Genomic DNA, 69,547 nt, shown 5'->3' with positions numbered 1-69,547 from the left:
TTCACAATGAGGGTGGTGAGACACTGGAAAAGGATGCCCAGAGAAGCTGTGAATGCCCCATCACTGGCAGTGCTCAAGGTCAGTTCGGACGGGACTTTGAGCAATCCGACCTAGTTGAAGATGTCCCTGAAAAGAAGGGATTGGACTAGGTGATCTTTAAAGGTCCCTTCAAAGCCAAACCATTCTGTGAGACTATGATTGCAGATGTGGCCACAGCAGTGCTGAGTCGAGGGTGGCCACGCTCCTCCTAACACTGCCCCGTATGCAGCTGGCCTTATTCATGCTGAGCCTTTCCCAGTGGCTCATAGGGCATCCCTCATAACGCCCAGGCCCTTCTGGTCAGAGTCCAGGCCTTCCAGTGCCACTTTGCCCCTTCACCCCTTCTCCTTGTAAAACTTGAGGAGGTTTCTGTTGGCCAAATCCCCAAGAGTCTCAAGGTCCCTGTGCACTGAAGCTCCAGCACATCAGCATTTAAGGTACATATGCAGACACCTCATACTGAGTTCTGGTTCCTCCAGCACAACAACTTGAGCAGATGTAGGACAGTGCAGGTAAGAAAAAGGGGTTACTAGTGTAATGGAAGGGGTGATGAATGGAAGTTCCACTGTAACAATCTCAGAAACACCATGGCAAGAACAAAGCATCCGAATGCAGGGCCAATGAGGACACCTTATACAGGCACAGGGCCTGGAAGACACCCGTATGCTGCCCCACTTGTCAATGACCTCCGGGTAACGTGCAACTTTATAATCAATGGAGAGGAATCACAGAATCACAGAATCACAGAATCACTACGGTTGGAAAAGACCTGTAAGATCATCAAGTCCAACCTGAAAAAAAAAAAAAAAAAAAAAAACCCAAAAAAACCACAAACCCACAAACAACCCACGCAAGCCAACCACCACACAACAACAACAAGGCACAACACACCAAAAACCAACCCACCCAACACCACACAGCACCATGTCCATCAAGGTACATCCCACAATGCCACATCCACACGCTCCTTGAATACCTCCAGGGAGGGTGACTCTACCACCTCCCTGGGCAGCCTATTCCAATGCTTCACCACTCTCTCAGTAAAGAACTTTTTCCTAATATCTAGCCTGAACCTCCCCTGGCGCAACTTGAGGCCATTTCCTCTAGTCCTGTCACTAGTCACTTGGGAGAAGAGACCAGCACCCACCTCTCTGCAACCCCCCTTCAGGTAGTTGTAGAGAGCGATAAGGTCTCCCCTCAGCCTCCTCTTCTCCAGGCTAAACAACCCCAGCTCCCTCAGCCGCTCCTCATCAGACTTGTGTTCCAGACCCCTCACCAGCTTCGTCGCCCTTCTCTGGACACGCTCCAGCACCTCCATGTCTTTCTTGTAGTGAGGGGCCCAAAACTGAACACAGCATTCGAGGTGCGGCCTCACCAGAGCCGAGTACAGAGGCATGATCAGTTCCCTCCTCCTGCTGGCCACACCATTTCTGATACAAGCCAGGATGCCGTTGGCCCTCCTGGCCACCTGGGCACACTGCTGGCTCATCTTCAGCCGGGTGTCGATCAACACCCCCAGGTCCTTTTCTGCGGGGGAGCTTTCCAGCCACTCGTCCCCAAGCCTCTAGCGTTGCCTGGGGTTGTTGTGGCCGAAGTGTAGAACCCGGCACTTGGCCTTATTGAACTTCATCCGGTTGGTCTCAGCCCATCGATCCAGCCTGTCCAGATCCCTCTGCAGAGCCTTCCTACCCTCAAGCAGATCAACACTCCCTCCCAACTTGGTGTCATCTGCAAACTTGCTGAGGGAGCACTCTATCCCCTCATCCAGATCATCAATGAAGACATTAAACAAGACCGGTCCCAAAACTGAGCCCTGCGGGACTCCGCTTGTGACCGGCCGCCAGCTGGATTTCACCCCATTCACCACAACTCTCTGGGCTCGGCCATCCAGCCAGTTTTTTACCCAGCGAAGAGTGTACCTGTCTAAACCACGGGCTGCCAGCTTCTCTAGGAGAATACTGTGGGGAACAGTGTCAAAGGCTTTGCTGAAGTCCAGGTAGACAACATCAACAGCCTTCCCCCCATCCACTAGGCCGGTCACCTGGTCATAGAAGGAGATCAGGTTGGTCAAGCAGGACCTGCCCTTCATGAACCCGTGCTGGCTTGGCCTGATCCCTTGGTTATCCTGCACGTGTCCCGTGAGTGCCCTCGAGATGAGCCTCTCCATAACCTTCCCTGGCACCGAGGTCAGGCTGACAGGCCTGTAGTTCCCCGGATCCTCCTTCCGACCCTTCTTGTAGATGGGCGTCACGTTGGCAAGCCTCCAGTCGTCCGGGACCTCCCCCGTTGACCAGTACTGTTGATAAATGATGGAGAGTGGCTTGGCAAGCTCCTCCGCCAGCTCCCTCAGCACCCTTGGGTGGATGCCATCAGGCCCCATAGACTTATGAGTGTCCAGGTGGCATAGCAGGTCGTTAACTGCTTCCTCCTGGATCATGGGGAGCCTATTTTGCTCTCCATCCCTGTCATCCAGCTCAGGGAGACGGATACCCTGGGGATACCTTGTGTGGCTGTTAAAGACTGAGGCGAAGAAGGCATTAAGTACCTCAGCCTTTTCCTCATCCTTCGTGACAATGTTCCCCGCCACATCCAGTAGAGGATGGAGATCCTCCTTGGCTCTCTTTTTGTTGTTAATGTATTTATAGAAGCTTTTTTTGTTGTCCCTCACGACCGTGGCCAGGTTGAGCTCTAGCTGGGCTTTCGCCTTCCTAATTCCCTCCCTGCATGACCTAACGAGGTCCTTGTATTCTTCTTCACTTGCCTGCCCCTTTTTCCAGAGGTGGTAAGTTCTCTTTTTTTCCCCGAGCCTCAGCATAAGCTCCTTGTTCAGCCAGGCCGGCCGTCTTCCCCGCCGGCTCTTCTTACGGCACATGGGCACTGCCTGCTCCTGCGCCTTCAAGATTTCCTTCCTGAAGATGGTCCAGCCTTCCTGGGCCCCTTTGCCCTTCAGGACCGTCTCCCAAGGGACCCTCCCAACCAGTGTCCTGAACAGGGCAAAGTCTGCCCTCCGGAAGTCCATGGTAGCGATATTGCTCACCCGCCTCCTTACTTGGCTAAAAATTGAAAACTCTATCATTTCATGGTCGCTAAGCCCAAGACGGCCTCCGACCTTCACTTCTCCCACCAGACCCTCTCTGTTTGTAAACAGCAGGTCAAGCAGGGCACCTTCCCTTGTAGGCTCGCTTACCAGCTGCGTGAGGAAGTTATCTTCCACACACTCCAGGAACCTCCGGGACTGTTTTGTCTCGGCTGTGGTATACTTCCAGCAGACATCTGGTAAGTTGAAGTCCCCCACAAGAGCAAGGGCTTGCGACTGTGAGATTTCTGCCAGTCGCTTGTAGAACGCTTCATCGGCCTCTACGCCCTGGTCGGGTGGTCTATAACAGACCCCCAGCAGGATATCCGCCTTGTTGGCCTTCCCCCTCATCCTTACCCATAAGCATTCAACCCCGTCGTGACAATCATCCAGCTCTATACAATCAAAGCACTCCTTGACGTACAGAGCCACCCCACCGCCTCTCCTTCCTTGCCTATCCCTCCTGAAGAGCTTATAGCCCTCCATCACAGCACTCCAGCCATGCGAGTCGTCCCACCATGTTTCTGTGATGGCGACCACGTCATAGCTGCCCCGCCGCACGATGGCTTCCAGCTCCTCCTGTTGGCCGCCCATGCTGCGTGCATTGGAGTAGATGCACTTGAGCTGGGCTATCGGTCTTGCCCCCGACAATGGCATGCCACCCCTAGGCTCACCTCTGGGTAGCCTGGCTTCATCCCCTTCCCCCTTCGAGTCCAGTTTAAAGCCCTCCTGATGAGGTTTGCCAACTTACGGGCAAGGATCCTTTTCCCCCTTGGGGACAGATGAACACCGTCTTCACTCAGCAGGCCCGGTGCCATGGAGACCACCCCATGGTCAAAGAATCCAAAATTCCTCTGGTGGCACCTGTCTCTGAGCCACGCGTTGACCATGTTTGCTTTCTTATTCCTTTCAGTGTTCCTCCCCGCCACTGAAGGGATTGCAGAAAACACCACCTGTGCACCCGATCCCTCAATCAGTCTCTCCAGCGCCTTAAAGTCCTTCTTCATCCCTTTCACGCTTCTTTGCTCTATCTCCTCGCTGCCAACCTGCAAAACTACCAGCGGGTAGTAATCGGTGGGCCGTACCAGACTGGGGAGTTTCCTCGTGACCTCTCTCACCCGGGCCCCAGGGAGGCAGCAGACTTCCCTGTGGGTCGGGTCAGGCCGACATATTGGGCCCTCTGATCCCCTCAGGAGGGAATCACCTACAACAACCACCCTCCTTTTTGCCTTGGTAGAGGTGGTTGTGATGCGTGGGGCAGGCTGTCTCGCCCTAGGCAGCCCCGCAGATGGACTTTCGTCCATGTCCTCGTTAGCCTGGCCCTCAAGTTCCAGAGCCCCATATCTGTTATGTAGGGGCAGCTGAGAAGGTGAGGGTGAGGGAGGCCGGGAGGGGATTCGCCCGCGGCCCCGAGCAGGGACCTTTTTCCATTCCCCTTCGCCTCCTAGGTCCCCTCCTTCTGCCCAGCGGCAAGAGGGTAAGGGGGCCTCTGCTTCTCGTGGAGCCTCCATCTGCTGCCTTTGCCTCAGGGACGGTAGGGCATGGCTCCACCAGTCTATCTCCCTCTCGCACTCCCTGATACTCCTCAGCCTCTCCACCTCCTCCTTCAGCTCTGCCACCAGGCTGAGCAGATCATTCACCTGGTCGCACCGCACGCAGGCATTGTCTCCCTGGTCCTCCGGCGCCAGCAACAGGCTCAGGCACTCCTGGCAGCCGGAGACCTGGACAGCCGCGTGCTTGGGCGGGAGCTCCATCTGGGTCGCCACATTCCTTCTGGCAATGGCTTTCGGCCGAGTGGAGACCATGGCTGGGCCTCTTCTGGGGGGGCAGTGACCACTCGTCCGGAGAGCCTTCAGAGCCAGGAGGGCAGTACCGCGCCCTGCCCGCTCGCCTACCCTGCTCGCCCTGCCTATGCAAACTGACGCAGATTTGCCTCTACTGAGCACAGAAAAGGGCCACAGACCAGATGCCAAATTTAGAGATTAGATGTGATCTTAGAACTTAACACAGATTAAGTTCAGAACTAAGACTTTGACCTTAATTTAGACTGGATCATCTGAGAGCTGAAATGAGGCAGAAGAAATCCACATTCATATCTCTGTGTTCCTATGCTGGCATCTGCTGGTGGTATGAGAACCTCAATATCCAACCACCGGGAACTTTGGACTTCCAAGTATTTAGAACGCAGCAGTTTCAGGCATCTTCTATGTGTCCAGAACTGACGCATGAGACAACAGTAAGTTACCTGCCAAGGCCGATGCTGTGTTGCAAGCAGAAGGCAGAGGCAAGACCTATCAGCCCCTTCTGGAGTGGTATTACTGTTCTTCAAGAGCCCTGTGTGAAGAGAGAGCAATATGACTCTTGGGCAAGCACATGAAACCCTACTGAGATCAACCTCCCAACGGCACACAGAGGAAAATGTGAATATTCTTCTGCTTGTCTTTGTTTCATCCAGTGATTGCACGAAGGCAAGCTCCTGATGATTTATTGTGGGTGAACGCACGGTGAGCCCCATTTATAGAGCTAGGAAGGCAGTGGTGAGGGGGAATGAGAAACAGAAGTGATATCTGCACAGAGCTAGAGAACGGAAGGGGTGCAATTAGTCTCAGGCAATTTTACACACCTTGGAGACAGTTGCAAAGTCCGAGCTGTTCTACACTTCTGCTGTAATCAGCGGAGGGAGACTTCCTGAAGGTAATCCATTGCTTTTGGCTTCATCTGTGCAGAGCACCTCTGATAAGTCACGCTCTTTCCAATTATTTTTTTCCATTGGCCAAGGGGACCATGTGTTCATCTGGAGGAAAGAAGATGGTCCATAAAGGGAAGCATATGCTTCTCGAATGATTCGAGTCATCCACATTAAGTGGGATGAGTTGTGCTTCCTAGATACCTTGGAGGGTATTTTCTTCGTGGTGAATGAGAAGCGAGGCTAGATGATGAGGTCAGGTGCAGGTATTATATTGACTATGTCTCTGTTTGGACAGGAGACAGTCTTGCCCTGTCAGGGAGCAGCAAGAGCAAGGTTGCTCCCTAAATCAAGGTGAGCTGGGAGCCGAGGGAAGCACCATGGATGGCAACGCAGGTGGTGCGTCCCCAGCCAGGGCCCAGCCCCACAGTATCTGAGCAAGGCAAGCAGGACAAGCCTGGGGATGGGGGCTTGAGTGCGGTTAAGCCAGGAAGTCAATCCACTGATTAGGATGAGTGAGGTCGAGGAGTTAACTTTCCTCATAGCAGCCCTCCTAGTGCTGTGCTTTGTATTTGTGGCTAGAAGGGTGTTCGGAAGCAAGCGCTGTGTGAACTGAGGTCCTACTTCCCAGGAAGGGAAGTGGCTGGACATCACCTGCTGATGGGAAGTAGAGAATGAATTTTTGGGTGTTTCTTTTCCTTTGCTTCTGTGCGGGGCCTTTTCTTTTCTTTATTAATCTGCCTTTATCTTGACCCACAAGTTTTTAATCTTATATTTCTCCCTGTCCTGCTGAGGAAGAGAAGGACTTCTTGAGCGGCTTAGTGGGCACCTGGCCACCAGCCAAGGTCAGGCCAGCACACTGAACTTGGCAGATGCTGTCCTTGAAGAGTGGCTGCACTGACCTCTGCTGCCCTTCAGTGCTGCTGACAATGAGATCCACACAAAAACTCCCCAGAACAGGCCAAGGTGTACTCCTCTGGTGTCCAACTTCTGTAGTATTCTATTCTCCTTCCTCATGCCCCTCAGGAGCTGGGAATCCAGTGGGTGGCCAGTCACAAGTGCTGTTCCCCAGGACTCAGTATTGGGGCCAGTTCTCTTCAATAGCTTTATCAGAGATCTGGACGAGGGGATCGAGTGCGCCCTCAGTAAGTTTGCAGATGACACCAAGCTGGGAGGGAGTGTTGATGTGTTTGAGGGTCGGAAGGCACTGCAGAAGGATCTGGACAGGCTGGATCGATGGACCCAGGCCAATTGTATAAGGTTCAACAAGGCCAAGTGCCGGGTCCTGCACTTGGGTCACAACAACCCCATGCAACACTACAGGCTTGGGGACGAGTGGCTGGAAAGCTCCCCTGCAGAAAAGGATCTCTGGGTGTTGATCGACAGCTGGCTGAAGATGAGCCAGCAGTGTGCTCAGGTGGCCAAGAAGGCCAACGACATCCTGGCCTGTGTCAGAAAGAGTGTGGCCAGCAGGAGGAGGGAACTGATCATGCCCCTGTACTTGGCGCTGTGAGGCCGCACCTCGAATCTTGTGTTCAGTTTTGGGCCCCTCACTACAATAAGGACATTGAGGAGCTGGAGCGTGTCCAGAGAAGGGCAACGAAGCTGGTGAGGGGTCTGGAGCACAAGTCTGATGAGGAGCGGCTGAGGGAGCTGGGATTGTTCAGTCTGGAGAAGAGGAGGCTGAGGGGAGACCTTATCGCTCTCTACATTTACCTCAGAGGGGGTTGCAGAGAGGTGGGTGCTGGTCTCTTCTCCCAAGTGACTAGCGACAGGACAAGAGGAAATGGCCTCAATTTGCACCAGGGGACGTTCAGGCTGGATATTAGGAAAAATTTCTTTACTGAGAGAGTGGTGAAACATTGGCACAAACTGCCCAGGGAAGTGGTGGAGTCACCATCCCTGGAGGTCTTCAAGGAATAATTGGACGTGGCATTGTGGGACAAGGTTTAGTGGGCATGGTGGTGTTGGGTTGATGGTTGGACTTGATGATCTTACAGGTCTTTTCCAACCTTAGATTCTGTGATTCTGTGAATCTGTGAATTCCAGCTCTGTCGGCTTTTCTTCATAGGAGAGGTCTTCCAGCTCTGAAATCAATTTTCGTGATGCTTTTCTTGACCCGCTCCAACAGGTCCATGTCTTTATTGTGCTGGGGCCCCTAGAACCAGACACAGTGTTTCAGATGAAGTAGTATGACTTTGGAGTAGAGAGGGAGAATCCCCTCCCTCCACTGGCTGGCCACGCTTCTTTTGATGCAGCCCAGGGTATGATTGGCTTTCTGAGCTGCAAGTGCACATTGCCAGCTCTTGTCCAATTTATCACGCACCAGTGTGCCCCAGTCCTTCTCCACAGGTTGCTCTCAATCCAGTGATCAACAAGTCTGTATTGATACTGGGCTTTGCCCCGACCCAGGTGCAGGGCCTTGCACTTGGACTTGTTGACCTTCAAGAGGGGCGCATGGGTCCCATTTACCAATTACTTAAACAACTGAATGTTTCTTTCCCAAGGTTTAGGGTCCTGACTATATTTTTCCCCTGGCATATAACCCTTCAGACCATGAATCCCACCAGGGTATGATCCCTGCAGCCCAGGCTCCCACTGATCTTGGCCTCTCCAATACGTTTCTCTGAGTTGGTGACCGGGCTAGGGAGTTGGGTTTGGGTTTAGGCTGCAGACATGTGGTGAGTGTTTCTGCTTTGGCATTCGTGTTGAGGGAAGGGCTGAAGATGAGAGCTCCAGCTTAGGTATTAGGGTTAGGGTACAGGCAAAGGCTTAAGGTGAGCTGCACAGTGCCACGTCTGAGGGGCAAGGGTGGGTAGGCACTCTGCGTGTATCAACCCTTGTGGAGATCAGAGGCAAACCTCAGCTGCTGAAGACCAAAAGCATCATCATTGTGATGGGCTGGGGATCGGCATGGGCACATCCAAGGGGCTACCTGACAAAGGACGCCTCTGTCTCCTTTCTTTGTCATCCTGAAATCTCTGCCTCTGATTTTCTGCTCTAATCAGCCCCCAGGGAGGCACGCTTCAATTTCCTGAAGCAGCTTCATCACCCACAGCCCTCGGCAGGCCCTACTAAACCTCCAGGGCTCTTGACTCCTGCCATGGCCCTCCACGCTCAGTGACTTTCCCCTGGGAGCTTGTTAGTGTGCAGCAACTGTAAGGAGTTTAGTCTTGCATCTCAATTTTGGCACGCTTGCAGAGGGACTTCCAGGAGAGACCATCTTCGAGGAAGGCTTTTGCTAAGTGTGATGATGTTAACAAGCACCTGATGCCACACAGGTTCATTTCTTTCTCACTCCTAACTCAGGAATGCTTTGAACATTGACTGTAAAATGTTCCCACACAACACCCCAACTTCATTTGCTGGAGGTGGGCATGGGATGAGGAGGCACAGGCAGCCAGGTAGATGTGACCACAGGTCACTAAAGACATGAGTTGTTGCCAAGGCTCTGGGATGGAAATTTGGCCAAGAATAAGGCAAAGTTGATTGAATCTGCCAAACTGTCTCTTTAGCCAACTCACTAATTGTGCGTATATTTATCATTTCTTATCTGTCTGCCAAACATATTTCTTTTATGGTGGTTTGTTGCTTGAGGAAGGTCGACCTTATTGGAGGCTTGGACTTGGCATACAGTTGAGGAGTCCATTGGGTCTTTTCATTTTTTTTTTTCACCCTTTACTTCTGTTTGTTCAAAATTAATAAGAATCCTCTGTCAATTTACAGGCAAGTCTCAGGGTAAATCAGGTGGGAATTGGTGCAAAGGAACTGTACAATCAGCTGCAGACTTCAGTGTGGAAGTCTGATGTAGGAAAAGAATGCAAGTGCCAGGCAGCCCCTGAGAGAAATGGTGGGGCCGGGGAGGCGGGGAGGAAAGGTGCCCATACAGTGGGGGACCTTGAGGAGACGGCTGCTGCTGCCTCTCCAGACCTCCTTAGGAGACCTTCTGCATCAATATCAATTGGAGAAAGCTGCTATCACTTCTTCTGTAGAATGAAACAATAATTTTAAAACCCTTTAAAAGTAAAAAAAAAAAGAACAGCCTGCTTTTTAATTGAGTTCTGACTGAAATCTTCCACTTTAATTAGACTCCTGAGACCTTTCCAATTAGCTGAACAAGTCTGGAAGCCCTGAAGAAAATTACGGAAGAGATGTGCCTCCTTAGGGCTTTCTGCACCTTAAGGAGCCCCATGGGGTATTTGGTGCTGAGTCCATGAGCCTCAGATACTGAGAGGAGATGATTGAAGAAGCTCTCAAGGAGTTAAAGTCAGAAGCAAAAGCCAAAGTGTCTTGGAGCATTAATTGGCCCCTCTGAGGGCCATTACAGACCAAGCCTCCCCATGCATTTGTTCGAGTAGAAAATCGGAGGCTGTGATGACAGGGAGGCAAAGGCACTGTGCAGGGGGATCTGACGCTGAGTAAAACTTGATCTGTTTTATCATGGCAAGTGGTCAGCCCTGCAAAGGGGGACCTGTCCCTTGCCAAAGAGCTCAGGGCTCTTCCTGGAGCAGTGTGATGTGGGGTGGGCAATGCTGAGAGAAGGGCAGCGGTACCACACCTCCCAGCCTCCCTGGGGGGTGCAAGGAAGTAAGGAGGCCCCAGTTCCATGAGACTAACATGTCTGCTCTCAGGCCCTTGTAGCAGAGCCAGCTGCCATAGCCAAGGGGACAAAGACCTGCAGGCTGTGGACACCAAACTTAGGTCCTCACCTTGCACCCACCGTGGCATCTCCCTGCCTTTTCTGATATCTCTTCTTCCTCCCTGCCTGTGCCTTGAAACACAAAGCATTGCACTGATCCAGGCTCCCTCTGCATGACCTCTGGCACCACAGCACTACCCTTCAAGGCACATCTCTTTCTCTTCCTGTCCAGCCTCAGCCTCCCAAGCTGCATATTCTCACGCTTTTCCTCATGTGGTTTCCCACTGCAGAGGAAAGCTCCATCATCTCTGAAAACACCCTGAAACCACCTGAAACTCCAAATTTCAGGCTACTTTCTTACTCCCGCACGAGCCTCCACATCACCAGGGCAAGGAAGCCCAGGTCCCTCAGCCTCTCCACACAAGTTATGTGCTTCATGCCTCCTTAAACCCACCTTTGCAGGCATCCTCTGGACACTCTCCTGTTCCTTCCCACTCTTCAGAATGGAAAGCCCCACAGACTCTTGCAGGTGTGGCCACGCCAGTGCTGGTTTTAGGGGGATGGTGACTCCCCGTGTCTGGGTGGTCATGCTACAATGCAGCTCCGTATGCAGGAGCTGCCTATATTGATGGTGAGCCTTTCCCAGTGGCTCATATGGCATCCCTCATAATGCCCAGGGCCTTCTCCTCAAACTCCAGTCCTGTCCCACTCTGCCCCTTCTCCTTGTAAAACTTGAGGAGGTTTCTGCTGGCCCAATCCCCAAGTGTCTCAAGGGCCCTGTGCACTGAAGCTCCAGCACGTCAGCATTTAAGGTACATGTGTGCAGATGGCTTACGAGGAGTCATGGTTCCTCTAACATGACAACTTGAGTAGAGGTGGGACAGCACAGGTAAGAGAAAGAAATGCGAGTTTAATGCAAGTGATGATGAAGGTGGGAAGTACCACTGTAACACTAAGCCAGCTAATCCTCAATCACACTGAACCTCACAGGAACTTCACAATGAGCAGTGAGGTTGACCTAGATCTACGTGCCTCACATGGGCACTACCACTCTTCATCTTTTAAGGACAGGGTCAAGTTCAGTGACAGGAGTGACAAAAAGCAGCATTTGGTGCTTTCCAGAACTTGCAGCAGGCTCCTGCCAGCAGGCAGCAGAGGAGCACAGATACAGAAGCCACCCTGACAAGAACATTTTGTGTGTGCTGACAAACCTTTTTGGTTGAAGAAAGACGGTGGGAAGGGCTGAGTAGTTTGTCACAACAGGCAGAGCACAGCCTGACTCTTTCAAGACTAGTTCGTGTTACTACAAAGGACAACACAAAGGAAATGTGTGCTAGCAAATGGCCTGGATCATTAGCGTTACTCACGAGCTTTTGGTCCTAGAGATCGAACGATCAAACTGGTTGAATGGGATATGCGTGACAGATGCAGAGGGCAGTGGGGCCCATAAGAGCTTGCCTACTTGGCAAAAATGCTTGCAAGGAGCCAGTCTTACCAAGAAAGGCAATCTGTGAAGTCCTCTTTTGCACAGATGAACACTTGGAAATCCAGGGTGCTGCTGTCCTGCTGAAGGATCACAGCAGGTTTTCTGAAGACAAATAGTGTTACCTGGATCCAGATCTCTGCCAGACTGGCCCAATTATTTTATCAAAATACTGCTCTGATCACAGGAACTGCGTAAAAGTGGATCAGACAATTGCCAGTAAACAAGCATCCCATTTAAGTATACTGCCCATATGGCCTACCCCTCTTTACTACTAACAGAAATCTATGTTCAAAAATACCCAACTGACTTAGGAACTGGGAATCAGGTCATACAGGACCTGCATTCATTGAATCTACAGAATATGTGCATACCATCTGCAGACGCCTTCAGTTTACTTCTACCTTCTCCTTCCTTCTCATCCAGTTGAGGATACTACTAAGAGAAAGAGCAAATTTTGCCACCACGCACAAAGGCGTGGAGAATACAGTCCTCCCTCAGCACTGGGAAGAGAACTGTCAAATCCTGTCACTTCTCTTTTCCTCCAGGAATGGGCCCAACTCGATGAGAGGCTTGAGGTGGCCTGTCGTGACCTTCTGGAGCCAATATCTGAGACAGAGCCATAGGCACTTGGAACCATGGGTACATGAGCTCTTCCAGAGAGGGTCGGTGTCAGGTGGCTGCAGTGAACAGCAGATGGTGGGGTTTAAATTTCCAAGAGAGGAGTGCAAAACAAATGCCAGCATCAGAGCCTTGGAGTTCAGGATAGAAATTTTTTCTTGTTCAGGAAACTCCTGTGCTGGATTTCATGGGAAAGTGCCCTGGAGGACAAAGGGACCTCAGACAACTGCTTCATCTTCAAGGAGAACCATGTGAAAACACAAGACCCCTCCAGGCTTTTATGGGTAAAGGTGATCAGCCATGGCAAGAGGCCAGCACACTTTCTTTCCACCCCTGCCACTGCAGTTGCCTGTGCCTGAGCCTGCCCACTTGCCCTCCCCACAGGCACATTTGCACTGGAAATCCAAGAAAATCCCAGCACTCCTACCCTCGAGCTGGCACCTGCCCCGATTTGGTAGCCTGGCCAACCCCAGAGGCAGCAGCTGCCCAGTGCCCCTGTGTGCAGCCCAGGGCATGGGTCGCACCCGCCTTTCCCTGTTGGTGCCCCAGCTCCCAGCACTGCTGTGCTGTGCCCATGTCCCACCCTCCTGCCACCAGCCTTCCCCTGAGCCCGAGGCAGCTCCAGCTCCCTTGGAGGGCTCTGACCAAGCCTTCCTGGAGCAGGTTGCAGTGGGGTGCCAGGGGATGGGCTCTTGGCACTGCCAGGCTGGCCGGCCTGGGCAGGGAGAGGGCAGCCCCCATCTGTGGGGTTGGGCTGGGACCGCTCACAGGGACGTCCCTGAGGAGCACTCCAGTCTGCACTGAGGCAGGGCTGGCACCAGGACAAGGGCTCCTGGGGAAGGGCAGAAGTAGCTGAGCTGGGAGAGGCTTCGACTGACGACTCACAGGTAGGAGCCCCAGCTTCAGCAATGTGTTCCCCCTTGGTCTTTTGCAGAGCTGCTCTGTCTTCTTCCAACCTTCCCTGCTCCTCGTCCCTCCACCCTCCTCATGCCCAGGGCAGAGCTTCCCCCAGGCTGGGCACTGCTTGAGTGATGCAAAGGGTAGCAAGAAGGTAAGAGGGCTGGAAGCCCAAGGAAAGCCAAGAAAAATGTGGGCCCACTGCTCAGTGGGGCAGGGTGCCTAGTGACCAAGAGCATGTGGAGAGAGTATCAGTGAGCTGATTGGTCATACACGAGTCTCAGTCATGCACGAGGTGAGGAGTTGCAGCCAAGGGATCAGGGGGTGCTGGCTAAAGTCATTGTGTGTCTGCTGCTGTCATTCTGGGAAAACCATGGCAGTGAGGGAGGTTCCTGATGCTTGGGAAAAGGCAAACATCCCACCCATCTTCATGAAGAGCAAAAAGTAGGTCAGGGAACCACAGGCTGGTCAGCTTGATATCCGTCCCTGGCAAGGTGATGGAGCAAATCCTCCAGAAAGCCATTTCCAAACACCTGAAGTCCAAGAAGGGGATTGGGAATTGGCAGCACGAAGTCAACAAGGGCAAATTGTGCCTGACTAACCTGAATTCTTTGAAAGATGACATGATGGGCCCTTTGGATGAGGAAAGAGGTGGATGTCATAGTCCTTGACAACTTTGTGAAAATGGACTGCCTGTAACCTGCACAAAGTTGAAGCAAGACAAATGTCACGTTCATCTTGTCGCTGTGCTTGGACAGCTCCGTGCAACAGGCCAGGCTGGGGATGACTGGCTGGAAGGCAGCGCTGCAGAAAAGGACCTGGGAGTCTGGGGGAACAGCAGGTGGGACAGGAGGGAGTAATGTGTCCTTGGGATGAGGAATGCCAACTGCATCCTGGGTGGGATTAGCAAAATCACAGCCAGGAGGGAAAGGGAAGTGACGCTTCCCCTCTATTTGGGAACTGCATCAGGACTGCCAAGTCTAGTGTGAGTCTCCCCAGCACGAGGAAGTCCCTGATAGACTTTGGATAGTCCAGAAGAGGATAGAAAGGTGGTTTTGAATTGAAGCACATTATGCACCAGAAGAGGTTGAGAGAGCTGGTTTTTAGGGGCTGTTTGAGAAATCTCTCAAGAGCCAATCAGCAGAGGAAGGGCCCAGGAAAGGTTGTGGGAGGTCAGCCAATGGAGATATTCTGAATTTGTTGAGAAAATGTCGAGAGCACCTGATCTAGCACAAGCTGTGTGGAAATGGGCTTGGAGTAGAGACAAACTTTGGCAGGAGCTGTGGCATATCGGGTCTGAGTGTCAGTATGGAAGTGGCTTGTTCTTTGGTCATGATGGTGTTGGAGGAGGGTATCAGAGTTGTGCCTGTGTGCACCCCCACTGCACTGAAGCCGTTAGAGCACAAGGCATTATTTTTTCCTTTTAGAACAGCTGTGAGCATTTGTGCAGACCTCACAGGTCTCACTCAGCAGAAATTACTTTGGGATCCGTGGTTCCCATTTACACCAAGGAGAATCCTGGGGTGAGGACATCCTGCAGGGCTCACACATGCTCCCCGCACACTCTCAGCTCTTCTGCAAGAAGCATTGCTGGGCTGGCACTCAGCACATGCTGTGGGCTGAGGAGCACCACAGCCCACCTCCAAGGACAGCCTGGCCAGGATCTCCTGAGACCCTGCCATCTAGCTATGGTGACTGCTCAAAGCAGAGGCAGGCAGTGTGGGTGCCTGCATGGGCTCAGAGAAGGGCACACAGAGACACCTCATCGCCCAGCACAGAGGGACTGTGGCAGTGCCTGTGGGTGACAGAGCTGGGGACTGTGGGGTGAGACCTCCTCAGCTGCGCCAGCCAAGTCCCCCTGCCCCAATGGCCCCATAGCCTTGCGGTGCAGGCACTGCATGGACCAGGGTGCATTAGGGGTTCCAAGATCATCTCCCCAGCACAGTCCCCATGGCAGCCCTCTCTGCTTCCTCCCCAAGCAGCCTCCTATTTGGCTTCCTCCCACCAGTGCCTCACTCACTCCCCACCCCAGCAAGATGGGGGCAGAGAATAGGAAGAGCAAAAGGGAGGAAAGTTATGTGTTAGGACAGAAAGAGATTAATAAGTGAAGGAAAGAGGAACAAAGAAGAAAGAAAAAACACAGAAACCTTAAAATAATAAGTGATGAAATGGCAATCAGTCACCACCTCCCACAAGTACACTAGTGCCCCACCAGTCCCCAGATGGGGACCCAGCCAAAACACCCCATCCCTCCCTTTTTATTGCTGAGCATGATGCCATATGGCACAGAAGACCTGTTGGGTCTCTTTGGGTCAGCTGTCCTGGCTGTGTCCCCTCCCAAGTTCTTGTGCCCCCTCAACCTCCTCACTGTAAGGGCAGTGTGAGAAACAGAGACGGTCTTGATGCTGTGCAGACACTGTTCAGCAATAGCTAAAACATTGGTGTGTTATCAACATGGCTTTGGTCCCCAATCCAAAACACTGCACCTTATGGGCTGCTGGGAGGAAAATGAGCTCCACCGCAGGCAGCCCCAGCCAGTGGGGAAGGAGGGCGAGTTGGAAAGCCTGATCCCCCAAGGATGAAGGAGCTGTAGCAGGGCAGTGGCTGTCCCTGTCTCTGTCCAAGAAGATGTAGGGTGAAGAGAGGAGCTTGAGCCTGAGCCAGACGAGCACAGCTGGAGCCAGGACTTGCTCCTTTCTCTGGGAAGAGGGGAGGAAAAAGTGGGGGAAGGGAGATCCTGGGGATGATCTTGTTTTAGCTCTCAGAAAGAGGAACTGCTCCCCCCACTCCAGCCTCTCCACCTCCCCTTGCAGCAGGAGAAGCAAAGGCTTCTTCCTCAGCTGCTCACTTGCTGCATCCCCAACTGATTCCTAAGACATGCCTAAGAAATGGCCTGCTTTTCTTAGCGATACGGTGACAGTAGACCTTCATTTGTGGCTGACATGTGATGTTCATGCTCTGGAAATGTGCATCACAGGGGAAGATGATTCCCGTCCAGGGAACGCAGAGTCAGAAAGATGCCCGTGCGATGGTCCTTACAAGTATTCAATTATTAGGCCAAATACACATTCTTATGTCCTCTAGAAAAGAAAATCTTGACACTTCAACAGTTCCCACGCATAAGACCAACAAGGTGTTTATTATCAAGGCACAAGCAAACCCATGACACTTTCAACATTGTTTTTTAAACAACGGTATTTACCTCCAAGGACTTTTTGCTTTCTTGCCCTTGCCACTCCACAAGCAATCTCAGTGGCATGCACTTCTGAAGTGCAACCTGGTATCCAGAGATTTCAAAGGAGCTAGAAGTGTCTTTTGCCTGTGTCACCAAGGTAGTGTGAGCTCTGGGTGCAAGGCAGGGCTTTCCTGAGCACCTTCCTGATGGCCTCCCTGACCTCCCTGTTCTGCAGGCTGTAGATGAAGGGATTGACCAGGGGTGTTAGGACAGTGTAGAAAAAGGAGAAAGCTTTGTTGAGGTGTCTCAGGGGGGCTGTTCTGGGCAGCATATAGACAACAAAAAGGGTGCCATAGAAAATGGTGACAAGAGTGAGGTGAGAGGAGCAAGTGGAGAAGGCCTTCTGCCTGCCAGTGCTGGATGGGATCCTCAGGATGGCAGCTATGATGCAAATGTAGGAGGCCAGTGTGAACAGGAAGGGAAAAACTACATCGAAGATACCAAATATGAAAGAAACAATTGTGATTGCTCTGGTGTCGCTGCAGGCAAGCTCCAGCAATGCGGTAAAATCACAGAAGAAGTTGTCAATGGCCTTGGGACCACAGAACTGCAACTGGGATAATAAGACTGTGACTACCACCAGCAGCAGTGAACCCCCCAGCCAAGATGCAGCTGCCAGGTGTAGAGAGACCTTCCAGGTCATGAGGCTTGCATAGAGCAAGGGCTGGCATATGGCCAAGTACCGATCGTAGGACATGGCCGTCAGCAGGTAACACTCAGTAGTCAAAAAGGAACCAAAGAAGTAGAACTGAGCCATGCAGCCGTGAGCAGAGATACTGCTGTCCCCAGTCAGGAAGCTGGCCAGCAGCTGGGGCAGGATGGTGGAGCTGTAGCAGGTCTCCAAGGAGGACAGATGGCCCAGGAAGAAGTACATGGGGGTGTGCAGATGCCGGTCAGCCACCACCAGCACAACGATGAGGATGTTCCCAACCATGGTGACTGAGTAGATCATAAGCAAGAGGAGAAAGAGCAGGCTCTGGAGCATGGGGACATCACGTATTCCCAGCAGCACAAAATCCATGGATGATGTCCTGTTGTCCCTTTCCCCGTCGGCCATGCAGTCTTGTTTGTCGTTTATTTCCTCAGTAGCCACAAAGAGGGGCTATGAGAAAGAAACTCATTTCAGCATTTACCTTCAACATTTATTTGGGTAGGACATTGCTGTCTTCACATTAGCTGTTTGTGTTTCATAACTAGTGAAAGCACAAAATAAATGTTTTTCCTGATGGGTAAAGAACACTCATCCCAGCAGAACCACTGCAGACTCGAGAGGCGAGCTGCCCAATGGAAAGTCTTTCTCACTGCAGAATAAATCCATGATGTGCATTTGCTCACGCAGAAACAGACAATGTGATATGCCTGTGGTTATGCCCAGGAAGACGTGTTATAGGTGTTGAGGATGGACATCCTTCTGCTCTCAGGAAAGAGAAGGTGTGCCAGAGAAAACAAAACTCACTATCCAAAAAATCCCTGTTTATGAAACGCCATGCCAGACACCACCCTTCCTCCAAAGCAAGGGATGGGCACATCGCAGGGTCAGTGGCCACAGCTCGCTGAATCATTCACATGAGAAGGGAAGGATTCCCACCCCACTCCTCCCCCATCAGCCAACAGGCCAATTTCTTCCCTTGAGAAAGGGCAAATGAGGAGTTACTGCTTCAGATGGCCAAGGGACTGTGCTGCGGGACTGCCAGAGAGCATGCTAAAAACCACATTGTGGGTCAAAAGGTGGGAAGGAGGAAATCAAATAAAGATAGGGAAGGGGTAACAGGGAGTCAACCAAGCCACATGGGAGAGGTTGTGCAGGAAGAAAAGATGGGAGGAAGAAAGGAGACAAAGCCAGACTCTCTTCAGTGGTGCCAGGAAGAAAGGACACATTGAAATATAAGGAAATTCCATTTAAAGATAGGGTGGTCAAGCACTGGAACAGTTGTCCAGAGAGCCTACAGAGGCTCCATCCTTGTGGATATTCAAAACTCAACTGGACATGGTCCTGAGCCACCTGCTCTTGCTGACTCTGCTTTTAGGAGGGGAGCTTGGACTGAATGATATCCTGAGGTGACTTCCAAGCCCAGCTGCTCCATCATTCTGTGATTAAAAGCTGCTGGGCAGAACCATTTGCTTCACATTTTTCCCTCCTCAGCAGAGGTTCCTGAGGGCTTTGGGGTGGCCTTGTTGCAAATCCCAGCCCAGCAGCAGGACCACAGCATGGCCAGCTGTGCTTGTGGGGCTCTCTGAAAAAGTAGGACATTGAGCTGGACTCTGCAGGGTGCCTGGGGGTGAGTGGGAGAGGATCAGGTTCAGGGGCATGGGCCATGCCAGGTACATGCCTTGGTGCATGACTGGAGAAAGCTCATGCCCAGGAAACACAGCTCTCTGAAACAGCAGTTCCCTCCAAGTGTCTCACACCCACCCCTTGGGCTGGAATGCATCTCTTCCAGGCATGATAATCGCAGGAACTCTTCTGAGAGTTTGCCAAAAGCGAGTCCGAATAACTGATACCTGCAGTAAGTAAAACAAAGCAAGACTGAAATAGCCCTGTGAAAGATGAAGTGAAGGGCACAGGCAATCTGGCCCCACACAGCCTGCCCAAATGCTCCCCCCCGACCCCGCCCAGCTAAGGTGGGAGAGTGTCCCAGGGCTGTCCCTGGGATCTCACTATGCAGTGCCAGGGGCTCGGGGGTGTGCGGAGGAAAGTGGGAGGTGGGGTGGGAAGACATGAAGGAAAGGACAAGGCTGACACTCAGGGCTCTCTGCTCTCATTTCTTCTCTTCAAAGACCCAGCAGCTTGACTAATAAGACCCAGCCTTCACTCACCCTCAGCACATCCAGCACAAACGCACAGTCCTCATCATGAAGCAGTGACATCTGCTCTGATGGATCATGGCAATGTAATCCAAGGTCAGGGTCTTACCTTCTGCCCCTTCCCTACCACTTCTTCACTTCTTGGACCTCACTGCAAGCCCTGAACCAGGGCTCATTCCTTACTCTGCCTCTGCCCTCTTCTCCCAGCAGCTCCTGAGCTGAGTCTCCAGCAGCACCTCAAGGCTCCCTGCCCTCTGAGGTGTCCCAGGGTTTATGGCACAAACGAGTCTCTAAAGATTCCTGCTCCTGAGGATTTGCAGAGTAAAACCAATCTGATTGCCTCCCTGGTGGGATGGAAGCTGTGAGGAGGTGGAGACTGTGTCTACAGCTCCACGCAGTGCTGACCCCCCAGGAATATGATGTAAACTGAGGCAGGGCAACTGAACCAGAGACATCTCTGAATTTGGTGAGCAGGACAGGAAAGTCCCCCGAAATGGCGTTCACCTCCCTGCCCTTCAGATGACAGCATCTTCATCAACTCATATGAAACCAGAAAGCCTCAGACGTTCTGAGGCAGAGGGGCCTGGCTTGTTGGGAGCTGAAGGCAGCAGAGCAGTCGGCATGTCCTTCCAGAGAGGATTCCTCTCTCACAGAATCACAGAATTACAGAATCACAGAATCACAGAATCACTAAGGTTGGAAAAGACCTGTAAGATCATCAAGTCCAACCTGAAAAAAAAAAAAACCCACAAAAAAACAACACCACACCCACCCACAAACCATAAAATACACCACAACCCACACCAAAACAACCCACCCACACCACACAGCACCATGCCCATCAAGCCACATCCCACAATTCCACATCCACATGTTCCTTGGATACCTCCAGACAGGGTGACTCTACCACCTCCCTGGGCAGCCTGTTCCAATGTTTCACTACTCTCTCAGTAAAGAACTTTTTCCTAATATCCAACCTGAACCTCCCCTGCAGCAACTTGAGGCCATTTCCTCTAGTCCTGTCACTAGTCACTTGGGAGAAGAGACCAGCACCCACTTCTCTGCAACCTCCTTTCAGGTAGTTGTAGAGAGCGATAAGGTCTCCCCTCAGTCTCCTCTTCTCCAGACTGAACAACCCCATCTCCCTCAGCCGCCCCTCATCAGACTTGTGCTCCAGACCCCTCACCAGCTTCGTTGCCCTTCTCTGGACACGCTCCAGCACCTCAATGGCCTTCTTGTAGTGAGGGGCCCAAAACTGAACACAGTACTCGAGGTGTGGCCTCACCAGTGCCGAGTACAGGGGCACGATCACCTCCCTGCTCCTGCTGGCCACACTATTTCTGATACAGGCCAGGATGTCGGTGGCCTTCTTGGCCACCTGGGCACACTGCTGGCTCATCTTCAGCCTGCTGTCAATCAACACCCCCAGGTCCTTTTCTGCGGGGGAGCTTTCCAGCCACTCGTCTCTAAGCCTGTAGCGTTGTCTGGGGTTGTTGTGGCCAAAATGTAGAACCCATCACTTGGCCTTATTGAACCTCATACAATTGGCCTCGGCCCATCGATCCAGCCTGTCCAGATCCCTCTGCAGAGCCTTCCTACCCTCAAGCAGATCAACACTCCCTCCCAACTTGGTGTCATCTGCAAACTTACTGAGGGAGCACTCTATCCCCTCATCCAGGTCATCAATAAAGATATTAAACAAGATCGGCCCCAAAACTGAGCCCTGGGGGACTCCGCTTGTGACCGGCCGCCAGCTGGATTTCACCCCATTCACCACAACTCTCTGGGCTTGGCTGTCCAGCCAACTTTTTTACCCAGCGAAGAGTGCACCTGTCTAAACCACGAGTCGCCAGCTTCTCCAGGACAATACTGTGGGGAACAGTGTCAAAGGCTTTGCTGAAGTCCAGGTAGACAACATCAACAGCCTTCCCCTCATCCACTAGGCGGGTCAGCACGGGAGGTGCACAGGGGCCTCCCTTGCTCTTTGCTACCCGAGGGGAGCAGTGGACATGACTCCTTCCAGTCCCGTTGGGCTTCCACTTTGCAAGAAGCATCTCCTCTGCCTCTACCCAGGCTGGAAAGGCAGGAGAGGGAGGCCCAGTGGGCTCAGTAATGTGTGCTGTTGCTCCTATGTGTGATGGACACACTTACCTTGGTTCCGGCTGACTAAAGAGCAAAAGGCATCACATCCTTGGGGAGAACTTGAGAACTGGAAAGCACCTGGCTCGCATACATGGGAGTGAAAGTGTCTTCAAAACTATTTAAAAAGGTGGTTTCAAAACCCCAAAGTGCAAGATAACCAAAGTACAGAACACCATACCAGAACTAAAACGACAGCATCTATCTTGTCTACACTGTTGACTAACAGCCAACCACTTCACCCAATAAACATTACCATCAGGATGGGCCCGATGTGAGCTCTCCCTGAACTGCAGCTGGACAATATGCCCGGTGACTCTCCCCTTGAGCAGGGACACCTCTCAAGGTTAGAGATTCCTCTCCTGAAACTGAGAGATCCTTCCTTACCCAAGGCAGAGAGATCCCTTACCCGCAACAGATCCTCACTAAGTGCCTGACAGCGTGCTGATTTAATACTATGAAACATTATTAATCCATGTAGCTACTCAATATTATTATAAACATTGTATGGGCGATTCCATTCGACATAAAGCGTTGACCAGGTCTGAGACTAAGATTGGATACAGCCACCGCCAGGCTCCAAAAGGTATTTAGAAGGCAAGGAGGTCCACTCTGAACCCCGTGACTCAATGCGAGGTTCCTCCTTACTCTTTGCATCACCAATCTCTGTGTGAATCATTCTAACTCGATTCTAACTCAATTTTCTTCCATGCAGTACTTAATAAGGTGAACCTTGCCATCAAACTTACTGAACATTGTCAAACTACTGTAAAACTTTGTGAAATTCCATTGAACTTACTGAAGTCTGTCAAATTCTTATTTTACCTCAGTAAAACATATTGCTGCTTCTCTCTTTGGAATGAGGTGCATTCCACTCATCCATGACAGGATCCGATGGTCCAGTCCCCCTTTGTACCCAGAAGAATGCTGGGGTGAGGACATCGTGCAGGGCTCAGGCATGTCTCCTGCACAGCATGAGCTCATCTGCAGGGGACATTCCTGGGTTGGCACTCAGCACATGCTGTGGGCTGAGGAGCATCACAGCCCATCTCCAAGGCCAAGTCTGGCCAGGATCTCTTGGGACCATGCAGGCAGCCCACGGTGACCAGCTCCAAGCAGAGAGAAGCACTGTGGGTGGCTACATGGGCTCAGAGAAGGGCACACAGAGACACCTCATCACTTAGCACAGAGGGACTTTGGCAGTGCCCGTGGCGTGACAGTGGGCAGAGCTGGGGACTGTGGGGGGAGCAGGGAAGACCTCCTCAGCTGGGTCGGACAAGTCCCACTGCCCCACATGGCCCCACAGCCCCATGGTGCAGGCACTGCATGGACCAGGGTGCATTCGGGGTGGGAAAATCTCTGCCCAGCATAGACCCTGGGCAGGCACCCATGCTTCTTCCTCCAGCAGTGGCAGCCTCTCACCGCTGCCCACCCCTGCCCAACCCCAGTTGAATCCCACGTAGGCTTTTGCAACTGCACAGGGCTGGCCATGCCCCTGCACGCACTGAGCCCAGGAGGAAGATGGAGTTTGCCATGCAGCAGAGTCCCTGCCCACAGCTGCTTGTATCACCAGAGGTGGAAATGGCCAGAGTTCAGGGCTGGTTTTGGCCAGTGTTCATGGGGAAGCTTCCTCAGGATGTCCAGGGACCATGGCACAGACCAGGTCCTCTCTTTTCTGCCTTTGATGTCTTGTGTCCTTCTCCAAAAGGCCTGGCTGTGCACCGCGATCACACTGCTGTGTGCTCCCACCCTGCACACTCACACAGCTCAGCTAGCAGCGCTGTTTTCTGTTCCCAACAAACCTTCCAGCCCAGCCCAGCCCCTCCCTGGCTCTCCCCACCTCCCCTGCCCTCTCCCCAGACCACCGCAGCAGAGCAGCCCAGTCTGGGCCGGCCCCATGGCAGTTCCCGCTGCAGGCTGCTGCCGAGCTCTGGGCACTCCCACCACAGCTCCAGCCCTTCTGAAGGGCACAGCAGCTCCAGGGCCATTGAGGCTGTTCAGCCTCCCCGTCAGCCCCAGGGCTGGAGCTGGCCCCAAGGGCACAAGGAGACACAGGCCAGTCACTCTCTGTCTCTCCCACATTCATGCTGCAAGTGATGCCCAGCCCTGCCTGCCTCTGTCCCCCTCTGCCTCCCCACCAGCCCTGCTCCCCAAGACAGCGTGAGAGCCCCTTCCCTGGGGCACCTCAGGCAGCTCCCGCATCTCTGCTGTCTCCCTTCCCTGTGCCTGCTGCAGTTTCACTGGCTCCCACAGAACTGCAGGGTCATGGTTTGTGGGTGTCTGGATTTAGTGCTTTACTCTGGGAAAACTTCACCTTTGGGGGTGTTTCGTCTTCTGAGTCTCCATTCACTGCCCTCCCCAAGACACACGGAGAGTGTCCTTTCTCTCCTGACCCCTCCAGACTCCTTTCCACAGGGAACAATATATGCCATCAGCCCTGCTATATATGTGGCAGCGTAAAGAGGTAATAGAGAGCTCATGCAGCATCCACACGGCCTCTGGACACCAGGAATAGAGTCTTGCTCCACTTGCTGTCTAATAGATCTCAGAGCTGCCACAAGCTTATTGCCCCCAACACAGGGAGAAAAGAATCAGAAAAGACCTTTTTCAAGTCTAATTCCTTGGGCTTGTTCTTGGCAGCAGCTTTTTAAGGACAGCCCAGCCTTCAGGCCCTGCACTCAGGAGACCCCTTTGATTGCTGAGATGCTGTCAGGGAGGCCAGATCTGATGCAGCGTTCAAAGCATTTGTGAAAGGCTCAGACAGGACAGGATGAAGCCTCTAGGGAAGTGGTAGGAAGCAGAGCAGGTACCTATGACTACAATTATCACAGGAGAAAGATATCAGAGGCCTGGCCTAAGACAAGCTCTGGGAGAACTTGCAGAGAAGGGGAGGGAGGTTACTGCTGGTGGAACAAGATCCATTGGATCAATTTCTCCACGGCGTCCTTGAGCTCCCTGTTCCTCATGCTGTAGGTGAAGGGGTTCAGAGTTGGAGGTCCCATTGAGTACAGAACAGCCACCACCAGATCGAGGGATGGGGAAGAGATGGAGGGGGGCTTCAGGTAGGCAAAAAATGAAGTGCTGATGAACAGAGAGACTGTGGCCAGGTGAGGGAGGCACGTGGAAAAAGGTTTGTGCCGTCCCTGCTCAGAGGACATCCTCAGCACGGCCCTGAAGGTCTGCACATAGGAGAGCACAATGAAAACAGAATACCCAGAAACTAAGCATGTACCACCCACAAGGACCCCAACTTCCCGGAGACAGTCTGAGTCTGAGCAGGAGAGCTTGAGGATCTGGGGGATTTCACAGAAGAACTGGTCCAGGGCATTGCTTTGGCAGAGTGGTAGTGAAAAGGTATAGGCAGTGTGCAGCAGAGCATGGAGAAACCCACTGCCCCAGGCAGCTGCCGGTGGCTAAAACAGTGTTGATAACACCCTGATGTTGTAGCTATGGCTGATTAGTGCTGGCATAGTGTCAAGGCTGCCTCTGTTTCTCATTCTGACCCCACAGTTAGGAGGCTGAGGGTGGACAAGAGGTTGGGAGGGGACAAAGTCAGGAAAGGTGACGCGAACAGGCCAAAGAGATATTCCATGCCATATGGCATCTTGTTCAGCACTAAAAGTGGGAGGGGAGTTTCTCCAAAGTAGCCCTTGCTCTGAGACTGCCTGGGCATTGGTCTGCTGGTGTGAGGGATTGCGTCTGCATCCCCTGTGTCCTTCCTTTTTTATTTTTCACCATTTATTAAGGTGTCATTATTTTGACCCATGAGGTTTTCTCTCACTTTTGCCCTTCCAGTTGTCTCCACCATCCTGCTGGGGAGTGAGTGAGTGGCTAGTTGAGGTCACTTGTTCCCTGGAATGTCATAGGCGAGCAGATTCTGATGGCATCAAAATAATACTTAGACCCCACCCAAATATGGCTTTTGGGAAGAACCGTCATCAGCAAAAGCCTGAAAGCAGCACACACGTGTGACTGTAACTCAAGAGCTCACAGCAGCAGAAGTAGGAGGGTTGGAGGTCACCATCACCATAACTGCTCAGTACACAGCGGTGGCAGTAGGATGCTGTGATGTAACGTCACCGATGGCACCCCATGGCCGTTGGTCTCGGTGCAGAACGTCCGTGTGCATCAGAGGGGCATCACGGGGGACAGGAGCTGCCCGGCCCCGTGTCTGCGAGGCCGAAGGAGCAGCCCCCGCAGCCCTGGCTGGAGCAGTCGTGGTGGGGGTGGCTCGGGGGCACCGCGGGGATGTGCCTGGGCACGGTGCCAGCAGGAAACCACAGACTGCCTTCCCCGGGCGCTGCGGGGGGAGCGCGGTGAGCGCTGCGAGGCCACGTGGGCTGTGGTTTGTGCACCTGCAGGCTCCAGCTCCCGATCCGCCCGTGGGGAATAACGGCCCCTCGGTGACAGGCTGAGAGTCAGGGACACGTCTGAGGCTCTGGGCTGCATGTCTGCTGCCAGGGCAGGGACATGTCCCAGCTCTGGCTCCTGCAAGGGACCCACCGTGGGGCTCTCTGGGGAGGGACGGGCGAGCCAGCACTCCTGGAAGGGAGCTCTTCCCCTGGCCAAGGACCTTGCCCAGCTGCTGCTCCCAGCACAGCGGGGTCTGTCGCAGGGGCAGGGGCTGTTTCCTTCCCACCCCAACACAGACCCCGGTGCAGCCCCAGCTCCATGGTTCCCACATCTCGGGGGCAGCTGGACGCTTGCCTCTTGGGTTCGTGGATGAGCCCAGCATAGGAGATGCTCAGTGCTCCCAGTCCCCACAGCAAGGTTCAAGGGGTGACAGACCCATTTCCCCTCCACAGCCAGCTTGTCCCGTGACGATCCCCCGCCACAGGGACCGTGACACCCGCAGCGGGACATATATGTGCCTCATATATGGTCATGAACGGCGCTGGAGAAGTTCATTGGAGGGCTGGGCCGTGTCGGAGGGGAGATAGCTCCCGATAACGTCTAAAAAGGTGCTGCTGCTTCGATTGGCTCCTCCTGCAGCTGGGCCAGCATCTGCAGAGATATATTCCCCTGCCATCGCCTGAGGCCCCAGTAGCCGTGAGAGGGAGTGGGGCGCAGCAGGGCTGTGCCAGCAGGGCAGGAGGCTCAGGATGGGCACAGAAGGACTCCTGTCCCCTCGGGTGCTGTGGCTGCTCCTGTGGGTGCAGCTGTGCAGGGGTAAGTGCTGGCTTCCTTGTCCCACAGATAGGGCCAGCGGGCACCAGTGGGCTCATCGGGATACCTCTGGGAATGGGGTTTCTTGGCATGTGCCAGTGAGATGAGGGGCAGAAGGTGCTCAAGTCAATCGAACTTCTGCCTTTCCCTGTGCCTCTCTGGGTGGGAGAGGGAGCTGTGGGCCTGGGGGCACGGGGCTGTACAGGGCTTGCTGGGCTGGTGAGGAGACCGTGCCCTGTGCAGGGCCGGACATGGTGTGCAGGTGGGCATGGGCAGGGGGTGGTTGAGGTGGGAGGAGGTGTCACAGGCTGTGGGGTGGTGAATGGCACAGCAGGTCTGCCTATGGGCACCCCCAGCCCTTTTCAGCCTGTGGGGAGAGAAGGGACCCCCACACTGCCCTGGGGACAGCCAAGAAGAGGGAGGGCTCCCACCCAGGTGCCTGTGACACGGCCCAGGCAGGGACTTCTTCCAGACCTGCAGGCTGGGGTTCCCCACTCTCCTGACAGGTCCCCTGTCAATGTTTGAAGGGGCTGCAGAGGTGAGGCTGGAAAATGGTGGTGGACACTGCACTGGAAGAGGGGAGGTGCAACACCAGGGCCAGTGGGGGACTGTGTGTGATGACGACTGGGACATGGATGATGCCACAGTGGTCTGTAAGCAGCTGGGCTGTGGGTCTGCTCTTGAAGCTCCTAAGTACGCAACCTTTGGGCCAGGATCTGGCCCCATTTGGATGGATTATGTTCGCTGTCGTGGCACCGAGTCTGCCCTCTCTGACTGTACACACAACGGATGGGGTCAACACTACTGTGATCACAGTGAGGACGCTGGAGTGAGGTGTTCAGGTAAGGGGCCAGCCCGTTCCCCACCTCTGTGACTGGGATGGGGGAAGGGACCTGGCTGTGCCCTCAGGGAAACAAGGGTGTACTGGAGAAGGGCCTGGTGGGGCCCATCACACTGCCGAGCTGGGACTGTCATTGCTGGTTTCCCCAGTCCCTGAGGACACTCCAGTGGGAACCCACCACTGCCTGACCCCTGATGCGGCTCAGCCCAGCCTCCATGGGTGCCTGGGGCTGGGAGATGAATGCCCACCCTGCCCCGCAGTCTCTGTTGGTTCCCAGCTTTCTCCTCCTGTTCACACAGGAGCTATCTGGCAGCACCGAGGAGTAGGTCCCCCCATGGCAGAGGCATCGAGAGCCACTCACACGGCCACCCACAGCCCCAGGGAAGGGCCCAAGGTGGCCGGGGAATTCTGGGTTGTGTTCCCTGGCTAACACAAGTCCCCCAAAGCAGAGGGGCTGCTCAGAGGAGAGGAGCACTGGGCTTGGGCAGCAGAGCAGTGTGGCCTGTAGCTACCTCATTCCTCTTCCAGGGTCCCCCCAGGAGAGCCAGCCCCCAGGGAAACAACCCTGTGCCGGCAGTGCTGACCTGCTGCCCAGGCTCTCCTGCCTACAGCCCCTGGCTGCCCTGTGCCACAGGACATTTGCCAGCACTTTCTGGCTCTCCTTGGTGCCTATCCTTGCATTGGGAGTTTGTATCAGTCCAGGGCTGCTCCTCTGCCCACTCTCCTGCCTTCTGACCAGCCATTGGCCGGGGCTGTGCATGCCTGGCAGTGCCCTCTGGCACTGGCTGAGGAGCCCTCCCCGGGTAGGTGCTGGAGCTGGGGGCTGGTGGCGACAGCAACCGCAGGTACGCTCACACGGCATCTGTGCCCCGAGCGATGTCCCATCTAACAGCAGTTCCCCAATAGCCCGAGAACCACGCAGGAATGAGGTGCACTTCTGGTGGCTCCAAGGGGTTCCGCAGCCTGGCCCTGAGCTCGACCGGCAGAGCAGGCTGCAGCAGCCAACAGCTCCGGGGCCCTCTCCTTGGGCTCAAGTGCTCCGGGTGCTGCAGTGCCTGGGGCCAGTCCTGGGCCGCCCAGGGTCTCCAGGGCAGCAGCAGTTTGTCTGAGCAGTTCCTGCGGCTGGGGGTTTGGGAGAGAAGCAAACCCCCAAGTGCTGTGCTGATGTCTGAGGAGCAGCAGGGTGTCCCTGCTGTGTTTGTGCCATCAGCACCCACTGGGAGCTGCTGGGGTCGTTGTGGGGCTCTTTGCCTGCAGCCACCTTGGAGATGAGGTGGGATGTGGGCATGTAACTGCCAGGGAGCTCTAGAACGCACAGGAGTTTGGTTTCTTTAGGATTTTTCCAGCTGGTCGGAGGGGACAGCCCCTGCTCAGGACGTGTGGAGATCCGTGATGGGAACCAGTGGAAAACTGTCTGTGACTCAGACTTTGGTCCCAAAGCCGCCAACGTGGTCTGCAGGGAGCTGAAGTGCGGCGCAGCCCTGTCCGTGCCCGGGTCAGCTCACTTTGGAGAAGGTGTGGGTCCCATCTGGGACAGAGAGCTGCAGTGTGAGGGGAATGAAGCCTTTCTCGCCTCCTGCCCCAGGGGGTCCCCCAGGGACCAGCCCTGCACCCACGCAAACGATGCCGGTGTCACCTGCACACGTAAGGACTCAGGGTGGGGTGTTGAACTCTGCGTGTGAGCTGGGGATGGGGGAGCAGGACAGGGGCTGTGCTGTGCGGGGTGTGGTGACAGAAGGGGTGATGTGGTTGTGTGCAGCCCTAAAAGAGTGCCGAAGGAGCAGAAGGGAAGGCTGTGCCTCTGGCCTCTCCTCCAGCTACGGAGGGTGCCAGAGCACCAATGCACCCTTTCTCATCTTTCTCTGTCTCTGAGTACACAGGGTTCAGGCTGGTGAACGGCAGCACGGCGTGTGAGGGGAGGGTGGAGGTCCAGGTGCTGGGGACCTGGGGCACCCTCTGTGCCTCCCGCTGGGATCTCTTGGATGCCCACGTTCTCTGTCGTCACCTCGACTGTGGATTTGCTGAGTCTCTTCCTGGAGGAGGGCATTTTGGGAGAGGCACTGGCCCCGTCTGGAGAGACTCATTCCACTGTGTCGGGACTGAAGCCCACCTGGGACAGTGCCCAGTGACTGCCCTGGGGGCCTCGCGATGCTCCCACGAGAACGATGCTGCTGTCATTTGCTCAGGTGAGTGCTGGGAGAACACTGAGGTAACTCCATTTGCCCCTTGGGTGTGGCATGGCCATGCAAAGCAGGGGACCATGGCAGCACCAGGGTGAATTTCTCCCTGGAGAATACCTGGTTTCACCAGGAGCAATGTGGAGAGCTTTGCCTGCTCGGACTGACTGCTCTGCTGTGGGAGAGCTGAGGACAGAACAGAGACAGGCATCTTTGCCCCCTGAGGTGGCGGCTCAGGCCCTGGGGCCACCGCCAGGCCCAGGCTCCTCTGCTCCTGCTGCAGGACAGGCCAAGAACAGGGCTGCAGGGCTTTGCTCCATCTCTCTGGCTGCAGACAGCCCTGACCCAGCCCCACAGAGAGCCCCACAGAGCCCAATTCCCCACCCCCAGGGGCTGTCCAGGTGCCCCCAGCAGCAGCAGCACAACTTGGGTGTAAGTCGCAGAGCAGGGCTGGGCTTTGCCCTTGCTTCTGGTCAGCACAAGTCCTAAAGTTGCCCTGTTTGCTCAGACAGGCCCCCCTCGCTCTACTCCCTGCCAGGGACAGAGGCTCCCAGTCCCCGATCCCCAGGGGTGCAGAGGGGCAGAGACGTGTGGGCTCTGCCTGGTGTCTCAGTGGTGCCAGTGCCAGCGCTGAGGTTGGGCAAGGCTTGTCCCAGCGCTGCCTGTCCCCGGGTAACTGCACCGGCTGCTGCTCCTTCCTGTGGCAGCTGCTCCATCTGGCGCAACAGGGACCTGTTGGGTGGCTCTGCCCCACCAAGAGCAAAGAGAGTGTCTTGCTCCGGAAGGCTCAGGGTCTGGGAAACTAATCCTGTGGAAACGTGCTCCTGAAGCTCCCTGCAGAGGGCTGGGGGCAGGCGGGTGAGCTCCAGGGTGTTGTGAGGGTTCCAGAGCCTGGAGAGGTGCTGCAGATTTGTGGGCTCTCTGGTGCCGCCAAGGGCTGGGACCTGGCTGCTCTCTGCAGGCTCAGCCGGCTCCATGTCCCTGCGGCTGGTGGGTGGAGGGAGCCGGTGCGACGGACGAGTGGAGATCTTCCAGCACGGGACGTGGGGCAGAGTCCTGGATGAGCAGTGGGACGTGCAGGAGGCCAGCGTGGTGTGCCGGCAACTGCAGTGCGGAGAGGCAGAGACAGCCTACAATCCCCCGAAGGCTGAGAGAGGGACGGGTCCCGTGGGGCTGCGAGGGGTCCGGTGTGCAGGGCACGAGGCCAACCTGACCCTCTGCAACACCTCCCTGCCTGCGAGTGCACCAGGAGCAGGGATTGCAGAGGACGTGGGGGTCGTTTGCTGGGGTGAGTGGCACTGCACGGGCCCCCCAGGCTCTGAGCTGGGTGGGCACCAGCCCCTGATGGCAGATGGGGTTTCTTCCCACTGCAGGGAGCCGGCAGGTCCGGCTGGTGAATGCAACTGGGCGCTGTGCGGGAAGAGTGGAGATCTACTACCAGGGCAGCTGGGGGACCATCTGTGATGATGGCTGGGACCTGTCTGATGCCGCAGTCGTTTGCCACCAGCTGGGCTGCGGAGGGGCGGTGGAGGCAGTTGGCTCTGCTAAGTTCGGGGAAGGCTCTGGTCAGATCTGGCTGGATGGTGTGAACTGCTCCGGGGCCGAAGCTACCCTCTGGGACTGCCCGGCAGGGTCCTGGGGGCAGCACGACTGCGGGCACAAGGAGGACGCAGGAGTCGTCTGCTCAGGTCTGTGCTGGGAGCAGGGGCATGAGGCAGGTGCCTGGGGAGGCCGGGACACGGGGAGAGCCGGGAACTGCCAAGGCTGTCCCTGGCTGCCTCGAGCTGCTGTCCGAGCCTGTCCTCGGGATACCCAGGCGTATCCTCGGGATACGCCCTTGGTCCCACTGCAGGTCCCGGGGGAGCTGAGCTATCCCCAGTGGTTAACGGGGAGGGCAAGGGTGTCCGTCCTTCAAGGACTTCTCTCTGCTCATGCTTGCAAGGGGGAGTTGTTAGCTGTGCCCCTGCCTGGCTAAGGGCCTGGGGGGTGAAGAGGCTTCTCTACGCCCGCAGCCCCACACCAGCCCCTTCCCCCTCTGTGCCTTTCTTCCAGAGTTTGTGGCCCTGAGGTTGGAGAACAGCAGCAGCTGCTCCGGGCGCCTGCAGGTTTTCTACAACGGGACGTGGGGGAGCGTTTGCTCCAACTCAATGACTCCCGAAACTTGGTCGCTGGCATGCAAAGAGTTGGGCTGCGGGGATGGAGGGTACCTGGCTACACCCCCGCTCTACCACAACTTCTCTGGTCCCACCTGGTTGGATCGTGTGGAGTGTGGGGAGAGAAACAGCTCCTTCTGGCAATGTCCCTCCGCTCCCTGGCACCCGCAGTCATGCGATGACCTGCGAGATGAGACCCACATCACCTGCAATGGTAATTCTGAGCTACCTGGGCACCAGCACCACCTCAGCTCCAGTTCCCTGCTAGGCACAGTCAAGCGTAGGGACAAGGCCCACAGCGGGCTTTTGCTTTGCGTGCCAGACCCTGCTGCTTCTGGGGACACAAATGGGACTTCAGCTCTCAGAGCCACTCACATTCACCAGGTTCCCTTTGGGGCTGAGCTGTCAGGGTGCCCCACATTGCCCTGCGTGTCCCCTGAATGACCAGGGTTCAGCTGCTGCCGTGAGTGAGGTGGCACGGGGAGGCACGAGCAGAGCTCAGCCCCACTCTCTGCTGCATAACCCCCTGCAGCAGCCCCTTCAGCCCAGCATTTCCTTCTGCAGGGAGACGGCCAGAAACACCCCCGGCCCTAGGGACCCTGTGCCCAAACTCCACAAGCTGCACAGGTAGCTGCTCCTCTGCATGCCCCTCTCACCTGGCAGGGCTCTGCCTGCTGTCCCGCTGCCCTGGGAGCTCTCCCTTCTCCAGACAGGGAGAAGATTCGTGCCGTGGGAGGCAAGAACGGCTGCTCAGGCAGAGTGGAGATCTGGCACCGCGGCTCCTGGGGGACGGTGTGCGACGACTCCTGGGACATGCGGGATGCCGAGGTGGCATGCAGGCAGCTGGGCTGTGGCCCCGCAGTGTCTGCTCTGAATGAGGCTGCATTTGGGGAGGGGACAGGCCCCATCTGGCTGGAGCAGGTGGAGTGCCGGGGGACAGAGCCGTCTCTGCAGGACTGCTGGGCCCGGCCTGGGGACAGCGGTGCCTGCCGGCATAAGGAGGATGCTGCTGAGAACTGCTCAGGTGAGCGGAGGGGCTGAGACCCCTCACAGGGGTATTGGCAAGGAGCCGGGGTAGGTGTTTACGCTGCTGGGTCCCATCATGGCCCCAGAGATCCTGAGAGCAAGGCCATCCCTGCAGATTATGGCAGCCTGTTCCCAAGTGGGCAGCAGCTTCTGTGGGGCTGGATGTCCTCCAGCATCTGCCCACAGGGCTCTGCAGCCCCCCGGGACATCTCCCAGGCTGGTTGTGCCATCCTGCCCACAGCCCAGAGCAGGGCCCTGGGCTCTGTCCCAGCCACCCTGAGCAGCCCCGCAGGAGAGGCAATTTGGGAGGGCTGTGTCAGGGATGTCTGCATGCGTATGCACGCGTGCACACGCACACACACGGCATGTGAGAGAGGAGGGTCCCTGGTACCCTCACACACATCCTCTCAGCCCAGCTCTCTTTCTCCTCCTCTGCAGCTGCACCCAGGACGGCAGCACCAACCCCCCGAGCAGGTAACCTGTCCTCCTCACCAGCGTTGCGACTTCTCGGGCTCAGGCTGTGACCCAGAGCCAGAGGGAAGGGGATCCTTGCTGGGGTGTGAAGCTCCCAAGAGGAGGCACTGGGTAGCAGTGGAGGGGGTTGGGGAGGGCTCTCATTTTCCCATCAGGGTGGGAGCTTCGCCATCACTCACCCCTGGGGTTCCCTACCCCTGCTGTAATGGGGGTCAGTCCTGGGGTGCCCCGGCCCCCCACCTCTCCCGAGCCTGGTGCTGCCCTTTCTGTGTTCCTGCCCACGCAGATCCCACGCGGGGCCGTCCGACCGGCAGCAGGAGTGTCTCATTGCCCGTCATCATCTGCATCATCCTGGGAGCCCTTCTCTGCCTGCTCCTGGCCCTCCTGGCAGGGCAAGTGCGAAGCGCCAGGGCTGGGCGCAGAGGTGGGTCCTTTCCCCACGGTCCCATGGGAAGATGCCTCCTGGCAGGGCCAGGGGTGCTGTGGGGTGTCAGTGAGTGGTACAGGTAAAGCTGAGGGGAGGAGAGAGTGTGCTGCCTGCTGTCCCAATGTCCCATTGATGGGCTGGCCATGGGCCGTCGGCAGCAAGGCGTAGAGAGAGTGCAGACGTGGGAGGAGCCAGGAATGGGGTGAAGAGAGAAATGGCAGAGCTGGGCTGGGGGAGATGGGAACAGAGGGGAAACAGAGGAGGACATGCCACCAGAAGTGCTCTGGGCATCTCTGGAGGGGGCTCTGTGTCAGGGGAGATGCCAGGAGGAACGTGGGGCAGCAGGGTCCATCCCCGTGGTTTCAGGCCCCTGGGCTGTTCCTCCATCCAACCCTGACCTCTTCTCGTCAGGGCATAGGCCGTGCTATGGATCCATGGGGCAGAGAGGGGGCAGGTCCAGGGGGAGAGGAAAGGTGGAGCTGCTCCAAGCTCAGCACCACGGACCTGACCCAGAGGCCAGAGGGGCACAAGGGCTGTCTCTGAGGGGATGGTGGGAGGGTGTCGCTGCCCCAGACCATCTCCATGGGGACATTGCCCTCACTGAGGAAGTGGCAGTAGGGACTGGACAGTGCAGCGGGGATATGCTGTGGCGACATCCCTGGGGTGGCCCAGGGGAACAGGGCTGGGGGAGCAGAGCGGGATCCCATCCCCTCCCTGTGTGTCCCTGGGCCAGCCCTGCCTGTGTCCGCAGGCTCCGAGAGAGCTTGGGAGCCCTTCCCTGAGGCCGTCTATGAGGAGATTGGTTACAGCCCAGCTTTGGAGAAGCAGGCAAGGTTCAGCGGCTCAGGTGGGTGTGCGTCCCTCCTGGAGGGCACATGTGCAGGGCTCTTTCCCCACTTCCTCACCCAGGGATGACCCCCTGCAGCCCCCTGACCCACAGTCCCTGCAGCGCTGGGGCTGTGGGGGCTGTGGGGAGAGCAGCCAGGTCCTTGGCCCAGGCCAGAAGCTTCCTCCCCACCAGCTCTGCCCGTCCCAGCTGGGGACAGCCCCTCACTGCCTGCCCCTGCATCCTGAGGGCTGAGGGAAGGGGCTGTCCCAGGGCATGTCTGGGAGCCCCTTTGAGACAGGGTTTGTCCCAGGGGAGCAGGGTGAGTCCTGAGCCCTCCTCCCCACTCAGCCCTGGCTCTGTGGGTCCCCCGTCCCCAGCAGCACTGACCATGAGCTGGGTCAGCAGAGCGCACTCCCATCACACCCGCTGCACCTCTCGCCAGGCTCCTATTCAGAGGGGTCCCTGACCAAGCTGCAGCCCTACCCTGGGGACAGCAAGGAGGAGGATGGTCCAGGGTCAGCACCAGGTAACAGGGGGCCAGAAGGGGTGGATCTCTCCTCCCTGCAGACTTGTGGGGGACAGCAGTGTCACTGAGTGTCACCGTCAGAGTTGGGGAGGACATGGGGAGTCTTCTGTGGTGCTGCCAACACCAGTGTCTGAGCCCCATGTCCCTGTGCATCCTCCTGCCCTCTGCTCTGCAGGACATATCTTCTCACTGTCACCAGCTCCCCTGTCCTTTCAGACATCCCTGTCCTGGCTGGAGGTGACCCAGTGGATGGCTACGATGATGCCAGGGAGGCTTCTGACCCTGGGGAGGATCCTGCCCCTGGGCAGGAAGGCTGGGAAATGCCCAGGGCACCAGAGGAGGGAGCAGGGCCCAGGGGTGCACCTGGAGGTAAGAGGGAAAGATAGCGCTGCCGGTTCCTGGGGTGCCATCCCTGGTGCCAGAAGAATTGCTGTCGTACTGAAAGCTCAACCTCCTGGGACGGGGGAACCTGTCCATTCGAGTTTTGCTTGGGGGGACCATGGGTGGGAGAGGGAGCTGAACATCTCAGGACTGCTGAGGAGAAGGGAGGAAGGTGATGTACTGATGAGGAGGGGCAGCCCATGGGATGAACGTGCAATGGCCTGCCTTGCTGCTTGCAGGGACAAACCTGCACTCCCCGAGAAGTGCTGGGGCCCCTGGAGCTGAGGGAGATGCCTGGTGCCTGTCCCCAGAGAGCACGGGCTATGACGATGCTGAAGAGGTGTCTCTGGCACATCCCCCTGAGGACACAAAGGCTGTGACAGCAGAGCTCAGTGCACAGCAGTCCCTGAGCCACGGGCCAGGAGAGCCCGTCCCTGCCGTGCAGCTGGGTGCAGCCAGGAGGGAGGAGAGGTCTGTGCATCTGGGAGAGCCGTGAGCACCAGGGAACTGTCTCCCTTTTCCACGGGCAGCAGAAACAGCCGGGCATGTCCTCCATTTTTATTCCCCTGCTTTTACATGATTCCTTCATGTGTGTTCTTATTAAAAGGCTTTGGGGTTTGAGCCAGAGCTGGCGCTTGCCTGCCCAGGTGTCGGGGTGTCTCCCTGAGGCTGACTGGGGGGAGCAGAGCACAAAGACATGGCAGTGGGGAAGGGGCACGTCTTGGGGAGAGTGGGCTCGGGGTCGGGCTGTGGGGCTGTGAGAGTTCATGGTCCCTGGGGAATATTCCTGCTGACAGAGACATTTCCAGCCTGCCAGCCACAGTTTCCAGCAAAAATGGCTCTCTGCAAGGTCGGGAGCACCAGCCTCCTCACCCTGGGATTCCCCAGCGGGAGCACCCACCTCCTCACCCTGGGGTTCCCCAGTTGCTCTTTCCCCCGGCCCTGCCTGGGCCACACTGGTGCCACGGCACAGAGGTCACGACAGAGCTGCCATATTGGGGTGAGCTGTAGACCCACAGAAGGGAGTCCTAAGGTGGCTGTGGTGCCTTGAACACCCAAGCCAGCCCCAGGGGGGATCACAGCCCATGCATCACCTCCCACAGTGGTCCCTAGAGTTTTCCTGCTGGCAACCCCTGGCCCCAGAGCCAGCCCCTCCATCCCCAGCCCCGGGCCCTTCTCTCCCTGTGGAGATGCACGGCTAGAGCCTGCCCCGGTGGGAGTTTCCCAGGGGATGGAGGCTGTGTTTGCAGTCCCCATGTATGTCATCCACCACCTTGGGGGTCTCACGTGGTAACGCTGCTCTCCCGTGGGCTTTCCACAGCCATGCTCTGCCCAGTGTGGGGCAGCAGTGCAGAGGGTTGAGGTCTCACCACCACACACATTGGGTGGGTGCTTGGGGGTTGCAGGAGCAAGCACAGGTCTGGGGCACAGTGATGATCCTGCATTGCTCCAGGGAATGGACCCAGCCTGCAGGGCCAGGCTGTTCAGGCCCCAAAATGTCATGGAATGGGCTCTTTCTGCTCACATGTGCTGCCACCTCACACACACCCAGGGCCAGTGGCTCATCTCCCCAAGGAGGAGGCAAACCTCTGCCAGGTGCCAGAGTAAGGGAGAAACCTTACACTTGCGGGAGGGCCGAGCCAGCAGGGAGGTGGCATGGGACAGCCGCTGGGCTCACTACAAGAAAGACATTGAGGTGCTGGAGCGTGTCCAGAGAAGGGCGACGAAGCTGGTGAGGGGTCTGGAACACAAGTCTTATGAGGAGCGGCTGAGGGAGCTGGGGTTGTTTAGCCTGGAGAAGAGGAGGCTGAGGGGAGACCTTATCGCTCTCTACAACTGCCTGAAAGGGGGTTGCAGAGAGGTGGGTGCTGGTCCCTTCTCCCAAGTGACTAGTGACAGGACAAGAGGAAATGGCCTCAAGTTGCGCCAGGGGAGGTTCAGGCTAGATATTAGGAAAAAGTTCTTTACTGAGAGAGTAGTGAAACATTGGAATAGGCTGCCCGGGGAGGTGGTAGAGTCACCCTCCCTGGAGATATTCAAGGAGCGTGTGGATGTGGCATTGTGGGATGTAGCTTGATGGACATGGTGCTGTGTGGTGTTGGGTGGGTTGTGGCTTGTTGTTGTTGTGTGGTGGGGGTTTTTTTGTTTTTTTTTTTTTTTGTTGGTTTTTTTTTGGTTTTTTTTTTCCCAGGTTGGACTTGATGATCTTACAGGTCTTTTCCAACCGTAGTGATTCTGTGATTCTGTGTTTCTCTTCTCCACAGTACCCACCTGGGGTGGCTTGAGTTCGCAGGTCAGTGCCCATACTGGCGCCCACCATCATGTTCAGAAGATATCCCCACCCCCACCCTCCTTCTTTGCTTCACTTTTATACCTTATTTCTCAGGATCTGGGCCCACCATTCCTGGGCCTGGGAAACCTGCAATGAAACGCCAGGGCTCAAACCCCATTTTGGTTGCAGGCGGTTTTGCCAGGGGAGCAGCCGAGGCACCATGTCCTTGCCCTCCCGGTCTGTGCACGGCTGTGCACTGGCCTGTGCCTCCCTGTTCGCACCAGCATGGGGTGGACGGTGACACCAAACCCCCCAGGAACAAGAGGTGGGCACCGGCCCCACCAGTCCCACCTCTGCAGGGCTGTGCCTGACCTTGGGAGCTCCGGGTTCCCTGAGCTGAGGCTCTGCTCGAGCAGGGGGTGATGGCAGAGGGAAAAGGACCTGGAGACAGGGTCAGGGTAAGAAATGTCACTCTTCAGCTCAGACACCCCTACCCTCTGGCACCGACGGCTGCTTCCCACATGGTATGGGATCTCCACCTGGAGACAGGACAATCTCACACCCCTCCCTCTGGAAAGCCACGGGGGAAGTGTGGCCCTGGTGCCAAAGGACACCTGGGCTGGACCAGCACCCTCACATCCCATCTCTCAGTGCAGCCAGGAAGGATTGCCAGCACCCAGGGTGCTGCTGATGTCTATCCCCTCCCTGAGGGCCACCCCTCGCCTTCCCACAGGGGCTGTGCTGCCAAGCAGGGACCCTGGCTGGTGTGTGGGGTGGGTCTGTGGTGCAGGGCAGTGACCTGCACTCAGGTCCAGCACAGCTGCCTGCCTCTCCTCTGGGAGGGGGCTCAGCAGAGGCAGCACACACAGCCCTCCTTACCCCATGACCAGTTGCTGGGAGGGCAGGGCAGGCCCACAGCACCTGGAGAGGAGCAGAGCCCCAGCTCCAGCCCTTGCCCACCCGAGCCTGGTGAGTCAGAGCAAAAACACCCCTGAAGATGCAACCCAGAACCTCTTGCATGGGAAGCGGGTGCTCTTCCACTGACCTACACCCCCCTGACACCTGCCAGCAGGCAGAAAACTCTCCTCCCATGACATATCTATGACAAGCACAGCCCTCTTGTCCCGTGGGTGCCCAGGCACCCTCAGCAGAAAACAGCATTTGAACCCTCCTGAGATGGGGGAAGTCCAGACTGCCTCCCCACTGGGGCCTGATCCTGGCACAGGGATGCACTGCCGAGCACGGTCCCTTCACCGTGCTGCAGGCACTGCTCCCACCCTCTGGCCTACCCTGAGGCCCCTCTGCCACCCACGGAAACAACCCTCTGTGTCTCAACTGTCCCCAACTCCACATCAGGAGCAGAACAACAGGGTGAGGTAAAGACCCTCCCTGGGATGAGGTGCCCCCATGCTCTGATGGCACCCCAGGGCATGCGGAAGGGGGACATGGGGGCAGAAATCTCACACCCCCCTCATGCAGGCACCAGGTCTCCCCTGCACCCCTCTGCCCCCCAGCACCCCTGGAGATGGGGTGAAGGGTAAGCTTCCATCTCCCTGGGGCTGCGGGTGTGGGTTGGGCTCAGGGACCTTCCCATTCCTGCAGCACTGAGCACTGTCCTGAGGGCAAAGCCGTGCCCTGGGACAGCCCTGGCTGGGGTCTCTGGGGCAGGGTGGGTGCGCATGTTCAGCTGTTAACTGAGAGGTCGATGGATTGAGCACACGCAGGGATGGTGTCCTCACGGTGCTACAGCTGGGACCATTGTCTTGCCCAATGCCATAGAATTTTCCCCACGGAGGCCCTGCCTGGCAGAGAGGGTTTGGGGGAATCCAAACCAGAGCACAGTCACTGTGAACTTCTGGAGTGCTTGAGTGGAGTGAAGGGGATGGACTACTCATCTGTTCCGCTTTGCACACATGGCCCCAAAGCTCAAGAACAACCTCGAAGGACTTTGGGAGCAGTGATAGCTCTGCAGACACCTTCCCTGTGGCCAAGCATTTTCAAGCTCGTGCTCAAAGCTGGCAAGACAGTAACATTGCTTGGACAGATGGTCTCTCCTTCTCCCTCCTTCACTTGTGCTCAGTCAGGACAAAAGCCAGACTTCTCTGAAGGAGAATCCCTGGGGAACTGGCTGAGACATCAGAGCTGCAGGGGTCTAGGACATGCCCATTGCTTTGGGACTATAGTCCAGGATGTGCCATTCCTTGGCCTGACTGGCTGACCTGGGAGAGGCTGAGACTGGAGACAGAGGGGGATGTGCTGTGTTGCCATCATCACTGTGTTCCCAATGGTCATGCAGGGTTCCATAGCAGCAAGAGGTTGCAAGAGGGGACCTCAACATCTTGTTGGAGCTCATGAGCAGGTCTTTCTTCCTCTGGGCAGGGACTGATGGCTCTGAGGGTCTGCAGCCGGGCTGGACAGTGCAGTCTAGTGGGTGAGCAGGTTGGGATAAGCAATGGGGGACAACTGAGACACTTGTGCTGTAGGCCCTGGGTCTGGTGCTGAGGGGACGGAGAACACAGACACATGTGTGATGCCAGGATGTGCAGAGGAAAGTCAATGTGGAGAGGTAAAGTGACATCCAGTGTTTGAGCTGGGGCTGTTGTGAAGACACTGTGACAGTTAGTGACCTTCTGTGCAGGACTCCAGGCGGCCACTGCTGGCATTTCTTTCCCGACTTGTGCCCTTGCAGCAGGAAGGAACTGATGCAGAGGGATGTTCATGTGGGGCCCCAGAGGGATCCCCCTGTGCTTTGTGTGCCCTAGCTGATGCCCAGAGAGGAGCACATATGTATTTCACCGATCATTGCGGCAGGGGGCAATGGAGGCCAAGAAACTCTGCTCGGGACAGCGCATGACTAAACAACACTGGTGCCCAGGCACTACAGTGGATGATCCTCAGCACGGCTTTGTCAACTGTCCTGGGTACATCAGAGGTCTCGCTGCGACAGACACCTGGAGGGAGGATGCTGCCTTTCAGGCCCCAGCTCCAGGGAGTGCCTCTCCCTGGGACTCAGGGGATGGCGGCCTCTGGTCTGGGAACTGAGGAGCAGGTGAAGGTGTGTGAGGAGGGGAGCAGTCAGTGCAGCATCGAGAATGGCAAAGAGGAGAGAGACAGGGTCCTTGCGGAGACCCCGCAGAGGAGAGATCCCGGTCACTTTGGAGCAAGGAAGTAGGGACAGCAGGAGACCACCCCAACGGAGCACTGACTGGAGAGTCCTGCCCAGGGAGAGGCTGGGGACTTGTGCTGCTGGAGGAAGGCTCCTTCTAAGCTGCAGATCTGCAGCTGCAGAGCAGGGACTCTGCTCTGGCAAGAGGTGAAGGAGCAAGCAGGGCTGGGGCAGCCTGGAAGAAGGGAGATGGGCTCTGCCAAAATCTAAGGGAGAAAATCATTGCTGAAGCCCGGGGTTGAACCAGGGACCTTTAGATCTTCAGTCTAACGCTCTCCCAGCTGAGCTACTTCAGCCCTGCCCCAGCAGCCCTTCTCCCTCTGCCACCCATGCCAGGCCACAGGCTGACACACAGGAGGAGCGCTCCTCGGGAGGCTTCCCAGGGAAAAGCTGTGCCCAGCCCCAGGCAGAGGGGACCTGGCCTCTCCCTGCCTCCAAGGCCAGGTGGGCTCCAGGTTTGGTGGAGGCCAGCTTACACTGGGTGTGCCAAGATGTCTGAGGGCCTTGCACAACCGTGACAGTGGCAAAGGCAAGTAGGCAGATTGGGCATGTGCAATTGCAAAGGCTGAGGGTGAAAGAAGCGTGGGGCTGGTGGAAGACCTTGTCTCTTTCCCCATGGAAGGTGTCCTCCCACCCTTTTCTCCCTGGCTCAACTTACCTCCTTCGTTCCCAACTCTTCTACCTCCTCCTCCCTGAGCAGCGGAGGGGGATGGGGAGTGGAGGTTGCAGTCAGTCCGTAACCGTTCCTCTCTGTGGCTCCTTCCTTCTGACACTTCTCCCATGGGGTCCCTCTTACCGCTACAGTCCTTTGAGACAAACCTGCTCCAGCATGGGCTCTCCTCAAGCCACCATTCTTCCAGGAAATAGCCAATGTCTCCAGTATTGGGTCCTCCACAGACTGCAGGGCTGACCTTCTCCACTGTGGTCTTCTCCAGGGGCTGCAGGAGACTATCTGCTCTGGCACCTGGAGCACCTCTTCTCCCTCCTTCTTCACCAGCCTTGGTGTTTGCAGGGCTGGTTCTCACACTTTTTTTCCCTCACTCCTCTCCCACTCTGGCTGTTGTGTCCTTTCTTAAATACGCTTTCACAGAGGTTCCACCAGCTTCATTGACGGGCTCAGTTTTGGCCAGTGGTGGGTCTGCCTTGGAGATGGCTGGAACCAGCTCTGTCTGGCACAGAGGCAGCCCCTGGTCTCTTCTCACAGAGGCCAGCCCTGCAGCCCTCCTGCTACCACAACTTGGACATGGACACATTTCGAAATTTGTCTGTCAAAGTCCTAGGACTTTCACTGACCCATTTACAGAGCCCCAGCAAAAGGACTTGCACTGAGCAGATGCACAAAAATCGAAATGAGTTATTTTATTGAAGGCGACAGAAACAGATTCGAGATTGCCGTTGATAAATTCACTAACTATAATAGTGCTACTAATTAAGGTTAATATTGCTAGCAGACTTGATAATAATACAAGAACCTGGGGATAACTTTCACCCAGAGGGTGAGAGGCGCAGCGCTTACCCAGAGAGGCGTCCCTGCCTGGCGTGGAGGAAGAGAACACAGCCCGTCGACTGGTCTGTCAGGCGTTGAGGTTCTTCTCTCCCACCTTAACAATCATTTTCTCCGTCTTTTATCCCCAAAACTATGAGTTTCCCCCCCCGTATGTGATGTGTAGCATGATTTGGGTGGAGAGACGAGTGCTATAGTCATATAAGTTTAGCATGACCTCTATAATCTTCATTAGCATATGCAGGGGTGTGAGGTGTAATATGCATTTCACCAGTAATGAGGCCGAGCCCAGAGAATTGTGGTGAATGGAGTGAAATCCAGTTGGAGGCCGGTCACAAGCCGAGTCCCCCAGGGATCAGCTTTGGGACCGGTCTTGTTTAATATCTTTATCGATGATCTGGATGAGGGGGCTGAGTACTCCCTCAGTAAGTTTGCAGATGACATCAAGCTGGGAGGGAGTGTTGATCTGCTCAAGGGTCAGAAGGCTCTGCAGAGGGATCTGGACAGGCTGCATCGAATGTCCAAGGCCAATTGTATGAAGTTCAACAAGGCCAAGTGACGGGTCCTGCACTTTCATCACAACAACCCCATGCAACGCTCCAGGCTTGGGGACAAGTGGCTGGAAAGCTGCCCAGCGGAAAAGGACCTGGGGCTGTTCATTGACAGCCGGCTGAATATGAGCCAGCAGTGTGCCCAGGTGGCCAAGAAGGCCAACAGCATCCTAGCCTGTATCAGAAAGAGTGTGGCCAGCAGGAGTAGGGAGGTGATCGTGCTCCTGTACTCGGCGCTGTGAGGCTGCATCTCGAATCTTGTGTTCAGTTTTGGGCCCCTCACTACAAGAAGGACATTGAGGTGCTGGAGCGTGTCCAGAGAAGGGCGACGAAGCTGGTGAGGGGTCTGGAGCACAAGTCTGATGAGGAGCGGCTGAGGGAACTGGGGTTGTTCAGTCTGGAGAAGAGGAGGCTGAGGGGAGACATCATCGCTCTCTACAATTACCTGAAAGGGGGTTGCAGAGAGGTGGGTGCTGGCCTCTTCTCCCAAGTCACTAGTGACAAGGGGAAATGGCCTCAAGTTGCACCAGGGGAGGCTCAGTTTGGATGTTAGGAAAAATTTCTTTACTGAGTGTGCTGGTTTTGGCTGCAATAGAGTTAATTTTCTTCATAGTAGCTAGTATGGGGCTGTGTAGTATGGGGCTGTGTTTTGGATTTGTGCTGGAAACAGTGTTGATAGCACAGGGATGTTTTAGTTACTGCTGAGCAGTGCTTACACAGAGTCAAGGCCTTTTCTGCTTGTCACACCGCCCCACCAGCGAGTAGGCTGGGGGTGTGCAAGAAGTTGGGAGGGGACACAGGTAGGACAGCTGACCCCAACTGACCAAAGGGATATTCCATACCATATGACATCATGCTCAGCATATAAAGCTGGGGGAAGAAGAGGGAAGAGGGGGACATTCGGAGTGATGGCATTTGTCTTCCCAAGTAACCGTTATGCGTGATGGAGCCCTGCTTTCCTGGGGATGGCTGAACACCTGCCAGCCGATGGGAAGTGGTGAAGGAATTCCTTGCTTTGCTTTGCTTGCCTGCACAGCTTTTGCTTTCCCTATTAAACTGTCTTTATCTCAACCCATAAGTTTTCTCACTTTTACTCTTCCGATTCTCCCCCCCATCCCACCTGGAGGGAGTGAGCGAGCGGCTGTGTGATGCTTAGTTGCCAGCTGGACTTAAACCACGACAGTAAGAGAGTGGTGAGACACTGGAATAAACTGCCCAGGGAAGTGGTGGAGTCACCCTCACTGGAGGTGTTCAAGGACCGTGTGATGTGGCATTGCAGGACATGGTTTAGTGGACATGGTGGTGTTGGGTTGATGGTTGGACTTGATGATCTTACAGGTCTTTTCCAACCTTCGTGATTCTGTGATTCTGTGATCAGCAATCCAGGACGTTTGTGGAGACCATTGATGATAAAATCCTCATCCAAGTGACAGAGGAGACAATGAGATGTGTTTTGCTGGACCTTCTCCTCACCAACAAGGAGGTGCTTTTTGGGGATCTGAAGGTCAAAGGTGGCCTTGTGACCATGAGATGGGGCTGTAGTGACCACGAGATGGTGGAGTTTAGGATCCTGAGGGGAGGGTGGAAGGTCCCTTAGAAGTCCCAGCAGCTGCCAGCAAGACCAGCCTTCAGGAATCCCAGCTGCCAGAGAGACAGGGGGCAAGTCTGGAGCATGGAGATAGAAGAGATGCCTGGGTAGAAGAGGATCAGATGAGGGAATACTTAGGCAATCTGGACATACTGAAGTCCCTGGACCTTTACTACTCCTGATGGTTTCATGTTGTTCATGTACCTGGAAATGGTTTCCAGGATCAGCTGCTCCATCACCTTCCCAGGGACAGAGATGAGTCTGACTCACCTGTAGTTCCCTGGGTCTTTTTTCTTTTCTTTCGGGAAGACAGGAGTGATATTTGCTTTTCACTTCTGTTCTCTGGGACTCTTTATGTGGCTGTGCTCTAGGCCTCTGTGTATCAACTGAGGTCTGGCATTTGGCAGGCCATGGTGTTATGCCATTGTACATCCCATAAAGATCCATTGTACATCCCATAAAGACGTGGCCAGCTCAGAAGAAGGGATGATATGATGGAAGTGATAGCAGGTGTGGCCATTTCTTGATGGCAAAGAAAGAGAGGGTGATCTATCCAACTTCTCCAACCTTCATTGCTCCGAGCTCACTTTAGGTATGAAATGTATATGTACAATATGACAATATAAATGTGTCACCAGAACACAGTTTCCCCATTTGAAGCATTGGCAGGAAATACATTTTTGGAAATGGCTGTATAGATCGCTATTTACATAGAGAGAGAGAAAGTATCATCATCTTGCTGGTCCATGTCCATGGCCTATGAAAAAATTCATGAGGATTTACAGACCAATGTGAAAGTTCTGAAAATGTAGAAGTTTTACACACTTATTACACCAAGGTCTCTTCTGCACATGGTTCAACATTTGCATAAAATCTTCACACAGGGCTTGATGCAGTTGCCCACACAGTGGTGGCCACTGTCCAAGATACGTGGGGGTAGCTGAAGCCCCCACAGGGCACTGGAAAATGTGGCTCAGGACCTATGGGAGCCCTTCTGGAGCAGGGCCTGGTGGACAGGCAGGGAAGGCCAAGGCATCTCAGCTGAGACAGCTGATTTCTCTCCCTGGTCTAGAAAGGGAAGCCTGGAAAATGGCACCCAAGTTGTGCAATGTTAGAGGAGGTCACTCTCATCCCTGCCTTCACCTACAATGGAGTCACATGTACTTTACCCTGCAGGGAATGAAAAATGCGGGGGTCTGGATATTGCAGAGTCTCCTGTAACCCAGATACATTGGGGTTAGTGCAGATCTGGCTGTCCAAAAGAGAGCGTGTCCTTCACTTTGTCTCTTTTTTCCCCTCTGTGAATTGAGGGAGCTCGTGACCTCAGCGTGTGACTCGCTGTGTGCAAAGAGTGAATATGGACCAAAAGAAGCCGGGACAGGGAGTGTTTGGGGGGATCTTGGGGTCTCTCCTTGACACGAAAGTGTGTTTTCTATTGGTCCAAGGCTATCCACTGTGGGAAGTGGACTTCAGAGGGGGTAAGGTGGACTTCATATACAGCCGATGAGCGTATCACATCCCTCCGTGTTTGCGTGCAGTCATTCTCCAAGCAAAGCAGGTGGGAGTTGGTGCCCACGGGCTGAAACATGCAGCTACAGACTTCAGTGCAGAAGTCTCCGATTTGAACGAGGCTGCTGTAAGTGCCAGGTGGTTGTTGAGAGAAAAGGCGTGAAGAATGGCCATAGATTGTCGATATAAAAGGTCCTGATATTTGTATACATTCAAACTCCACTGGAGACGCTCAGGATCAATATGGATTGAGGTTTTCTGATCTCACAGAATGTGTAAGCAGAAAAAGGAAGAAAAGTGGGGGAAAAATGAATCCTTTCTTACTGTTTAGTAGTGACATCTTTTGACTGCACTCCTGAAACCTCTCCTATTAACCACATAAGAATTGAAGACCTAAAGGAAAATGATGCACAGAGCCTTGGCTCCTTAGGGAGTTTTGCATGTTAATGAGCCCTCTGGTGCCAAGTTCCTGAACTGCGGATCCTGAAAGATTGGACAAGCCTCTGAAGAAGTAGAAGTCAGCAGCAAACGTCCAAGTTTCTGAGACTGTTAGTGGGCTCCACTGAAGACCACACTGATGAGACCATCAACAGAACGACCATGTGGACTGCCTTTATGTGGAGGTGGCTGTGAAAGCCCTAAATATGTTTCAGCAATCACGATGGCCAAGCCCTGACCCTCGTCCCCTGAGGAGGGGGATCCCTTCCCCCATGTGGTGCTAATGGCTCTTCCTGGGAGCAGTGGGATATGGGATATCTTTCCCTGCAGATTTTAGCCACCCCGCTGCTTCCCACCTTGCTCTGACCCCATGGTATCCCAAGTTTTACTGATGTCATTCTGTCCTCACTGGCTATTGCTTCAAACACAAAGCTGAAGTTCTGCTGGTGCCTGTGAGTTCCCCACAACCTATCTGGTTTCCTTCAAAGCCTTCCTGATGCTCCTCTAGCTCCCAAGATGTCCCAGCCCCAGACTTGCTTGAATCCTTTATGTATACCCCAGCACTGAGATGCACATCGATCTTCTCCTGCATTCTTCTAAAGTCAATGCTCAACCTATTTCACTTCAGTATGACAGCACGCACCCCCCTACACCCACCCCTGCTATTTCAGGTCCTCCTCCTGCCTTTAACACACTCACTGCTGGGCACACCCTGCTCTCTCCCTGCACTCCCATGTACCTCACAAACCCCTCTTGCTTCCCCCGCAACAACAAAACTTCACTCCAGGAGGTTTGTACATGTCGGGGGGTGTGATGCCAAGTGCAGGACAGTGGCAGGACACCGCCCAGGCTCTGTGGGGAGTGGCTGAGGAGGCAACAAGGCCCTGGGACTGGAAGGAACTGGTGCCTTCTCATGGGACTCAGTGGAAGAGACCTGTCCTGCTGCGGAGCGAGGGGCCAGCCACACCAAGGCCGTCAGGTGTTTGCACCACAGACAGTCCAACACTGTCCTATGCCTGTGCCAGTTTCCCTGCAGACTGTTGCTACCTCCCCCTGCTTCATCATCTCGCTCGGACCTTGGGACCTCCTAAGCTTTACTGATGCCTGTGAAAGGCAAGATGCTAACTGCAGTACAACTTGTGTAGAAGAATGAACACTAACTGAGACTATGAGCTTTCACCTCAGGGCCAATGCAACCTGAAGACCCAACCTAAACCAGCTCTTAGCGGTTGACAACACCCCATACCAACAACAAAACCATGGAAGGTTTACCTTTCAAGAAACCAGGCATATAACCATGGCCAGAAGAACAATCAACCAGTATCCAGGACAAACCCTTCCACCTGCATGGAACATTGGTTTAGAATAATGAGAATTAACACATCACTGACCATTTGTCTGTACCACCTCCACGGGACAAGCACATGCTGATCCTGCATGGGACACGTGCATACCCACTACTCAAGTAATGGTAACTGATTAGCCCACCCCCTAACATGAGTGATTTGATCCGTCTACACAACTGTATTGTAATGTATATAAACCCTGCTTTCCTCTGTACTGGGGTCCTGCACGCATTAGGCTGAGTCGCCACTGTATGCACAGCTAAAATAAGAGAATAAATTACCTTGGTAATTCTATGCTGAGCATCCTTGTCTCCCTCCTCAACCAGCAAATAAGTGACTTTTATGTGCCACTTTGTCCTCACTGGCTGTTCCTTCCAACACAAAGCCCTGGTTATCTGAGGAATTGCCAATGCCTGTGGGTTATGCACAACCAATCTGGTTTCTTCCAATGGCCTGCTAATGCTCCTCTAGCACCCAAAATTTCTCAGTCCCCGACTTGCTTGACTCCTGTACATATCTCCATATCCCACCACTGAAATGCATGTCCTCCTTCTTCTGCTGCCTCAAAATCCAAAGTCAACCTATTTCACTTCAGCATGACACCCCCTCAGCACCGCCTCTACTTAAAGTCTTCTTCCTGCCTTTAACACACCCACGGCTGTGCACACCCCGCTCTCTCCCTGCACTCCCATGGGTCTCACAAAATCTTCCCGCTTCCCCTGCAGTTATGGGACCTCCCTCTGGGAGGGTCATGCATTTTCCAGCATCATGGATGGTTCTTGTGGTCCATCCGAGTGTGGGTCCATCCAGGAGCCCTGTCTCTGCACACAAGCCCCCTGATGCGAGCCCTCACCCTGCGCAGTCATGCAGTACAAGCTGTAAATTGAAGTTTTTCTCTTGCAGGAACTTTCCAGCTCAGCCCAGCTCCCTCCAAGACCTCCTACCTCCCCTGCCCTCTCTCCAGCCCAGCCCACTCTGGTCTGGCCCCACAGCACTACTTGCCACAGGGTGCTGCAGAGCTCTGGGCACTCATCCCAGAGCCCCAGCCCCTCTGAAGGGCACAGCAGACCCTGGGGGGCAGAGAGGAGTCAGCCCCGGAGGTTGGAGGCCACAAGGACTGGGAGGTCAGTGACACCCTGTGTCCACTGTTCTCCTCTCCCACATATCCCAAGAAGTCCGCATCCCCTCCGTGCCATCCCATCTCCCCAGGCTGGCACAAGAGCCCATGTCCCTGCAGTTCTCAAGAGCTCGTAATCCCTCCAGGACAAAGCAGCCTGCCCCAAGGTGATGCAGCCAGAAAGGTGTTTCTATTTCCCATTCATTTCTGCTATGCTGAGGATGGATCTTAGACCAAGAAGTTGCTGCAGGTTCTTTTATTTTCTTAAAGAAAATGGTTTCCCATTTATACAATGTCTCTGGCTCACATAAGATGGATGGATCACTAAGGGGAGGAATAATTATATTTATTTGAAGACAAGAACATCAAAAGTGGAAAAAGGAAAAAAAAATACAGGAAAGGCAGACTTGGCCTGTCACGACCTACACTGGGAGTCAGCTGCAGAGGAAGATAGGCAGCCTATGGCTGCTGAAAGATGTCCAGTTACCAGTTTGCTGAGGGCATCCTTGAGCTCCTGGTTCCTCATGCTGTAGATGAGGGGGTTCACTGCTGGAGGCACCACCGAGTACAGAAATGACACCACCAGATTGAGAAGTGGGGAGGAGATGGATGGGGGCTTTAGGTAGGCAACCATGCTGGTGCTAAGAAACAGGGTAACAACAGCCAGGTGAGGGAGGCAGGTGGAAAAAGCTTTGTGCCGTCCCTGCGAAGAGGGGATCCTCAGCACAACCCTGAAGATCTGCACATAGGACAGCACCATGAAAACAAAACACCCCAAAACCAGAAAAGCACTAACCACAATAAGCCCAACTTCCCTGAGGTAGGTGTCTGAGCAGGAGAGCCTGAGGATCAGGGGGATTTCACAGAAGAACTGGTCCACAAAATTGCCTTGGCAGAGTGGTACTGAAAAGGTATTGGCCGTGTGCAGCACAGCATAGAGAAACCCACTGCCCCAGGCAGCTGCTGCCATGTGGACACAAGCTCTGCTGCCCAGGAGGGTCCCGTAGTGCAGGGGTTTGCAGATGGCCACGTAGCGGTCATAGGCCATGACAGTGAGAAAAAAATACTCTGCTGACATCAGAAAGAAAAAGGCAAACACTTGAGCAGCACATCCCCCATAGGAGATGGCCCTGGTGTCCCACAGGGAATTGGCCATGGATTTGGGGAGAGTGGTGGAGATGCAGCCCAGGTCAAGAAAAGAGAGGTTGAGGAGGAAGAAGTACATGGGGGTGTGGAGGTGGTGGTCACAGGCTATGGTGGTGATGATGAGGCCATGGCCCAGGAGGGCAGCCAGGTAGATGCCCAGGAAGAGCCAGAAGTGCAAGAGCTGCAGCTCCCGTGTGTCTGCAAATGCCAGGAGGAGGAACTCGGTCATGGTGCTTCCATTGGACATTTGGTCCCTCATGGCATGGGAGCCTGTTCATGGAGGAAAAGGAATCAATAAGTTAGGAGAGGTTTCTCTGAGAAAAATCTATTTTATTTCTTGTAGAAATCCCCAAATCACCAGTCCCTAATGAAGAAGACGTTTGGCAGGTCCCTTTTGTGAGCTCTGTTTGGTGCTGGCTGAGGGTGTTCCTGGCAGCAGTGCACTCTGAGGTGGGCTCTGGAGGAGCCAGCGCTGCCCTACAGCAATAGGGAAATAGGAACGCAGGGTCTATGGCTAAATCCGCTCGTGATATCAAAGAGCTTTTCCCCACTGTCGCTCCCAAGTCACCAATCCCGGAGCAGAGGTGTGAGGATTTTGTTTTGTTTATTCTGCTCTAGTGGCCCCACCACCCCTGAGGAGTGATTTAAGGCAGAAATCCTTGGCGTTAGTAGTGCCCTTCAAGTGAAACCTTGTGGGTCCTGAGAAGCAAAGGGGCCGTCCCTTAGTGCAGAGTGAGGACAGCCAGTCTGTCCATCAGCCCTGGTCTCAGCTGCCTTGTGCTGGCACCTCTTTGAGCTGGAGGACGATAGCACTCAAGTGTTCTCCCCAAATGAAAATTGACACTGCTGAGAGCAAAAGAAATGCAGTTTCCAAGTGCAGACCTCCAAACCCCTCACCCTGCCTCAGCGTACCCAAGGAGGAGCTCAGCTCTCCCCTCCCAGCCAGGGGCACAGAGGGCTCACTGCCGCTGCCTGCGTGGAGCCACCCAGCAGCATTTCTGTGGCCTTAGCGCTGACTTGTCTTCTCCATGGGGCTCCTGCATAACACAGAGATGCCATGGGTGAGCTGTGCCCTTCTGGAGGGCACCCTGCAGCCCAGCAGGACCCCCCAGGGAAAGAGTCAAACATCCTAATAATGGGGCATCCAAAAAGTGGATTGGCTCTCTCCCAGACCTGAAAAATGCATTGCCACAGGCTGTGCTACATCTACATGGGGGAAGAGACCTGATGGGGGGTGGTGTGTGCTCCAGGGGAGGTTTCTGCACTGCAGGGGATGGCAGGGAGGTACCCAGTTCCCCCTCCCACAGTCTTTCTGAGAGTAGCTCCCTCTCCCTCCCTGCCCATGTCTCTGCTGCCTGGAGCTCTCCCTGCCAGGAGCTATTTCCCTGTCCCCATGTGTCTGCTCCCTGCCAGTGCTCAGAGACCCCAACGCACCCACTGTGTGCTCAGCTCTGCCCTGCAGACACCTCCTGGCAGCAGGGCACTGCCCAGGGGCATCTCTGTGTGTGCAGAAGCTAAGGAGCAGCTCAAACAAGTCCCACAGAGACCACCGAGGTGATGCTGTCGTGCTGTCTGTAGGCTGAGCAGTGCCTTAGGGGACTAGATGAGGTTCCTTGCAGACCTACCCATCTCTCAGTGCAATGCTCCTGGAGTCTTGGTGTCTTGTGCAAATTCAAGACCTCCATCACTCTTTCCCTGCCCTCTCTCCTCTCCCTCAGTGCAGGACATGAAATGAGGGTCGGGAAAGCAACTTTGTCTCAAAGAGCAACTTCATTGACCTTCCTATGGCAAAGTCTCCTCTGGAAACAGCCCCTTGGTGAGCTCGACCTGGGATCTCTCAGTGTAACAGTTAAGGTGTCTCAGAGAGTTGTCCACACCTGATGGATCCATTTCCATTCCCACCCATCCAACTAGTATAAACTTTAATGCAAAGACTCAGGAATGCACAAGCTGAAGCAGGAAAGCCTTGCCTTGACTGTCATCTTTGAAAGATCCTCTCCAGAAATGTGCTGGGGGTGATGTGGAGCTGTGAGCAGCCCTGACACACGCAGCACCCTCTCAACAGCAGAAGGACCCTGCCTGGCTAGCGGTCACTCCTTCCACCCTGAGCTTCTCCCCGCAGTGCCCTGGGGAGCTCCCTGGGCAGGCTGAGTGCTGACCCTGGCAGGCAGTGGAGTCCGTGTCCCAGCTCACAGTGCCCTGGGGTGCAGGGACCCTGCTCTGAAGGACAGCCCTGGGCACCCCTGGATGCACACCCACCTTTACACCCCTGCAGCCGTCCCCGGGAGAAGGCAGCAATCGTGCCCTGTCCCTCTGAGAGTGCAGGGAGGAATCCCTGCTGTGGAGCACATCCTTCTCCTCTATACTAGGGAATCTGTGAGAGTCCTCCAGGAAGTTCCTACAGGCTATGGGATGAACCAGGTCTAGGACACCCCTGCAGAATACTCATTTTTATTGCCCTGCAGCTCAGAGACTTACCATATAGAGGGCTGTGAAGATTTCTTTGCCAGTCAACTCTCCTTTGTCCTCCCATTCCACACTGCCTTTAAGCTCTCTCTGCCTCGCTCCTCTCCCCTCAGTGCCTGCAGGCAGTGCCCTCAGCCCTGCTGCGCTTTGAAGAAAAGCTGCTCCTGGGCAGAGCTGTCTCTCTGCAGCACTGCCCACTTGCCATCAGCTCCCTCCCTCCACCCCAGGAGCCCAGCCCAGCTCAGCAGCAGAGGACCAGCCCAAGGCAGCACTTTCTCTGCCCCCTCTGGGCTCCCTCCAGGTGTCCCTGGGGCTCTGGGGGAACCTGCTGTGAAACAGGCTGAAGGAATCACTGCTGTTCCCTTCCTCAGCTGGGGAGAGACGCTTCTTTCCAGCACTGTCATTTTCCTGCTCAGAGATAGAGTTCAATCTAATTATCACCTTTCCTTGTCCCATCAGTAGGCAGAATACCCAGTGAGTGTGAGGGATCTCCTTTACCACTTCTGAGGGAAGAGATTCAGCTGAGGCAATCGAGGCATCTCATCCTGGGTTTGTAGTCCTGGGGCTGGAAGGGCTCTCAGCTCCCCTTCCATGACTGCCACAAACCCACAGGAGGTGGGATTTCTCTTGCCTCTCTTCAGGTGTGCAAAAATGGACATTTGCATGGGAGCTTTTTGTCTCAGCTCCCCTGCTAATTAATGGTGATGAAGGGCAGGAGTGAGTGCTTCAGATGCAAATACCTGGTGGCATCTGAGGTGCCAGAGGTGGCCCAAGGTATGTGCAGGAAACTGCAGGCTCTAGTGGAGCAATTATCATGGACAGGGCAGTGTCCATCTTGGAGGCCATTGGGAAATTCCTTTGGCCAACTGAAATGACAGCAGATGGCCACATTTAGGAGAATGAAACTTGTCCTCACTTAGTATGGAGACAGCAGCCTATAGAGGTATTTGTCTGCCCCAGTGGAGTTATTTTGCACCAGGAGAGCTAAGTTCCTCTCTTTCTCTTCTCCATCACCTATATGTATTAGATCAGCATTGACTATGGTGTCTCATGGTCTCCTGCCAGGGCTGCACAGCCCAGGCCCTCTTCCATCTGGAGTCAGTGAGAGCAGGGTTTGCTCACTCTGTGGACCCCTCATGGCATCTTTCTCATCATCTGCATCTACATCTGCATCTACATCTAAAACTTATATAATCTTTTACTTTGCATCTGCTATCCATTCCGAGCACATCTCTGCCATGTAGCAAAGTATTTACATATATGGGGTCTTGGGACTCAGAGTTCCAGTTTAGTTTGTGACAAGTCTGAGGTGGGCCCCAGCGGGCAGCAGCTGAGGTGCTGCAGCCCAAACGTGCACCAATGCCCTCAGCCTGGGGCACAGACAGGAGGAGCTGGAGCCCTGCGTGCCATCACAGAAGTGTCGCATTGATGGAAGAACTGCCAAGGTGTGGTGATGTTACCGAAAATCATAGCGAAGAAAACCGTCCAAGCCAAATGACAGTTTAGAAAGGCAACATTGGTTTATGGCAGCGCTGGGTGATATTGTCATAGCCTTCTAGTAAAGATAAATTCACTGGTATAGTGCCCCGTGGAATAGGCTGACTGGCCGAGTGAGGGATCGAAATGCATATTGTAACATTGGTAAGATTATGCATTTTGCCAAACCCTTGTATTAAAGTTAGAACGAGGTTTTCATCCGAATCCGTATTGACCTCTTCATCTATATCGATTTCTGCATTTCCTGACATCGCTGCAAGAGATATAACCCAGAACTTAAGGATTCCCATTCCCACTTAGCACTTGTGGTTTTAATGCCTTGACCATTGTTTCAATTCCCCAGTGAGTTTCTTGGTGTTTTCTATTGGCTATTTCACGCATGGTCTCTTGGGTAACTATTACTTGGTGTGAAGGGGTTACCCACCATCCTTCTTGAGTTTTGGTTGCCTTCAGTAGGTTAGATAATTGATTACCTTCTGCTGTATATTGTGGACTTTTAGGTCCCAAGTTCTGAACTTTTTCTGGCAAAATGAGCAATATTTGACCTTTAGTTGCTTCGTTGGCAACTTTATCTGCCATACATTTCCCTATATGCATTGGGCTATTTCCAGTTTGATGTGCCTTGCAATGCATAATTGCCACAAATCCGGGTAAATTAATTGCCTGTAGTAATTGTTGGATTGTTGGCCCATATTTGATTGGGGATCCCTAAGATGTTAGAAGTCCCCTTTCTTTCCAAATAGCTCCATGAGCATGGACCACTCCAAAGGCAAATTTTGAGTCTGTCCAGACATTAACACTTTTGCTTGACCAACCTGATCTCCTTTTATGACCAGGTGACCCGCCTAGGGGAAGGCTCTTGATGTTGTCTACCTGGACTTCAGCAAAGCCTTCGACACTGTTCCCCCCAGTATTCTCCTGGAGAAGCTGGCGACTCGTGGTTTAGACAGGTACACTCTTTCCTGGGTTAAAAACTGGCTGGATGGCCGAGCCCAGAGAGTTGTGGTGAATGGGGTGAAATCCAGCTGGCGGCCGGTCACAAGCGGAGTCCCCCAAAAACCAAAACCCCACATCCCTCTGCAGAGCCTTCCGACCCTCAAGCAGATCAACACTCCCTCCCAACTTGGTGTCGTCTGCAAACTTGCTGAGGGAGCACTCTATCCCCTCATCCAGATCATCAGTGAAGACATTAAACAAGACCGGTCCCAAAACTGAGCCCTGGGGGACTCCGCTTGTGACCGGCCGCCAGCTGGATTTCACCCCATTCACTACAACTCTCTGGGCTCGGCCATCCAGCCAGTTTTTAACCCAGGAAAGAGTGTACCTGTCTAAACCACAGGCCGCCAGCTTCTCTAGGAGAATACTGTGGGGAACAGTGTCAAAGGCTTTGCTGAAGTCCAGGTAGACAACATCAACAGCCTTCCCCTCATCCACTAGGCGGGTCACCTGGTCATAGAAGGAGATCAGGTTGGTCAAGCAGGACCTGCCTTTCATGAACCCGTGCTGGCTGGGACTGATCCCTTGGGTATCCTGCACGTGTCCCGTGAGCGCCCTCAAGATAAGCCTCTCCATAACCTTCCCCGGCACCGAGGTCAGGCTGACAGGCCTGTAGTTCCCCTGTAGTTCCAACTTAGTGATTCTGTGATTCTGTGATTCTGTGATACTTCAGCATCCGGCTTGGTGACAACCAGTGTCCTCCTTTTTGTTCCAGTACTGCTGTAAATGCATGGGGTACAAATACGGTTAATTTCTGCCCAAGTGTCAATTTTTCGGGCCTCTTGGATCAATAATACTGTAGCTGCCACTGCTCGGACACATGCTGGCCATCCTCTGCTAACATTATCTAACTGTTTTGAAAAATTCCCCACGGGTCTTTTCCATGATCCCAACTTCTGGGCCAAGACCCCTAAGGCAATATGCAGCCTTTCATGCACAAACAGTTCAAATGGTTTTTCCAAATTCAGAAGGCCTAAAGCTGGAGCATTCATTAAGGCCTGTTTCAATTTTATGAATGCATCTCTGCACTCCTGAGTCCAGACAAGGAGATTTCCTTCCCCTTGTACAGCTTCATATAAGGGTTTGGCAATGAGTCCAAAGTCTATTATCCACAGGCGACACCATCCGGCCATTCCCAGAAATGCTCTGAGCTCTTGTTTTGATCTCGGTTCAGGGATCTGGCAGATGGCCTCTTTTCTTTCAGTTCCAAGACTACGTTGGCCTTGGGAAATTGTGTACCCTAGATACATTACCTCTTGCTGGGCGATTTGTGCCTTTTTCCGGGACACCTTGTACCCTGCTGACCCCAAAAAAGTTTAGGAGCTCTATAGTCATGTGTATGGAATTCTTCTTGTCACTTGCGGCTAACAGTATGTCATCTACATATTGTAGCAAGGTGATGTTTTTATGCATCTTTTGCCAATCCTCTAATTCCTTGGCTAATTGATTTCCAAAGATTGTAGGACTGTTCTTAAATCCTTGTGGTAATACTGTCCAACACAACTGGGTCTTTCTACCTGCCTTAGGACTCTCCCACTCAAAAGTGAACAGTTCTTGACTTTTGGTTGCTAGTGGAAGGCAAAGGAAAGCATTTTTTAAGTCCAGTACAGTGCACCATTTGTCTGTTTCCTTCAAAGTGGTCAAGAGAGTGTGTGAAATTGCCACTACTGGGTGAACATCCTGTACAATTTGATTTATAGCCCTTGGGTCCTGGACCAGTCTTTATTCTTCTGAATGCGGTTTTTTAATTGGCACGATCGGGGTGTTGTATTCTGACTGACACTCCTTTAACAATCCAAAATTTATAAATCGTTCTATTAAAGGTTCTAATCCCTTTCTTGCCTCTAATTTAACTGGATACTGTTTTCGTCTTACCGGTCTGGCATCTGGTTTCAACTGAATGATTACTGGTTCTGCCATTAGGGATCATCTTGGTACTCCTGAAGCCCATACTAGAGGTGTTACAGCCTGTTCAACTTCTTCTGGTATGTGCACACTCTCAACTTCCTTCTGTAACATAAAAACTGGAGCATCCAAACCTTTACTTTCAGGAACATGAACTTGGATTTTTCCTCCTTTGAAAGTAATTTGTGCATTTAATTTGCTTAATAAATCTCGTCCTAATAGCGGCACAGGGCAATCTGGGATATAAAGAAATTGATGGGTTAACACCCTTTTCCCAATTTTAAACTTTAAAAGCTGGAAAAATGGCTGATTTTCTCTCCACCCTGTGGCACCAATAATAGAAGTACTCTGATTACTCAAATTAGCTTCACATGTATTTAATACCGAATAAGTGGCCCCTGTATCTATTAAAAATTCTACTTTTTCATTCCCCAACTTTGCTATAACCAGGGGTTCTGTTGGGGCGGGTTCCGATTTTTCCCACAGTCTCCCTCAGTCTGAACCTATTGTCATCATTTTAGCAGCCTGATTTGGCATCTCCTTATGACTCTGTCTTTTCAGCTGCGGGCACTCCCTTTTCCAGCGTCCTTTTTGCCTGCAGTAAGCACACTGATCCACCTCCAGCAGTACTTCAACCCTCCGCAATCCACCAGGAAATCTTTTTCCCTTTACGGGGACTGTGAATTTGCTAGTTTCTTGGGCTATGGCTACTGACAGCATCTTATTATCTTTAAGCCTTTCTTTTCTCTGCTTCACTTCCTCCACGTTTTCCCTGTTGTTATACACTTTCCAGGCATGCTCTAACATTTTATCCAATGAACGAGCGTCTGCCCCCTCCAGTTTCTGTAATTTCCATTTTATGTCCGCATTAGACTGTTCCATAAAGATGTGGATCAACGAGACAGCATCTGCTTCATTGTCTGCATTCAAATCAGTATATTTTCTCGCAGCCTCCATGAATCTTTCAAAGAAAGAAGAGGGGTCCTCATTCTTTCCTTGAATGACCTGATACAATTTAGACCAATTCTTTGATTTTGGAATTGCATTCCAGACACCATACATAATCAGTTGCTGGTATTCAGATAATAACAATCTTTGAGCCTGGATGTTAGGATCCCAATCGGAATTATTAGAAGGGAAATGATCCTCTATCCATCCTGCTATTACAGCTTGTACATGCACCCGTTCTGCTTCCTCCTTAGCTTTAGCCAGAATCAATCTTTTCTCATCATAGGACACTAAATTATTCAAAATGACTTGCAGATCTTTCCAGTCCGGATCCTGATTTTTGATTATAGTCTCCATAACCTTTGCCACCCGCTCGGGATCCTCCCTATATTCACCTGCCATTTCTTTCCACGCCTTCAAATCCGACACTGAAAACGGCACTTTCACCCAAACTGGTGGCTCATCCAGTCCTATGACTTGCCTGAGGGGGGCTTGTCCATTAGCCTGCACATTCCGAGCATTTCCTCTCCTAGTTCTCCCTGCCACCGGACTAAAATCCTCCTCGCTGGAACTGTCAGAATCATTATCTCTCTCCTCTCTCCTTCTGTGGTTCGCCTAAAACAGCTTTTTATTATCAAAAGTGGAAAATAGTAGCAATAGGATAGAGTTGAAGGAAAAGGTAGAAATCAAGCAAGCAGTCAGAATAAAGTCGCAAGAATAGTCACCACCATGAATCCATGGCATCCTGGGGGTCTGAGCCTCTCCGTGGTTTCGCAGTGGGCAACCGCACAAAGTTTACTTCCACAGTTCCTTTTATCCCCCCATTCAGGGGCTGCGGTTTCCACGACAATTGTAGGTACTTGCAAGTCTTCGCGTTCCTGCATATGCACACACGTCTCACACTATTGCTTGACTGGGCAGGATGATGTTTCACAAACCAGAGGCCTCGGTGTCGTTGCAGCTGTCCTTCCCGCATTCTGCGGCCAGCTTAAACAACCAGTCTTCGTTCACCTTAAACAAGCAATCTGTGAGACACATGTTTCACAGTTCAGTCTCTCACACTACATCACAGGACAATTCAGGGTGGAAGGGAGCTCAGGCGGTCTCTAGTCCAACGCCCAGCTCCAAGCAGGGCCAGCTCTGAGGTCAGACCAGGTAGCTGAGTAAACGTCAGCATCCACAGAGAGAGTTGACACATGAACCGGGCAGCTAAGCCACTGCTGCAAAAATGGAGATGAGGCATTTGACCAGCTCCCTGAACACAGCTATGGGTATGCCATGCCGCCTGAGATTCCTGGGAACAGCCACCTTCTTGTCCAGAGAAGCGGGTTCCTTATGCAAGTTTCCTGGCATATCTGCAGACCGTGGGGCGCTCTAGGCTGCAAACAGAATTGAAACAAAGCCTCTGGCTTGGGTACTGCCAACTTACTAGCTAAAAGAGAGGGAGCTGGAGCGACCTCAGCACTTCCAGGTTCCTGATGAAGACTTAAGCTCTCTGAGAAAGGAGCTGAAGATGACGATTTTGAACTAGCAGAGTCTTTAGATCATTTCACATGTGGGGGCTCTGTTCCCCCTTTTCAATCATTGGCACCCAGGAACCTCACCTGCTTTTCCTTCCTCTCCTCCCCAAACCTGACCAAGGGATGGGAAGAAAGGAAGCAGAAAGGCCCGAGGCCTCTGTGAATCAGCTGGAGTCTGGCACTTGGAGGGCCACGGTGTCATGTCATTGAACATCCCATAAAGAACCAAGCTGGGAAGTGAGTCTCTAAGCCCGAAACAGCAAGGTGCATGGACTAGCAAGGCTGTGTCTATGGCTGTGTCTGTACACCTACAGCATAGATCAAGCTGGGGCTGAAACTCAGGCCTGGGTTTAAATGGTCTGCTGGGCCCATGGATGGAGTTGTGGGTTGAGGCCACAGGTGAGGCTGGTCAGGGTCATGAAGCCTTATGGATGCTCTCAGGGCCTTGGCACTGCTCCCATGGGATCCCACCTGCCAGTGCCCCCAGTAGGCCAAGTTCTCATTCCCTGATGTCCAGGGTCTTTGCTCTGTTACTCTCCTTCCCACATCCCTGGGGATGCGGGAGATCACAATTTCATGGTCACCACAGTCAAGGCGAACACTGCTCTTCACAGCCCTGACCATCTCTTCCTCTGTTGGGACTACCAGGTCCCGGTGAGCAGAAGACTGAAAGGACCATTTGGCAGCTGTGCTAAGAACGTTTCTGCAAACACCACAAGAAATTTCCTGGATGGTTTGCATCCTGCCGTCTCCCTTGACCAGTGACTACAAAGGAGACTGCGTCCCCCATAAAAGCCAGGTTCTACGATCCACAGATTTCCTCAGGTCATTTAAATAAGACACTGTTCATTCCTCACCCTGACTCTATGACCTGTAACTGGTCCTGGATCTGGCTGGGAGGGAGTTAATTTACTTCATCGCAGCACATATGGTGCTGTGCTTTGGGTTTGTTACTAAAACAGCGCTGATAACACACGGGTGTTTTTGCTGTGACTGAACAGTCCTTGCAGAGTGTGAAGGCGTTCTCTCTCTCACACTCTGCCCCCACAGAAAGTAGGCTGGGGTATGCAAGAAGTTGTCAGGGGCACAGCTGGGACAGCTGACACAAAATGACCAAAGGGATATTCCATACCTATGGTGTTAGGCGCAGCAAAACACAAAAAACCCCAACCCTCAATGAAGGAATGGAAAAGGGGAGATAGTCGTGGTCATGGCATTTGTCTTCCCAAGAAACTGATACCTGTGATGAAGCCCTTCTCCTTGAAATGGCAAAACATCTGCTTGCCGATGGGACGTAGCCCCTGAGTTCCTCATTTTGCTTTGCTTGCACACACAGCTTTTGCTTCATCTATTAAACTGTCTTTGTCTTGACCCATGAGTTTTCTCTCTTGTGTGCTTCTGATTCTCTCCCCCATCCCGCTGGGGGTTGTGGGGGCAGGGAGGAGGGAGCAAATGACTCTGTGGGTGCTTAGCTGCTGGCTGGCTTCAAACCAAACTGAATATGTACCACAGTGTCATCCTTTCTGGCCTCTCCTTTGACCCACTGTTACAGTCCATTTGGGTCTCTCAAATTTACAGGACAATGTCCTCTGTGATTTAAACTTTATTTCATGAGCTCATTTGGAAATACGATAAACAAACATGACAAACGGGCTCAATCGCCTCTCAACCAGACTAGTCTATCACGTCAGTTCACTTATTCACCATTCAAGTCATATAACTTATAACCTGTAACTCTTAGTATCATGCACCTATGAGCAAAAAGGAAAAGAATTAGTTACCTAGCTGAGTAAGAGTGCTCACATCCTTCCCTGTCTGTCACAGTGTGGGCGTCCCCTGTATTACACCGGGAAGCATGAAAGCCTCAGCAGTCCAGCTGCTGTTGGATCCGCTTCAAAACCTTTTTGGGGTAAGAGGGTGTTTTATACCCTCCAGCTTGGAGGTTTGGTTTATAACATTTCTATAAGTTAGTGGATTCTGAGGAAACTGCCAGACAAAAGATAATGGCTGCTGGAGACAGCAGTATACAGGTGATAATGGCTGCATCGTGGCCCTTTAGCTCTTTCTGGCCACCTGTCCTGCCTCCGTGGTGCTCTCGCTTTGACCTAATGGCGCTGCTCCCAGCATACATCAGGCCTTAGCACGAGCTGGGTTAGCCACAATCTAAGCTGGAGTGGAATGAAGAGTCACACCCACTCACAGAAGTTCCCCCCTAACCTGTTGCCTGTCCCACAGAGGAGCTCCATATATCTGAGCTGCCCTGTCGTCACCCAGGACATCCCGCCCTCCTTGTCCTCCCTGTTGGTCTCTCCAAAAGATGCTGCATCTCTACCCACCACAAAAGCTGTGTGAGCTGTCCTTCCCACCTCAGCTCTTATTCCACCAACATCACAGCTTTGTTATGGCACACGGGGCTCCTGCTGCCTGTGCCCCCGGCTGCGGGCTCTGGTGCCCATTTGGGCTGCGGTACCTCAGATGTGGCATCAGCGCCAAGGGCAGATTTGTCACATGGAAAGCTGGTACCAAGAGATTGGGCTCCTTGTGTGGCAAAGCTTTGCTTCAGAGCAGAGGCATGCCGGAGTGGACGGCAGGTGGCAACTTAATGAGGAATGCGGTTCCCACAGAGAGAGCAAATCTGCAGTCCCCAAGGCCAGGGAGAAACAGGCCTGGGCTGTGCAGCCCTGGCAGGAGAGGGCTTTGCTGTCCCAGGTGACTCTGCAGCACCGTGGGGGCTGTGACGGAGGCGAAGCCCATCTCCAACGACAAGCGGCTGCTGCTGAGAAAGTCACTGGGGAGGACGTCATGCTGGGGGCTGACTGGTTAGAGAGCAGCTCTGCAGAGAAGAAACCTGGGGTCCCAGAGGACAACAATCTGAGCATGAGCCATCAATGCACCCCCACGGCAAAGGCCAACAGCCTCCTGGGCTGCATCAGGAAAAGCATTGCTGACATATTGAGGGAGTGACCCTCGCCTGCTCCTCAGCACTGGTGAGGCCATATCTGGAGTGCTGTGTCCAGTGCTGGGCCCCCCAGTACAAGAAAGTCGTTTGACCTGATAAAGCAAGTCCATCAAAGGACCCCAAAGCTGATTTAAGGGACTCTAGCATCCTTCACAGGAGGAAAGGCTGAGAGATCTGGGACTATTCAGTCTGGAGAAGAAAAAGCTAAGGGGAGGAGATATTAATGTGTATAAATACCCGGGAGAGCATGAAGATGAGGGAGCCAAAGTCTTCTCAGTAGATCCCAGTGGCAAGACAAGGGGGAACGGACACAGCTAAAAATACATGAAATTCCATCTGAATGCAAGAAAACACTTTTTGACTGTGAGGGTGGTCAAACACTGGAACAGGTTGTCCAGAGAGGTGGTGGAGTCTCCATCCATGGAGATATTCCAAAACCACCTAGACAAGGTCCCGAGCAATTTGCCATCACTGACCCTGCCTCAGAAGGCGGGGATGACTAGGTGATCTCCAGAGGTCCCTTCCAACCACAATGATTCTGTGACTCTTTGAGTATGGAGGAGAAAAGTAAGACTGAAAGAAATGAACAACACATAGTCCTGAACACAAATGCCATGGGATCCCATGGAGAGGACCCACGCTGGAGCAGAGGAGAATTGTGAGAAGGATGGAATGGCAGAGATGTTACGTACTGACCGTAACCCCTCCATTCACCATCCCCACTGCTCCTCTTTGGGTTGGGGTGGGTAGAAGAATTGGGAATAATGGAATAATTTGAGCCTGGGAAAAAGGAGTGGTCTGGAGGAATGGTCTTTAAGATTTTTGTCATAGTTCTAACTCACTAAATCTTTTTTAATTGTCAGTAAATTAAATTGACCTTCCCCAAGTCAACTCTTCTTTGCCCATGATAGTAATGACTAAGTGAACTCCCTTTTTGACCTTGACTCATGATGTTTTCTGTCTTATTTGCTCCCCTTGTCCCTTTGAGTACGAAGAGTGGGTGAGCAGCCAGGTGGGTGTCTGGCTGCTGGCCAAAGTTAACCCACTACAGGACAGGATTGGGACTGCTGTATCAAGTAGGGAGCTCTCTGGCACAAAAAAGACCCTGACAGACTGGGGCGAGTCCTGCAGAGGCCAGAAGGGTGATTGGGGCCTGGAGCACATTATGTGCAAGGAGAGGCTGAGAGAGCTGGGGTTTTGAGAAATCCCTCAGAGCCAAACACTGGAGCAAAGACCGAGGATGATTGGTGGGATTTCAGTCAATGGAGTTTTTCAAAATTCGTAGAGACAAGGCATGAGCACCTGATCTAGCTGGAGCTCTCTGGGAATGGGCTTGGCTGAGAGACCAGCTGTGGCACGAGCTCTGGGACTTGGCGTGTAATGAGAGTCAGTAGGAAACCAGTTTCCTTTTTACTAATAATGATGGTTGAGTTGGGTATCACTGAGCCCCGAAGGAGGACAGAGGTGACCATGCAGCAAAGGTCCCCTCCTCAGGGCTAGCGTGTATGGTCAGAGATGGAAATGATGGAAATGACCAATGTGTGGGTCTGGTCTGGGACAATTTCCCTGGGGCAGCTTCCCTGGGGTGTCCAGGGAACTTGACACCGACGGGGACCCTCTCTTTTGCACCTATGGTGCCTTGCTTCCTTCACCGTGTCACCTTGCTCTGCACCGTGAGCACCCTGCTCTGTGCCCCACCCTGCACACTCACACAGCTTAGCTCTACACCAGCATTGTCCTCTCCTGAGCACACTCCAGCCCAGCCCAATCCCTCCCCAGCTCTCCCCACTCCCCTAGCCCCATGGCAGTGCTGACCGCAGAGTGCTGCAGTGCTCTGAGCACTTTACACTTTACCTTTGGGTGACACTATCCTGGACACACTCTCACTTTGGGGAGCTCCATTCTCTTCCCACGCTAGGCACAGGCTGTCCATGGAGATCCCCCAGGCTCTCCAGGTGGCTCGGGATTCCTCTCTTGAAGGACATCGGCTGCCATGTCCCATGTGGGAGAGACCTGGGTAGGTACTTCAGTGAGCAGTCACCAGCTCTATCGCCACTAGACACCAACAGCTGAATGTTAAATCCAACCTCCATCTCTAAGAGGTCACAACATGACAATGAGTTTCTTGCCCCTGAACCCAGAGAGCAAAGGGCCCTTTCTGGGATGCAAATCCTTGAATCTGTTCCTGACACCAAGTTTTGAGGAGGAGCCCAGCCATCAGGCAGTACATGGGGAGATCCCTTTTTATTACTGAGATGCTATTGCATTAAAGGGCAAAGCAATTTGGCAGAAAATAAACCCCGCTGCGTTCCAGCTTGTCCTCAGGTATCAGAGGGGCTGGGGTGGCTGGGCTTAGATTCTGAGTGACGTCCAATACAGTGTTAAAAATCCGGTCTCGTTCAATATATTGAACTCTCACGATTACGGATGCACTCCTAACACCATACACTTTCAGTCTAGTTGTGTTCCATGAACTAGCGCAGCCACACTTAAGGAATTTGGTCACATTCAGTGACTACTCTCATGGCTAGATTAATGGATAGTGCAGTTTATTGAAGCAATAGATGCACAAGTTCTTTTGGATTGCCGGTGATAGAATTACTGCCCGCAAAGCATGTGCACATACCAAGAAGATGAGTAATATAGCCTGGCTACAAACGCATTAAGTTACAGAACAACTCTACAGAGATTTCTGTCTGCCGGGGAAGCACTCGGTATAACCAAGTGTTCAGATCTTACCCAAAGGTGTCCCTATTGCGGGGTGAGAGAGGCTCAGCCTGTCGACTGATCCCAGGTGTCAAAGGTGGTCTGTGTCCCGGTCATCCCTCCTCTCTTAAGGCATTTTATACTATTTTTACTTTTCAGGTGGAGTTTGAGTGACTCTGGTCATACCTATCTTTGTTGTAAGTGGTGTAAAAGTTTCTTGCTTTGCTTTTAAAGGTATAGACTAGCAAAATTTCAGAGCGCAGGCTCAGTGAGGGGTGGTCGCACCTTGGAGGCGGGTAGCTTTTGGGATGGAGGTGTGTTTCGGTATTATGATGAGATTATAATGAGCAAAGTTCACCCAAAGAATAGTATTTTGTCAAAAAATGACAGACGGTTGGCCCATTTCCAGGAAAATCAATGCACATTTATCAAATTCTAATATAGTTCACTACACACCATTACACACACTAAATAGGTTATTGTATACTCGAAAGGTCCTTGTACAGTAGCATTGTCTTTGACCAGGTACGTATCCTAATTATCAGGATGAGTCTCCACCTCCATGTTCCATAGTACCTTCCAGTTCCCGTCTTATCACAGAGCCTGGCCGCGGTGTCTTCACTCCACTCCACCCTCCGTACAGTTTCTCTTAGAGTCAGCACACCAAGCTCCCCTGGTGTTGCCAACACCTAAGGTTGCCTGGGGAGCTTCTGTGGGATGGAACCCTTGTATAATTGCCATACTCCACCCCAAAGTTCCTTCAATGCTGTACCTTTCCTTAAAATGCAAATATAAATTTAATTTCGAAGTCACCTCCAGCAATAATTCCACAGACGCTAGGGAGGGTCTCAGTTCTGACTCAGTGTTAGACACATTTTTATATAGGTTCCAGGTGAGATATTGTAGGTTCATGCTTCGGGTGAAGTGAAAGAAATCCAAATATTTCTCTAGGTTTATAAAACTCATAAATAACATTATCACTAATGGCAATAAAAACCCAAAAAATACAAAGAAAAAACAACCAAAAAAACCCACAAAAGCATGGGCCTGGTATGTGATACTTTGGGATTCATTTGGGAAGAGAGATTGGAAGTTTATCAGTATTGAGAAACATCCATGCAACCACTTTCCTAATGGCATTCTTGAGCTCCTGGTTCCTCATGCTGTAGATGAGGGGGTTCACTGCTGGAGGCACCACCGAGTACAGAACTGCCAGCACCAGGTCCAGGGATGGGGAGGAGATGGAGGGAGGCTTCACATAGGCAAATATTGCAGTGCTGGTAAAGAGGGAGACCACAGCCAGGTGAGGGAGGCAGGTGGAAAAGGCTTTGTGCCGTCCCTGCTCAGAGGGGATCCTCAGCACAGCCCTGAAGATCTGCACATAGGACAGCACAATGAAAACAAAACACCCCAAACCAAAAAAGGCACTAATGACAGTAGCCCCAAGTTCCCTGAGGTAGGATTCTGAGCAGGAGAGCCTGAGGATCTGGGGAATTTCACAAAAGAACTGGTCCAGGGCGTTGCCTTGGCAGAGGGGTAGTGAAAAGGTATTGGCTGTGTGCAGCAGAGCATTGAGAAACCCACTGCCCCAGGCAGCTGCTGCCATGGGGACACAAGCACTGCTGCCCAGGAGGGTCCCGTAGTGCAGGGGTTTGCAAATGGCAACATAGCGGTCATAGGCCATGACTGTAAGAAGGCAGTACTCCCCTACAATCAAGAAGAGAAAGAAAAAGATCTGAGCAGCACATCCTGAGTAGGAAATGGCCCTGGTGTCCCACAGGGAGTTGGCCATGGACTTTGGGAGAGTGGTGGAGATGAAACCCAGATCAAGGAGGGAGAGGTTGAGGAGGAAGAAGTACATGGGGGTGTGGAGGTGGTGGTCGCAGGCTACGGCGGTGATGATGAGGCCATTGCCCAGGAGGGCAGCCAGGTAGATGCCCAGGAAGAGCCAGAAGTGCAAGAGCTGCAGCTCCCGTGTGTTTGTGAATGCCAGGAGGAGGAATTCGGTGATGAAGCTGCCATTGGACATGTGCATGGAGGCCTGTCCAAGAAGGAAAAGGCACAGAGAAGTCAGGACAGGGTCTCTGAGCAAAGCCCTCTCCATTTCTCATAGACAGCCTGCACACACATTGAGTGTCTCCTTCTCAGGATGACACACTTGCAGCTCCCTGCCTTGAGCTCTGCTCTGTGCTGGGTGAGCGCACTAACTCTGAGGACTCAGCCCTGCTCTACAGAAGTGGACACCTGGAGGCTGCAAACAGCTCATGGTTTGGGGATGGCTCCTGCAGACGGACGCTCTGAGGCGAGAGAAGGGGATTTGTAGCAGTGGCTATCTGGGAATACTCTCCAAGCCCTATAGTGAAAAATGACATTAGGACCCGTGCTCATCTCCCCCTGAGAGACAAGATCCCCGTGAGGGATTCATCTCCTTCACCTTCACCCTCTCGCACAGCCAAGAGTCAGTAACGACTGAGAAAGACCCTTTCTCACCTCAGTCTGTCACCTGTACTGCATCTCCAGGCATAGTAATATGAGTGAGGGGGGTGGAGGGTGAGGAAACAGCACTGTCACTATGAACACCTCCTCTCCTAGGTGAAGTGCGCCCATCACACAGAAGGGCTGCTCCGTAGCTTCATACCCCATTCTTCAGAAGATGGGCTGCAACACCGGGTCAGTCATTGCATACTGGTGCAATTACGTAGGTTTCAGATGTTCCCATCACACCGGGAGCATGTTTTTTGAAGGGGTAGAAAGCCTTGGCTTTTCCACTGCTCTCAGAATAAACACTGGTGAATACACTAGTGAGTCCCGAGAGATGGAAGGACGCTCTGCGCCTCACTGCAGAGTCTGGAGAGATGACTTGTCTGGATGTTTGGGAGGGTGGGAGGTTGTGGTTTCCAAGGGAGATGCCCAAGCTCCTTCCTCTTTCTCGCCCCTCGCGTGCAGAGGGTGATGGAGAGAGGGTGACACACCTCCTGGCTCCAACGACTAGACCAAGGAGGCTCTGGGATGTGGGTGCTGACAGCTGAGGGAGGTCTCAGCACTCACATTCTTGCAAGGAGCCACGGCACTTCTTCAGGCTGCCTACGTACAGCTGCCTGGCAGCATCTCCATGACCTTTACACCTCTGCATCATATCTTTGCAACATTCAGCTACAAGTAAATATCACAAGGGAGTGCTGTGGCCTTCGGGAGGGTAGCTGGCCCCTGGACTGGATAGCCCAGGGAGAACCATCTCGTTCCCCACCCCTCACACAGTGCATGCTCGGAGCCTCACAGGCTAGAAGGGGACTTGGACTCCTTGCTCCCACACAGATCCCCGCACGGCAGGACCCTCAGGGGTGGTGTCTGGAATCCCTCTGAAGAACAACTATGACACAAGGACAAGGATGGATGGGTGGGGAAACATGGAGCAATACCAAGACCCTTTTTCCTAAGGGAGGAAAGGGAAGAGAGACAGCCAGGCACTCTGGAAAGTGTTCACCTTCCCCAGCTGTGCCCCCCACCTCCCAGGTGGTGACAACGCAGGGCTGTTACACTCAGCCCCTTTGTCGGGCAGCAGGAAATGGGCACGTGGCAGGAGAAAAGCACCTCTGCAACACTGGGGTCTGGCTGCCCTAGATCCCATGGCCATGAGGGTGGAGAGCTTTGCTGGGTGGGAGAGGAGAGACAAGGGGGTTTGCTCAGTGGAAGGCATCTGCAATGGAGAGGACAAAGTGATGCTCCCACCTGCCCCAGCATACCATAGCAGTTCCCCTTCCCTCTGACCACATCCCTGCTGCCTGGAGTCACACCTGGGAGCTGTTCCTCTACCCCCACATCTCTTCCCTGTCAGTGCTCACAGACCCCATCCCACACACTGAGCACTCAGCTCTGCCCTGCAGACACCTCCTGCTTGAATAGCACTGTCCCAGGGCATCTCGGGGGTTGAGGCACCGCAGGAGCTGCTCAGACCCACCCTGGAGAGGATGGAGAGGTGAAGTTGGAGCTGTCTGCAGTCTCCACCTCCTTCACAGACAAAAATGTATTTCTCTTTTTCCCCTGCAGCAATTAGGAAACTGAAAGCACAGCCTCTGGAAGGATCCTTCTGCTAATGTAATCCCTGCCTTCTCCATCCTCTTGAAAGATCCCCTCAGGACATGGGTGAGCTGGAGCTGGGAGCAGCCATCACCCATGCAACACCCTGTAGACGGGAAAATGAACCTTTCCTGGTGGGGCAGGAACTGGCTTCTCATTCCAGTGAGCAGACCAAGGACTTCACGATGTGCCAGGGTTCCTATCAGCTGCATACAT

At 53.7% G+C, this 69,547-nt stretch overlaps 4 protein-coding genes and 1 non-coding gene across 5 annotated transcripts; 1 reads left to right on the top strand and 4 right to left on the bottom strand.

Annotated features, from left to right (window-relative positions):
* Positions 1-16,743: 16,743 nt before the first annotated feature.
* On the bottom strand, positions 16,744-17,715 carry LOC132320259 (olfactory receptor 5AP2-like). The gene has a single exon (XM_059832531.1). The coding sequence runs from the start codon at positions 17,695-17,697 to the stop codon at positions 16,744-16,746; it is 954 nt and encodes a 317-aa protein (XP_059688514.1). The 5' UTR covers positions 17,698-17,715.
* Positions 17,716-30,779: 13,064 nt separating this feature from the next.
* LOC132320258 (antigen WC1.1-like) lies at positions 30,780-44,710 on the top strand. The gene is made up of 11 exons (XM_059832530.1): positions 30,780-31,092; positions 31,178-31,492; positions 31,857-32,171; positions 32,522-32,584; positions 32,667-32,981; positions 33,744-33,881; positions 34,636-34,731; positions 35,156-35,239; positions 35,456-35,608; positions 37,885-37,913; positions 44,492-44,710. Exons 1-11 carry the CDS (start codon positions 30,780-30,782, stop codon positions 44,708-44,710), a joined length of 2,040 nt encoding a protein of 679 aa, XP_059688513.1.
* On the bottom strand, positions 41,282-41,354 carry TRNAF-GAA (transfer RNA phenylalanine (anticodon GAA)). Its single transcript has one exon. It is a non-coding gene; the product is annotated as a tRNA-Phe (tRNA).
* Positions 44,711-49,526: 4,816 nt separating the features above from the next.
* Positions 49,527-50,516, bottom strand: LOC132320257 (olfactory receptor 14A16-like). Its single transcript, XM_059832528.1, has one exon. It carries the CDS (start codon positions 50,514-50,516, stop codon positions 49,527-49,529), a length of 990 nt encoding a protein of 329 aa, XP_059688511.1.
* Positions 50,517-66,323: 15,807 nt separating this feature from the next.
* LOC132320284 (olfactory receptor 14A16-like) lies at positions 66,324-67,283 on the bottom strand. The gene has a single exon (XM_059832561.1). It carries the CDS (start codon positions 67,281-67,283, stop codon positions 66,324-66,326), a length of 960 nt encoding a protein of 319 aa, XP_059688544.1.
* Between the last annotated feature and the right edge of the window lie 2,264 nt (positions 67,284-69,547).

The sequence above is a fragment of the Gavia stellata genome, chromosome 34 (assembly GCF_030936135.1).
Source record: "Gavia stellata isolate bGavSte3 chromosome 34, bGavSte3.hap2, whole genome shotgun sequence".
Lineage (NCBI taxonomy): Eukaryota > Metazoa > Chordata > Aves > Gaviiformes > Gaviidae > Gavia > Gavia stellata.
The sequence above is the reverse complement of the archived record's forward strand: the minus strand, read 5'-3'. Positions and strand labels throughout refer to the sequence as shown.

What these genes read in the sequence shown, in the direction of transcription:
- LOC132320259 (XM_059832531.1), bottom strand. Translation starts at nt 17,697, where the DNA reads ATGGATTTTGTGCTGCTGGGAATACGTGATGTCCCCATGCTCCAGAGC.
- LOC132320257 (XM_059832528.1), bottom strand. Translation starts at nt 50,516, where the DNA reads ATGAGGGACCAAATGTCCAATGGAAGCACCATGACCGAGTTCCTCCTC.
- LOC132320284 (XM_059832561.1), bottom strand. Translation starts at nt 67,283, where the DNA reads ATGTCCAATGGCAGCTTCATCACCGAATTCCTCCTCCTGGCATTCACA.
- LOC132320258 (XM_059832530.1), top strand. Translation starts at nt 30,780, where the DNA reads ATGTCCCTGCGGCTGGTGGGTGGAGGGAGCCGGTGCGACGGACGAGTG. An exon ending in CGCCAGGGCTGGGCGCAGAG is followed by an intron (nt 33,882 to 34,635) that starts GTGGGTCCTTTC and finishes CTGTGTCCGCAG; the next exon opens with GCTCCGAGAGAGCTTGGGAG. An exon ending in GGCAAGGTTCAGCGGCTCAG is followed by an intron (nt 34,732 to 35,155) that starts GTGGGTGTGCGT and finishes ACCTCTCGCCAG; the next exon opens with GCTCCTATTCAGAGGGGTCC.